The sequence below is a fragment of the Eriocheir sinensis genome, unplaced genomic scaffold, assembly GCF_024679095.1.
Source record: "Eriocheir sinensis breed Jianghai 21 unplaced genomic scaffold, ASM2467909v1 Scaffold1358, whole genome shotgun sequence".
Lineage (NCBI taxonomy): Eukaryota > Metazoa > Arthropoda > Malacostraca > Decapoda > Varunidae > Eriocheir > Eriocheir sinensis.
Genome location: NW_026110693.1, coordinates 11255 through 83343, shown reverse-complemented (window position 1 = coordinate 83343; position 72089 = coordinate 11255). Strand labels below are relative to the sequence as shown.

The window sequence follows — 72089 nt, the reverse complement described above, 5'->3', positions numbered from 1 at the left end:
CTGTTAAATGATGATGAAGAGTGCAAAGATGCCATGTACTCTCGGACACAATAATAGTGTAACCTCCAGGTTGGACAAGAAAGTTAGCCTCTTTGCCCCCCCCCCTCACACACACACACACACACACACACACACACACACACACACACACCCACACACACACTCATTGCCGTCTCGATGGAGAAGGGCCTAACAATTTAAAGTTTGAGTCATCCAAGTAAGGCTGAGATTGGCCTGCGCCTCCAACAAAAAATATTATTTGTGTGTTTTTAATGCATATCTTTGTGATATATATATTTTTTCTGTGATAATAAGTTTTCCAACAATAATATCTTATAAACATCATGAAATTAGAAAATAGAGGAAAATAAATAAGATATAGAGAGGAGAAACAAAAAAATATATAACACATTGACAGTCGTAACTGGGTACTCCTATTAGTTTGGTTTGTCACCGTTTCTAAATATCTCTTTTGACATTCATAACACTGTCGTTACAATTACTATAGTCAATGCCGATACTCCATCCCGATACTAGGCAACTCAATCACCTGCTATCTGGCAACTACGGGTGAGGGGACTGCTACAGTCCTCTTTATACCATCTCTGTTCCTGGATAAATTATTTACTCATAATTTATAATGGCCTCATGGATTTCAGTGTTAACATGGTATATTTTATCGTTATAATTTTTTAAGAAGATGTAATCGTGTAATAGCAATGAAATAGTTTACGTTTATAATATATGGCTTCGAAATGTGAGACTGAAATTCACCACTCAGCGGTGGTGCACTCTATAGTACCTCTCTATGTAACTTGTAGTTGCCAGATAGCAGGTGACTGAGTTGCCTATAATAGTATTGGGACGGAGGATCGGTTTGTTGAATATAGTAATTGTAACGACAGCGTTATGAATGTCAAAAAGAGATATTTAGAAACAGTGACAAATCAAAATAATAGGAGTCTACCCAGTTACGACTGTCAATGTATTTATATATTTTTTGTGAATATTTCTCCCTCTCCTTATACAATATCTTATTTATTTTCCTCAATTTGAGGTCTAATTTGATGTTTATAAGATATTGATGTTGGAAAACCTTTATATATTACAGAAAAATATATTGAACACAAAAATATGCATTAAAACACAAGTAACATTTTAGTTGGAGAGTGCGGGACACACTTGACCTTGCGTGGATGACTCATCGGCAAAGAATCCAGCTGTCAGGCCTTTTCTGTCGAGACGGCAATGCCCCACCCCGATTATTTCCAATAGCTTTTTATTCCAGCCGATTTTTCATAGAATTATCAAAGCAACACGTTATTCGACAAAGAAAATTCTACTGAAGATGATGGTATCAACATATTTTTGGTAAGTTAGAAAGGAAGGGAGGTAAGCAAGCTTTTATACAAAATCGTAGGCGATGGACGAGTGGCTTCGTACTAAGTTCGTAGCGTAAAAGCACATAATAGCCTAACATTACAGTTTAATAAGTTCGTATTAAAATTTACTTACCTCCTTTTCTAACGTATCGATAATCTGTTGACATCATCATATTCAGGAGAATTTTCTTTATCAAGTGGCACTGTTTGTTTTACAGTAGCTTAATAATTCTATGGAAAATTGGCATAGAATAAAAAGTGGTATAAACCTTTATAACTCGTCTTTGACCTCAACTCGCATTATATCCTTTATTTTTAGTCAGTTTGAGTTGTTTTTAACAGTCATAATCTGCAATCTTTCTCCTGTCCAATTATGAAAAAGGCGACATGAGTTGGCTACGGAGCATAAAAGTAAAACTTGTAATGTGGCGAGGTCTGTTTCCATGATCGTCTCTCTCTCTCTCTCTGCCCCTTGCTGCATGGGACATTCTAGTCTATATCAAACTCGTACATGCTACTATGCTCATAAACATATAAAATGTCAATGTAGAGCTGTTGATCCAAAGTCATTGCGTAGCACAGCAAATACTACTGCATTGACTAATTATATACAGTAGAGAGCAAGAATGATAATTGTATCGTCTTTGGTAGAGTAGCGGCGCATTGCATACCTCACAGTAAAAGTGGTACATGGCAACTTTGCATCCTTCATAATCATTTTAACAGCGATATCTTTGGCTTCAGACTTAAGAAAATGCTTTAAAAGTATTTTTTCAACTACTCCTTTTTGGATTATTGCTACTCACACACTGTTGTTGATAATAAGGCAACAATATATTGATTTTATATATTTGTTACATATAAACTGTTTATGACGTCATTGTCCAAGCCCTTCCTGCGTCGTGACTGGCTCGGTCTGGCTGACACATCTGACTGTTAATTGGCTAGTTGTGGGTATGGGACCGAGCCAGTATACAGTTCCGAATAATGCTGCCCGGGCAGTCGGCGCACAGCCGGTACAGCCCAGCCAGCTGTTCATCCTCCCTCTCAGGCTGGTCGATAAATGATTACCTGGAGAATGTAAACTACGGCGGCCCTGATATCACACTGGCCCTGTGTGTCGGAGTAATGGGTTGGCCCTCGCCACAGGCTCAAGGGCCAATGTGACGGAGATGAGCACCGAGGCCACGCGCAGCTAAGGTCCTGTTCACACTGTACCGACTCTGGACCACGACAACCCAGCGACTCAGGGTACACGAGGTCTTGGGCGTGAAATTTTGATATGAAAGGGTCGAACATGGTCGGAAAGGGGTCTAGCAACGATCGCCGGATGCTGAGTCGGCACAGTGTGAAGTGGTCTAAAAGTCGCTGGGTTTTCGTGGCCCAGAGTCGGCAGTGTGAACGAGGCCTAAGCGTATGCCTCCAACTTTACCGTTGCTGGCAGCCACACCGTCGTCCCCACCACAACTGCTTTCCTACCCACGAAAAATGACCTTTCCCTACCAAACTACGTGGAAACAGGTGTTCACATACAGCTCCCAGGTGTTCACAAATAACTCCCAGTTGATCACAAATAACTCCCAAGTGTTCACAAACAGGTTTAGGAAATAGAGTTCGGTGCAACGTGCAGGAACAACAAGCAGGTGCACCGGAGACAGAGGAAAATTATTTACAATATGCTGAGGTTTTTACAAAATGCAGACAGCTAGCATTTGGAAAGTCTTCCGGTATTCCCTTTTCCGCCGCTCTTCCTCGTCAGTCCCAACGCATCTCTGTCTCACACGTCTGTTAGTTACGGTACTATCTGTAAATGACTTTTGAATACTCTGTATAAATTCAGTTCTCTATTAAACCTATATATGTTAAAAAATGTTTCCTTGTTCTTGGATAATAACATTGATTTTGTAGAATAAATATCACAAGCCTTGACAGCGTTCGTTGTTACCATTTCGTGATCACCGTGGCGGAAAGTTATCCCTAAGCCCCTGGCAAGAGTGTGTTAGGAAAAAAAACAGGTCTAGAGTTATATATTGCTTTTTACCAACGACAGGTCTACCGTTAGTTTCCTTAGCACAACGTTAGAAAATTGGCAGAAATAAATTATTTACTATGTGAATACGTATTTCATTTCATTGTGAGAAGGCTTTGAAGGGAAATTAGAAAATACATTATGCATTTGTTGCTCTTGAAAAGGCATATGACAGAGTACCAAGGGAAGTGACTGGAGTCTCAGACGGAGAGGAGTGCCTGAGAGGCTAATTGATGTAGTGAAGGATATGCAAGTGGCCGAGGTGCTCATCTCCGAACCATTGGCCCTTTGAGCCTGTGGTAGGTATAAGAAACCAATTACCCCGGGACGCTGGCCAATGTGAAATCCGGAATTGCCACAATTTACCTTCCACAGGTACCTATATATCGACCAGCCCGAAAGAAGGATAAACAGCTGGGTGAACTGCACGCCGACTGCCAGGGCCGAGATTCAAACCCGGACCCGCGGAGTCGTAGCCAGGCACGCTGAGCACTGCTCCACTGAGGTGCATCTATAACAATGGTATACACAATATACCGTGACACAGAGGAGTTTGGAATTGAGGTGGGGTTACATCAAGAATCAGCATTGAGGCCGTTCCTGTTTGCGGTGGCGGAGGCGACTGCAAGAGGAGACATCTAGGCGCTACTATATGCTGATGACCTGGCGATATTGACACGCTCGGAGGAAGACCTGCAACGAAGAATATCAGAGTGGCGGCAGTGCTTGGAGAACGGAGGCCTGAGAGTAAATGAAAAGAAGACAGAAACGATGGTTACCAGTAAGAGGGGATGAGAGGGAATTACAACAGACCATAGACACGGAAGACAACTATACCAGGTTGAGGGACTGCACGATAGGACGGAGCTGGAAGTGATCATGGAGCCGGATAACAGAGGAAGGGCAGAGTGGGGAAGCCATCAGTGTGATCTACTGCAAAACATGCCATATGTTGTGAGAAAAACTGCACAACGGTTGTGTGTGTCTGTGTGTGTGTGTGTGTGTGTGTGTGTGTACAGGTAATGTGATAATAAAGTAAGTAAAATTATATATATATATATATATATATATATATATATATATATATATATATATATATATATATATATATATATATATATATATATATATATATATATATATATATATATATATATATATATATATATATATATATATATATATATATATATATATATATATATATATATATATATATATATATATATATATATATATATATATATATATATATACACACACACACACACACACACACACACACACATAAATATATATATATATATATATATATATATATATATATATATATATATATATATATATATATATATATATATATATATATATATATATATATATATATATATATATATATATATATATATATATATATATATATATATATATATATATATAATTAAACATTAAAAAGTATAGCCACTGGCAACCGCCTGCGGTGCAACGGTTACCCTGTCCAGCTACGAATCCGTTGGCCTGGGTTGAAATCCACGCCTGGGCTCATTATTCGAACTGTATACTGGCTCGGTCCCATACCCACGACGAGCCAATCAACAGTCGGATGTGGCAGCCAGGCCGAGCCAGTCACGACGCAGGAAGGCTTGGCCAATGACGTCAGAAGCAGTTTCTTTGTAATAAATATCCGAAATCCATATATTGTTGCCCTTTTATTAACAATAGTGTGTGAGTAGCAATAGTCCAAAAGGAGTAGTTGAAAATACTTTTTTAAAGCATTTTCTTAAGCTTGAAGCCAAAGACATCTCTGTTAAAATGATGATGAAGAGTGCAAAGATGCCATGTACTCTCGGACACAATAATAGTGTAACCTCCAGGTTGGACAAGAAAGTTCGGCCTCTTGCCCCCCACACACACACACACACACACACACACACACACACACACACACACACACTCATTGCCGTCTCGATGGAGAAGGCCTAACAACTCAAAGTTTGAGTCATCCAAGTAAGGCCGAGATTGGCCCGCGCTCTCCAACAAAAACATTATTTTTTGTGTGTGTTTTAATGCATATCTTTGTGATAAGTATATATTTTTTTCTGTGATAATAAAGGTTTTCCAACATTAATATCATATAAACATCATCAAATTAGACATAAAATAGAGGAAAATAAATGAGATATAGTATAAGGAGAGGGAGAAATATTCACACAAAAAATACTTTAAATACATTGACAGTCGTAACTGGGTACTCCTATTATTTTGATTTGTCACCGTTTCTAAATATCTCTTTTTGACATTCATAACGCTGTCGTTAAAATTTTGCTATATTCAACAAGCCGATACTCCATCCCGATACTAGGCAACTCAATCACCTGCTATCTGGCAACTACGGGTGAGGGGACTGCTACAGTCCTCTTTATACCATCTCCGTTCCTGGGATAAATTATTTACTCATAATTTATAATGGCCTCATGGATTTCAGTGTTAACATGGTATATTTTATCGTTATAATTTTTTAAGAAGATGTAATCGTGTAATAGCAATGAAATAGTTTACGTTTATAATATATGGCTTCGAAATGTGAGACTGAAATTCACCACTCAGCGGTGGTGCACTCTATAGTACCTCTCTATGTAACTTGTAGTTGCCAGATAGCAGGTGACTGAGTTGCCTATAATAGTATTGGGACGGAGGATCGGTTTGTTGAATATAGTAATTGTAACGACAGCGTTATGAATGTCAAAAAGAGATATTTAGAAACAGTGACAAATCAAAATAATAGGAGTCTACCCAGTTACGACTGTCAATGTATTTATATATTTTTTGTGAATATTTCTCCCTCTCCTTATACAATATCTTATTTATTTTCCTCAATTTGAGGTCTAATTTGATGTTTATAAGATATTGATGTTGGAAAACCTTTATATATTACAGAAAAATATATTGAACACAAAAATATGCATTAAAACACAAGTAACATTTTAGTTGGAGAGTGCGGGACACACTTGACCTTGCGTGGATGACTCATCGGCAAAGAATCCAGCTGTCAGGCCTTTTCTGTCGAGACGGCAATGCCCCACCCCGACACTCCAATAGCTTTTTATTCCGTGCCGATTTTTTCATAGAATTATCAAAAAGCAACAATGCCAACTGACAAAGAAAATTCTACTGAAGATGATGGTATCAACATATTTTTGGTAAGTTAGAAAGGAAGGGAGGTAAGCAAGCTTTTATACAAAATCGTAGGCGATGGACGAGTGGCTTCGTACTAAGTTCGTAGCGTAAAAGCACATAATAGCCTAACATTACAGTTTAATAAGTTCGTATTAAAATTTACTTACCTCCTTTTCTAACGTATCGATAATCTGTTGACATCATCATATTCAGGAGAATTTTCTTTATCAAGTGGCACTGTTTGTTTTTACAGTAGCTTAATAATTCTATGGAAAATTGGCATAGAATAAAAAGTGGTATAAACCTTTATAACTCGTCTTTGACCTCAACTCGCATTATATCCTTTATTTTTAGTCAGTTTGAGTTGTTTTTAACAGTCATAATCTGCAATCTTTCTCCTGTCCAATTATGAAAAAGGCGACATGAGTTGGCTACGGAGCATAAAAGTAAAACTTGTAATGTGGCGAGGTCTGTTTCCATGATCGTCTCTCTCTCTCTCTCTCTCTCTCTCTCTCTCTCTTGCCCCTTGCTGCATGGGACATTCTAGTCTATATCAAACTCGTACATGCTACTATGCTCATAAACATATAAAATGTCAATGTAGAGCTGTTGATCCAAAGTCATTGCGTAGCACAGCAAATACTACTGCATTGACTAATTATATACAGTAGTAGAGAGCAAGAATGATAATTGTATCGTCTTTGGTAGAGTAGCGGCCCATTACATACCTCACAGTAAAAGTGGTACATGGCAACTTTGCATCCTTCATCATCATTTTAACAGCGATATCTTTGGCTTCAGACTTAAGAAAATGCTTTAAAAGTATTTTTCAACTACTCCTTTTTGGATTATTGCTACTCACACACTGTTGTTAATAATATGGCAACAATATATTGATTTTATATATTTGTTACATATAAACTGTTTATGACGTCATTGTCCAAGCCCTTCCTGCGTCGTGACTGGCTCGGTCTGGCTGACACATCTGACTGTTAATTGGCTAGTTGTGGGTATGGGACCGAGCCAGTATACAGTTCCGAATAATGCTGCCCGGGCAGTCGGCGCACAGCCGGTACAGCCCAGCCAGCTGTTCATCCTCCCTCTCAGGCTGGTCGATAAATGAGTACCTGGAGAATGTAAACTACGGCGGCCCTGATATCACACTGGCCCTGTGTGTCGGAGTAATGGGTTGGCCCTCGCCACAGGCTCAAGGACCAATGTGACGGAGATGAGCACCGAGGCCACGCGCAGCTAAGGCCCTGTTCACATTGTACCGACTCTGGACCACGACAACCCAGCGACTCAGGGTACACGAGGTCTTGGGCGTGAAATTTTGATATGAAAGGGTCGAACATGGTCGGAAAGGGGTCTAGCAACGATCGCCGGATGCTGAGTCGGCACAGTGTGAAGTGGTCTAAAAGTCGCTGGGTTTTCGTGGCCCAGAGTCGGCAGTGTGAACGAGGCCTAAGCGTATGCCTCCAACTTTACCCTTGCTGGCAGCCACACCGTCGTCCCCACCACAACTGCTTTCCTACCCACGAAAAATGACCTTTCCCTACCAAACTACGTGGAAACAGGTGTTCACACACATACAGCTCCCAGGTGTTCACAAATAACTCCCAGTTGATCACAAATAACTCCCAAGTGTTCACAAACAGGTTTAGGAAATAGAGTTCGGTGCAACGTGCAGGAACAACAAGCAGGTGCACCGGAGACAGAGGAAAATTATTTACAATATGCTGAGGTTTTTACAAAATGCAGACAGCTAGCATTTGGAAAGTCTTCCGGTATTCCCTTTTCCGCCGCTCTTCCTCGTCAGTCCCAATGCATCTCTGTCTCACACGTCTGTTAGTTACGGTACTATCTGTAAATGACTTGAATACTCTGTATAAATTCAGTTCTCTATTAAACCTATATATGTTAAAAAATGTTTCCTTGTTCTTGGAAAATAACATTGATTTTGTAGAATAAATATCACAAGCCTTGACAGCGTTCGTTGTTACCATTTCGTGATCACCGTGGCGGAAAGTTATCCCTAAGCCCCTGGCAAGAGTGTGTTAGGAAAAAAACAAGTCTAGAGTTATATATTGCTTTTTACCAACGACAGGTCTACCGTTAGTTTCCTAAGCACAACGTTAGAAAATTGGCAGAAAGAAATTATTTACAATGTGAATACGTATTTCATTTCATTGTGAGAAGGCTTTGAAGGGAAATTAGAAAATACATTATGCATTTGTTGCTCTTGAAAAGGCATATGACAGAGTACCAAGGGAAGTGACTGGAGTCTCAGACGGAGAGGAGTGCCTGAGAGGCTAATTGAAGTAGTGAAGGATATGCAAGTGGCAGAGGTGCTCATCTCCGAACCGTTGGCCCTTTGAGCCTGTGGTAGGTGTAAGAAACCAATTACCCCGGGACGCTGGCCAATGTGAAATCCGGAATTGCCACAATTTACCTTCCACAGGTACCTATATATCGACCAGCCCGAAAGAAGGATAAACAGCTGGGTGAACTGCACGCCGACTGCCAGGGCCGAGATTCAAACCCGGACCCGCGGAGTCGTAGCCAGGCACGCTGAGCACTGCTCCACTGAGGTGCATCTATAACAATGGTATACACAATATACCGTGACACAGAGGAGTTTGGAATTGAGGTGGGGTTACATCAAGAATCAGCATTGAGGCCGTTCCTGTTTGCGGTGGCGGAGGCGACTGCAAGAGGAGACATCTAGGAGCTACTATATGCTGATGACCTGGCGATATTGACACACTCGGAGGAAGACCTGCAACGAAGAATATCAGAGTGGCGGCAGTGCTTGGAGAACGGAGGCCTGAGAGTAAATGAAAAGAAGACAGAAACGATGGTTACCAGTAAGAGGGGATGAGAGGGAATTACAACAGAACATAGACACGGAAGACAACTATACCAGGTTGAGGGACTGCACGAGAAGGACGGAGCTGGAAGTGATCGCGGAGCCGGATAACAGAGGAAGGGCAGAGTGGGGAAGCCATCAGTGTGATCTACCGCAAAACATGCCACATGTGTTGAGAAAAACTGCAGAGCGGTTGTGTGTGTCTGTGTGTGTGTGCGTGTGTGTGTGTGTGTTCAGGTAATGTGATAATAAAGTAAGAGTATATATATATATATATATATATATATATATATATATATATATATATATATATATATATATATATATATAGATATATATATATATATATATATATATATATATATATATATATACTAACACACGGTCATCGGGGAATAGTATATGAGGCCATGCTGCTGTATATATATATATATATATATATATATATATATATATATATATATATATATATATATATATATATATATATATATATATATATATATATCAGGCTCTTTCCCCCCTAGCCGAACAACAAAAAAAGGAATAATTTAAGATAAAAGAATGGTTGAACAAAAACTCAGTTATTACAAAAAGATTATATATTTACTGAAATCTTAATTTACAATATTTACAAAAACCCAAGATTACCTGAGATTTCCACTCTCATTAAAAACACAAAACGGATAACATAGACTGTGGAGAACGCCACGTTAACGGCCACGTGGGCAAAGGCACGAGCCCAAGGAACAAGAAAAATATCTAACAAAACAAAAACTAACACGGAAGCAATCTACTGAATCATGCGGTCCTAAACGAAAAGAAACTGAACACTTGTAAAGTTATTAATACACAAGGTGAGGACAGCACGAACACAAAGGCCAGACACGATCGAGGTTAACACAAAAATACACATAAATGTAATGGCCCAAAGTGTACTATAAGTGTAATGGTATTTTTCCCCATGTAAATAGAGTTAACCTGGGATGTTTGAGCAACCATATATATGTTCGTGGGTTTTATGACAGCCACTCATTTAACCCGGTAGTGGGTGGTCACGAGGATGAAGGAGGTGGCGGGGCGGATTCCTTGAGTAATGTCCCGGGGAAGCCGCCTAAGGTTAGAGGCATGGGCACGGTTGGTAGCATTGCTGGCAGCACCACTCTAGTCCGGGCCCTCGGCGTGAGCAAAGACCGGGAAGGTGTAAAGCAGCCGGTGCGAGGAGGTACGCCTGAGAGAGGGGGCAGCTCTAAAGGCATGGGCAGTGTCTCGGATGAGCAATCTCAGCCGGGGAAACGAGGTGCTGCCGGAGGTAACAGAGCCAGTACTCCCTTTAATCTGGCAGTAGGTATAGAAACATGGAAACATGGACTAGCAGGCAGCAGAAAGCCTGTTGGCTCATTACTTGGCTGCCTGCGTTCAGTGATTTAATCAATCCGTTTGCCTCAAGAGTGGCTTGCAGGGAAGGATTAAAGCACTTGTGTACCTATTCTTGGGAACGTTCAGTTCACTCCCGTTGCAGCAAAGTGGCGATCAATGCGTTTCTTGAAGGAGTTGATGGTCTCTGCGCTAACCACTTCTGCAGGGAGGCTGTTCCAGTGGCGAACGACTCTATTCGAGAAATAACTCCTGCCGATGTCGGTATTGCATCGCTTTGCTTGAATTGTTTTTCCGTTGTTTCTTGTTCTCAGGTTAGTTTGTAGCGTGAAGAGTTTGGAGTGATCAACGTTGCTGAGCTTGTTCAGGTACAGTCGACGATAGAGAGTAGTGTCACGGTTTTCAGAATGTTTAGCCTGGTGGCGGTATCTGGCTACTATACCACGGTGACGCATTCACTGGCGATGTTAGTGACGTGTTTTAGTGTGTACCGTGTGTGTGTGACCGTGAAATTATAATATTGTATAATATTATATTATATTAAAATATAATGTAGTTAAAAATATACCGGATTACATGAATTCAATTTAGAAATGCGATAATGAATGTCTTCTACATGATGATGATGATGATGATGACGAGGTAAAACATATCACAAACAATCTGAAACACTTTTTCTTATTAGACTTTGAAAATACCGTGTGCAATGCTGTCCTTCACAGAGGCAGGCAGTGACTAATGCTCCTTACCATCAAACAGCAAATAGGCTTGAGGGTCTGTTTAACTCGCAGCCTTAATTCCCGTCACTATAAAGCCTCAAAGACAATTCAGATAATCAAAAATCTAAAATTATTTCTCCGTGATGATTACGTATTATCTAAGTATAAATACGTGTGTGTGTGTGTGTGTGTGTGTGTTGAGCTCGGCACGTCGCTGACTAGCTGACCCCTTGTCGCTGATGGACATGACATTGTGTCCCGTCCCCACCCAGCATCTCGCCCTCTCTCTCTTATTTTTTTAAGTATTAAAAATTATACGTTTCCACAGCCACTGACGTGACAGCTCAACTGCAGTGCCTGCGGACATAAGGGCTTTAATAGAATACCGCTACTCCAGCCGTCAAGGCCCGCGGTCGACGACGCCATCATGTGAACGTTTATAGCCTATTATTACGTATAAAAAAAATTATAAAGAACAAGATCTCGGCTGTCAGGGATTTTTTTGTATTTAGTTAAAAGGCATAACAATCTCCCCTAATAAGTGCAATATATTTTTAAATGTATCATAGTTTGATAAACAACTTAGAGTTGCTCTTGACTAAATTTGAACGAAACTAAAAGCTCGTGTCAAAATGTAGCGACAGAGCCTAAAGAAAAAATATTTATTAAGCGTTAGCGACGGACACTTCTGATAAATATCTATCTTAAAATTATGTAGAGTGCACCTGTGACCACCGATCACCATAACAGTACGGTTTCGATAGGACATAATAATTTTCATGTCACGTGGAGGGGTTGCCAGATGTCGCTTTCTGAACGAAACTTACTGGACAATGTGTCACTACTCTATAGCCGACTGTACTTAAAGACTTGTATCATGTCTCTAGTCTCCCCGCAGTCGTCTCTTTTCCAACGTGAAGAGGTTGAGTCGCTCGAGTCGTTCTTCATAGGGTTTCGTCCTCAGTGATGGTATCATCTTCGTGGCGCGGCGCTGTACTCTCTCAAGTAATTCAATGTCTTTCCTGTAATTAGGAGACCAGAATTGCACGGCGTATTCCAGGTGGGGCCTTACCAGCGAATTATACGAGACCGAGATTGGACAAGTTAGGAAAGTTTTGTCCCTTGGTTCAAAGTTTTCCCACGGGGGTAGGCGTATGACATCACCGATGTCTTTGAGGAGCCTCGCGGTGACCGGCGAGGGAGAAGAAAGGCGTGCAGCTTTGCATGTGCCTTGGCCAGGCCGCGATATTTTTTTTCCTGCCTGGTTCCGTACACTCGAGCAAATGTCTACATTTGGCAACACTGTCGCGGGAGCGGAGGCCGGTGGGGGAGACGGCGCGCGCCGCGCCGTCATCAGCTGACGACAACAGTGGGAAGACGGAAGAGGCTGAGTGAGAGAGCTCTGGTAAGTAATTGTTTTTAATAGAGAAGCAGACGTTAGTGAGCCGATACGCGTTGACACAATACACAAAATATGACAGACTAATAGTTAACACAATCCTGGGTACGGCCAACACCTGACCACGGTGAGACGAGAATGTGTGTGTGTGTGTGTGTGTGTGTGTGTGTGTGTGTACACAAGACGCAAGATATAACAGTTTAATAGTGAACACAAACCTGAGCACGGCCAACACCTGACCACGGTGAGACGAGAATGTGTGTGTGTGTGTGTGTGTGTGTGTGTGTGTGTGTGTGTGTGTGTGTACACAAGACGCAAGATATAACAGTTTAATAGTGAACACAAACCTGAGCACGGCCAACACCTGACCACGGTGAGACGAGAATGTGTGTGTGTGTGTGTGTGTGTGTGTGTGTGTGTGTGTGTGTACACAAGACGCAAAATATAACAGTTTAATAGTGAACACAAACCTGAGCACGTCCAACACCTGACCACGGTGAGACGAGAATGTGTGTGTGTGTGTGTGTGTGTGTGTGTGTGTGTGTGTGTGTGTGTACACAAGACGCAAGGTATAACAGTTTAATAGTGAACACAAACCTGAGCACGGTCAACACCTGACAACACGGTGAGATAAGAATGTGTGTGTGTGTGTGTGTGTGTGTGTGTGTGTGTGTGTGTGTGTGTGTGTGTGTGCAAGACGCAAGGTTTAACAGTTTAATAGTGAACACAAATCTGAGCACGGCCAACACCTGACAACACGGTGAGATAAGAATGTGTGTGTGTGTGTGTGTGTGTGTGTGTGCAAGACGCAAGGTTTAACAGTTTAATAGTGAACACAAATCTGAGCACGGCCAACACCTGACAACACGGTGAGATAAGAATGTGTGTGTGTGTGTGTGTGTGTGTGTGTGTGTGTGTGTGTGTACACGACGCAAGGTATAACAGTTTAATAGTGAACACAAATCTGAGCACGGCCAACACCTGACAACACGGTGAGATAAGAATGTGTGTGTGTGTGTGTGTGTGTGTGTGTGTGTGTGTGTGTGTGTGTGTGTGTGTGTGTGTGTGTGTGTACAAGACGCAAGGTATAACAGTTTAATAGTGAACACAAACCTGAGCACGGCCAACACCTGACAACACGGTGAGATAAGAATGTGTGTGTGTGTGTGTGTGTGTGTGTGTGTGTGTGTGTGTGTGTGTGTGTGTACACAAGACGCAATGTATAACAGTTTAATAGTGAACACAAACCTGAGCACGGCCAACACCTGACAACACGGTGAGATAAGAATGTGTGTGTGTGTGTGTGTGTGTGTGTGTGTGTGTGTGTGTGTACAAGACGCAAGGTATAATAGTTAACACAAACCTGAGCACGGCCAACACCTGACAACACGGTGAGATAAGAATGTGTGTGTGTGTGTGTGTGTGTGTGTGTGTGTGTGTGTGTGTGTGTGTGTGTGTGTACAAAAGACGCAATGTATAACAGATTAATAGTGAACACAAACCTGAGCACGGCCAACACCTGACAACACGGTGATATAAGAATGTGTGTGTGTGTGTGTGTGTGTGTGTGTGTGTGTGTGTGTGTGTGTGTGTGCAAGACGCAAGGTATAACAGTTTAATAGTGAACACAAACCTGAGCACGGCCAACACCTGACAACACGGTGAGATAAGAATGTGTGTGTGTGTGTGTGTGTGTGTGTGTGTGTGTGTGTGTGTGTGTGTGTGTGCAAGACGCATGGTATAACAGTTTAATAGTGAACACAAACCTGAGCACGGCCAACACCTGACAACACGGTTAGACGAGAATGTGTGTGTGTGTGTGTGTGTGTGTGTGTGTGTGTGTGTGTACACCAGACACAAGCTATAACAGTCTAATAATGAACACAAGCCTGATGATGGCCAACACCTGAAAACACGGGGAGACGAATGTTTTTTTTTTTTTTTTTTTTTTTTTTTTTTACCTTTATGAAGTTCGTTTTGTTCTGCAATAGTAAGAAAAAGTTTCACTTAACCTTTACAGGAGTCAGAATTAAAACATGAGGCCGCATATTTATTTATATATTATTATTATTTTTTCAGTGGATGTATACAGCCAATAATGGACAGTGGCAACATAAAGATTTGTTCAGAGTCACACTGCAGCATTGGACTCCTTCATGATGTACGACAACTTAGTGTAAGTAGAAGAAAATTAAAATGTCGCCGTACAGTACAGTTTTTTTTACTCTTCTTTAGCTCATTGATATTTTTTCCTTTACCCTTTAATAATACTCTTTATAACTAGTACGTTAAATAATAGTTTTCTGCATGGACATTACTGCACATATTGTGCTTTACTGCAAACAAAATAGGTAATGGAAGCAGGAGTGCAGTCATTACAATATAGTTGACTATTTCATAGATGGAGTACATAGAGTGTAAGTGAATATGTTATATAGCAGTCTGCAATGGAGAGTCTCTGAGCCACTGTATGTGTGTCATCTAAGGAATAAGCTGCTTTGTTAACTGATCTTTGTCACTGTTATTGTTCTTTCTAGGCACTGTTACCGGAGGGATACCAGTACACAGTGTGCGAATACGCAGGTACAACTGAAGGCACAAATGCTGTTCTACGATTACATGTCACAACTGAGGCCATCGCCCGTACGTGGATAAAAGAGTTTCAAGGAAAAACTAAAACTACTCTACGAACTCTATCCAAGCATAAAGTGACTGGTCAGAAAAGAGTCTTCCAGATGCATCTACGGTGTCACCACAACACCAAACCCAGGAGTAACACGGCCGATTCAAGACATGGATCAAAAAACACAGATTGTCCAGCCACCGTGAGTGTGATCGTGAAGCAAACAAATACTAAGCGAAAGAGCAGGTAAGTTAGTTGTCAGCTGTCGTCACTAGTTACTTTTAATTAGCTACCTGTAAATATATTGTCATTTAGCTAGCAAAGCTGGTGAAATACTTTAGTCTCCACTTTTTAGAATTTTGAGCGTTTTTTCTAGAGGTTAGGTTAAGCAGAGATTTGTGATGTCACCATGATTATTATTATTTTTGATGGAAGGTGATGAAACATTGCTGTTTGCAGGCTTCTTCAGAGGAATGTTCCTTCCCCTGAAGAAGCCTACCAAGGCGAAACTAGTCGGGAATAAACACTCGTTCCCCAGCCCGTGTTTCCTTCATCACCTTCCATCACTGGTCATAATGTCTTTACATTATTATTATTATTATTTTTTTTTTTCATGGGTAAGGTAACAAGTAAGATTAAGATGATAATCATGAAGAGGGCGGAAGGCATGAAGGTATGCCTCTGGTAACAAATCTTAAGGTGTTTAATTTACATCTTTTCTAATATTTTTTTATTTACGTCCCTTCCGCCAGATCAACTGATACCCATGCAACTGCCCTCCTATGGAGGTGAGACTGAACTTCACTCACAATCATCCAGTCCAGAGTGCCAGTGCACTGAAACACAGAGATGTTAGTGACGAGGTAAAGGATATTTTCATCAACCTCTACAAGTCTCTGCATTCACCATCAACTGCACTTCATACATACAAGTATGATCTGTTTGAAGAATATGGAGACGAATTTGCACACATCTCAGCAGACAGAGCTAAATGTCCAGACTTGCAGTGGTGCTACAGGTAATTTCACTTTTGAATGTTCTTCGAAGGATGATTTTGTCTATAGCTGTGATCGAAAACATCCAGTTTTATTAATAATGTTAATACTTTTAGTGCTTAGTGTTAAATAAATTGTGATAACATTCAAATAGGGTTATCATTATTTATTTAAGGAAATGGGGGTTCAGGGAATTATTAAGGGCTCTTTCAACTGGACTTGAGACAAAACATTCCTGTCATATTTTATAATTTTGCCTCAGTTCAATGAGGTGTTCCCATAATTGTTTAACCGATTTTCCGTTCGTGCTCTAATTTCATCCTTTTATTCTGCTAAGTGCCTTCCTTCCTTCTTTTTACAGTCAAGGTGTGTGGGGGGTTTCATCTGGCAACTTATAGCGCTTGCGCTCGTCCCACTCTGCCTTCTCCATTATGTTATATAATAATAATAATAATAATAATAATAATAATAATAATAATAATAATAATAATAATAGGCTAATTCAAAATGTGTGGGTGTCTGTTGTTATGTTGGAAAGTCAACTAGTGATAAAATTCATAGACGATTAGCTATATGATAGATTCCTCAGAAGAGATGTGTGTACTGTGTGTATAAGTATATAAGTAATGTTAACCAAGATGATATAGATAATATAATGTGCTATACATCAGTAGTCATATAACACTATTGGTGAAGCAAAAAAAGTGGTAGGCAATGTTATAATAAAATTATATATTAAACGGCGAAGTGGGAGGTAGGAATAATATTTTGGGGGTAACAGGGGGCACTGTAGCTGTGCATGAGTATAAGATGTCTATGAAAGGGTAAATAATGAGAGGGACGACAGAAAGAGCAAGTGTTACAAAAGAGGGAGGAGAAGGGTATGTTCTAGAAAATATATTAAAGCGTTTAAGGAATAGAAGTGAGCCTCAGAAAGGATATTTGCTAAGAATAGAAGGTAGTGAGGAGTGAAGTACCTTCTGTACACACATTTCTGCTGAGGAAGCCATCATATAGCGCAGGGGTTCATAACAGAGGGTATCTATACCCCTTGGGGGTATGAGAACCACATGCTGGGGGCATGGGACTTGATCTCTGGATAATTGTAAATACTCATTATTTATTTACATTTTACATTTGGTAAATAAATATCTTCTATATAAATAAATGAGACGCGTTTGTTTGTTTGTTTGTCTGTTTAGTAGGATCTGCAGCGCAGACGGTGAGTCGCAGACCCCAGAAACCATAATTATATATTCTTAATCATGGGGATCACCATAGGCCATGTTCTTTTTTTTTTTTTTTTTTTTTTTTGTCGCAGACCACCAAACGCATATATGGTTATAGTAACAGACCTCACAAACAATATATATATTCTTAATTTGCACAGCATGGGGATTAACACTAGGCCATGTTGTTTAAGAAAAATAATTCCCCGAGGGGGGATGGAATTTTTTTTTTAGTCGTAGACCCCCAAATCCTTATATGGTTGTAATGTACACATCATGGGGATGAACATAGGCTATGATGTTATATAAAATTTCCCCCCCCCAGAGGAGCACAAATATTGTTTCTCTCCCCTGGGGGGTCAAAAATATTTGAATCACATCCCAAAACCCACATATAAATGTTTTTAATGTATACATCGTGGGAATGAAAGAAGGCTATGTTGTTTCTCATGTAAAGAGACGTCCCCAGAGTGTTTTTTTTTTTCCACAGACCGCAGTCATCTATTTTAGCTACACATCATATCAATGAACATACTGTTTTTTTTTTCTTTTTTCTTTTTTAACTACACATGGGTTTTGTGGTCTGATAACTTCAGTCTGGGCCACAAAGCGGTACACTTATCAGAGAGAGAGAGAGAGAGAGAGAGAGAGAGAGAGAGAGAGAGAGAGAGAGAGAGATTTACATAGATTTACATAGAAAATCAGACCACACAGACCCCATGGTCCAGACTTGGTGGTCTGTCCTTAAACCTAAGTGATTTTACATTAATCAGAAGACTCCAAAACGTTGCATTTCTACTCTAGTTGATATTAAGTTGAAGGAAGTGACGGTCGAGCTTATTTTTGAAGGAGTCAATCGTGTTACACTGGACCACTGATGGTGGGAGCTTATTCCATTCTCGCATTACAACGTTGGTGAAGAAAAATTTGCAGTCTGAATTTACTTGTTCACATCTGAGTTTTACGCCATTGTTCCTCGTGCGCAAAGTGTCATCGATCATAAACAATGTTGATCTGTCTACATTCGTGAAACCATTAAGTATTTTAAAACATTCGATCAGTTTTCCACGGAGGCGACGTTTCTCAAGAGAGAACATGTTAAGGGTAGAAAGCCTTTCTTCGTAGGATTTGTTGCGCAAGGAAGGGATAATTTTCGTTGCCCGACGCTGAACACCTTCTAATTTAGCAATATCCTTTGCATGTTGGGGAGACCAAAACTGTACCGCATATTCCAAGTGTGGTCTGACTAAACTGTTGTATATCGTGAGTATTAAATCTTTATTCTTAAATTAAAAGTTTCTTTTAATGAAGCCCAACATTCTGTTCGCTTTATTTGCTGCATCGATGCATTGCTGTGAGAATTTGAGGTTTGACGCTATTTTGACCCCCAAGTCCTTGACGCATTGAACGCTTTTGAGTTTAACGCCGCGCATTTCGTAATCAAACTTCTTATTCCTCGTTCCAACTTGAAGGACCTGGCACTTGTCTACGTTAAAGGGCATCTCCCATCTATCCGACCAAGTTGAAATTTTGTGCAAATCCTCTTGGAGGCTTTGCCTGTCTTCGTCAGTGAGAACCGAGTTACCAATCTTTGTGTCGTCTGCAAATTTACTAATGCGGTTATTGAGTCCAACATCCACGTCGTTGATGTAAATAATGAAGAGCACTGGGCCAAGAACTGAGCCCTGAGGACGCCACTAGTGACCGGCGCCCACTCTGAGTTAAATCCGTCAATCACTACTCTTTTGTTGTCTGCTCAACCAATTCGCGATCCATTGGTTTACCTGACCGTCAATACCTATTTGCTTTAATCTGTTAAGTAATTTATGATGCGGGACTTTATCAAATGATTTCTGGAAATCAATATAGACTACGTCCAGTGATTTGGTTACGTCATAAACAGTGAAGAGGTCGTTATAAAAGGTTAATAGATTTGATAGGCAGGATCTTTTGTTTCGGAAGCCATGTTGTGAGTCCCCAATTAATGAGTGGCTTTCAAGGTAACTCACAATTTTGTCTCTAATTATGCCCTCAAGTAGCTTACCTACAACCGAAGTTAGACTAATGGGCCTGTAATTACCTGGTACTTTTTTGTCTCCTATCTTAAAAATCGGTGTCACGTTAGCCTTTTTCCAATCTGAAGGGACAATGCCTTGTCGCAAGGACATATTGAATACGGTTGTGAGGGAGGAGAGTATTTCGCACTTTGTTTCTTTCAGTTGAGGGCTTTAAGGACTTCATCGGGTTTTATTTCAAAGTTAGACAATGCATGCTCGGGATTTACATTAGTACTGGTGTTGGTGGTGGTGGGAGGACTGTTATTATTAAACACCGAGGAAAAGTAATTATTTAATGGGTTTGCAACGTGTTGGCTGTCAGTCACTAGTGCACCGTCGCTGTCTGTTAAAGGTCCAATTCCACTTCTGATCGCCTTTCTGTTGTTTATGTAACTGAAGAAGGATTTCGGATTATTTTTACAGTTGGCTGCAATATTTTCTTCATATCTACGCTTTGCCTGATGCACTAATCTTTTTACTCGTCGCCTTGCATCATTGTAAAGTCTAATGTTTTCGGGCGTGCTTTGGTCTTTCTTTAACCTGTAAGACAATTTTCTCTCCTTGACTGAGTGTTTAATTTCGCTATTAAACCAAGGTGGACTTTTATTAGTGTTAATTCGCTTCTCGCACAAGGGGACAAATGTGTCCTGCTGAGTGAGTAAGTGATTTTTAAAGTTTAGCCAGGCGTCCTCTGCATTGCCGTCATCTGATAGTTGCATGTCTATTAGTTTTCGTCGGATTTCTACGAAGTTGGCTCTTTTGAAATTGGGCACCTTAACTTTATTTTCAGTCACCGATGTTTGAGCTCTAATGTCAACGCGCACTAGTTTATGATCGCAGGAACCGAGGTGTTCTCCTACCGTGACATTACTGACTAGGTTATCTTGGGTCGCTATAACAAGGTCAAGTATGTTATTTTGTCGAGTTGGCTCAGAAACCATTTGGCTTAGATAATTTTCTTCTAGAAATTCGATCATTTCGATCATTCTATGTGACTCGCCTTCTGTACCTGACTCCAGAGAGAGAGAGAGAGAGAGAGAGAGAGAGAGAGAGAGAGAGAGAGTTTAATTAAGTGTCATGAATTTAACGTAAAGGTGTAATTTTCTTTTTAAGCTGTGTGATAATGTCTTTGCCTATGGTCATCTTATCGTGGGATGCTCCTGAGTCGGGAATCCAGACAATTTCCTACTAAGGAATGATGGAAAATCCCACAATGTTGTGTACCCTGACTCTTTACAATAGATCACGTGAAAGTCAGTTACCCCAATAAAACATGACATGTGAACATGCTTACACCCTTCCTTATCTATTTAAACTGTAACCCGGGCGAAGCCGCTATCGCTGCTAGGATAAAACTATTAATGCTTTTGGTTTTCTTGTATGTTCTCTTCCTAGCTATTCATACCTAAAATATGCATTAAACTAAGTATATTAAGTTATATTGTCAACAAATACGGCATAAGTGGACTTAAGCAAAGGGGGTAGGGAATCATATTGGGCAATTCACTGGGGGTCTGGAGTCATCAAAAAGTTAAGGACCCCTGAATTCTAGCGAAACGTCCTGGAATTTCACCCCAGTATCATCTGTCGACAATTATGCCCCAGCTTATTGACCCTGATACCCTACTCCAGTGAATGCTAAGGGAAACCTGTATTCTAGTGCTGTTTGTGTGTGTCAGGTTATACTATGACATATTAAAGAAGAATTATGGAGAACCTGATGGTGAGGAGATGATGCACCACCTTCAAAGATACTGGACTCCTACAACACCACAGACAATAAGACAGCCAAATTGTTACGTATTGGTAACGATTTTTGCATTGCACTTTGCTCACCTCTCATGAAACGAGTACATTCGTATGAGAGACAAAGTAGTGAACTTGTGTTTGTAGATACTTCGGGAGGAGTAGATCGCCATGGGTGCAGAGTTTTTCTAATAATGACACACAGTGCAGTAGGAGGGTTACCATTGGGAGTGCTGATAACTTCATCTGAATCAGAAAATATTTTGACAGCAGGATTCCAGTTGCTTAAAGATCTTTTTCCACCTGAAGCGTTCTTTGGCAGGCATGAGAAGGGACCTGAAATAATCATGACTGACGATGCAGAGGCTGAGCGCAAAGCCTTGGGTAAAGTGTATCCGGATTCAACACTGCTTCTCTGTTCATTCCACATTCTTCAGGCATTGTGGCGTTTCCTTTGGGATGCTAAGCACAAAGTTCAAAAGGAAGATAGTCCCTATATTCTTAAGGCTGTGAAAGAAATGTTGTATGCCAAAACAGAAGCAGACCTTGACAAATACTATAATGAGCTCTGTAGAGATGAAAAAACACAAAAGTATGACTGTCTTGTAACTCACTTGAGGCGCCTCTACCAAAGACGAACTGAGTGGGGACATTGTTTCAGAGTAAACCTTCCTGACAGAGGAAATAACACAAATAACTACTGCGAAGCAGCAATGAGAGTGATGAAAGACAAAATTTTCTATAGAACAAAAGCATTTAATGTGGTGCAACTAGTTGACTTCCTCTTTACTCGATTAGAAAAAGTCTATGAACAGAAACTGTTGGATGTGGCAAACAACAGGTGGAAGAATTCACTGACATCACGTTATGTATCAGTTACAAAATGGGATCTACCAAAAAACAAAATCACACAAGTTAGTTCACATGCATATGTAGTGCCATCTCAAAGCAAACCTGACATGACCTACCATGTAGATATGGAGACAGCCATGTGTTCATGTCCATTAGGGTATAATGGTGGCCCATGTAAGCACCAGTATATTGTAGCTAAGTACTTCTCCATCAGTAGTGTTAATACTGATCCTGTAACTTCAAGCAGCCTTAGGAAATTATTCTACAAAATTGCCACAGGAAGGGATGAAGAAGACACGTGGTTTCAGTCCCTTCGCAACACTAGTGACATATTACAAGTAGGCTTTGAACAAACTGAAAACCAAATATCAACATGTAGGCCTACAAACAGTCAAGCAATGACACCACAGGCCAGTAATGACACCACAGAGGAGACAACTGTCAATGAGATAGAAAAAAATATAGATGAAATATCAACTATTCTGAAACAGAAAACAAATACCAACCCATATATGTTCCGTGAACCGTTGAAAAGCTTTTCGGAAAATCTAAAAAACTGCAAGACTGAAGCTTCTCTAATTTCAGCACTTACAACATTTGGAAAATATTCTGGAGCAGCCATTAGTCGTGTAAACCACAGTGGAAAAATTATTGGTGTTCAACCTGGGGCAGTTGCCAGGCGAAAGACTGCGCTTGGAGGTCGTAGAAGCCTTGGCAATGGAAGACCTGTTAAACGGCCTCTAAGTGACATTCAGAACGAAAATGTAATGTTACTGCCTATAAAAAGCAGAAAAAAGGCACCTCATCAATTGTCTGTGTGTGTAGATAAAATATAACTTTAGGAAGGAATCATTCATTAAAATTCTAGTTGGAGTTGATTATGATGTACGGTACAGGTTTTTCCATATTCTTAAGAAGCTCCTCCGTTGGGTGTTGAACTGGTTTCATGGATATACACGTCTGCTTGTTTTGAGTTCTAGTTCCAATATGAATCTCACTGTGCTATTTAGAATATTTTGTGGTATTGGTTCTATTGGTTCCACTCATCCACTACCCTATTGGTAAACCAGCTCTTTTCTATGTCTTTCCTGAATCTAAATTTGTCTAGCTTAAACCCATTACTTCGCGTCCTACCCTGCTCTCTTACTACAAGCACCTTGTTGATATCCCCTTTTCTGTACCCCTTCATCCACTTTAAGACTTCTGTCAAGTCTCCCCTTACCCTTCGCCTTTCCAGGGAGTGCAGGTTTAATCGCCTAAGCCTTTCTCTGTAGGGTAAATTCCTCAACCCTTGAGTCATTTTTGTCATCCTCCTCTGAACAGATTCTAGCGTGTTGATGTTCTTTCTATAGTACAGAGCCCAAATCTGAACTGCATAATCGGGATGTGGCCTAACTAATGCTAAGTATAACTTGAGAAAGACCTTAGCACTCCCATTGCTAATGCTTCTTGATATGAAACCTGTTTGCACGATTTTTGGCTTGAATGCATTGGTTTCTTGGGCGGGGATTTGAGCTTACTTCATTGTAACATACCATGATTACAGAGCATTATCCAAATGATATTTTAATATATATTGAATACTCTTTTCCCTTAATGTTCAGTCTTAGATATACCTTTTTTTTTCTATTGTGCAATTTTATACCCTTTGTAGCTACAACTATACTGTCTTGATAGTTTCTGGGTTTGTGTTGTATAGCACGTATTTTCATTTCTGTAAGGAAAAGCTTCATTATTATAATACCCGATGAAGAAATGTATAATAGTACTGTACTTTACAGAGTAAACTTCTTTGTATTACAGTATCCAAATCTAAAAACTATACTGTAGTGTAACTGAACCAGAGCTAAGCAAAACTATTGAAAGTAACCCACATGTAAACTACCCTTCTCTAAGATAAGATACTGTAACTGAACCAAAGCTAAGCTAAGCTAAACTATTGAAAGTAACCCACATGTAAACTACCCTTCTCTAAGATAAGATACTGTAACTGAACCAAAGCTAAGCTAAGCTGAACTGTTGAAAGTAACCCACATGTAACCTACCCTTCCCTAAGATAAGATACTATAACTGAACCAAAGCTAAGCTAAGCTAAACTATTGAAAGTAACCCACATGTAAACTACCCTTCTCTAAGATAAGATACTGTAACTGAACCAAAGCTAAGCTAAGCTGAACTGTTGAAAGTAGCCCACATGTAACCTACCCTTCCCTAAGATAAGATACTGTAACTGAACCAAAGCTAAGCTAAGCTAAACTATTGAAAGTAGCCCACATAATCTACCCTTCCCTAAGATAAGATACTGTAACTGAACCAAAGCTAAGCTAAGCTAAACTATTGAAAGTAGCCCACATGTAATCTACCCTTCCCTAAGATAAGATACCGTAACTGAACCAAAGCTAAGCTTAACTATTGAAAGCAACCCACATGTAACCTACCCTTCCCTAAGATAAGATACTGTAAATGAACCAAAGCTAAGCTAATCTAAGCTAAACTATTGAAAGTAACCCACATGTAACCTACCCTTCCCTAAGATAAGATATTGTAACAACCAAAGCTAAGCTAAGCTACTCTATTGCAAGTAACCCACATGTAACCTACCCTCACCTCTATTATAAGATACTATGGTTGAACCAGAGCTAAGCTATGCTAAACTTGTGAAAGACATAATTGAAGCAGAATTTGCCAGTGGCTGAATAAGAACAGCTAACTGGCATTTAAGCTGACTTTACTTCACAAACTAAATACAACATCGACTCTCCATCTTTCCTGGTTAAAATAATCGCGTGAGTATCAAAACGAGCATTAAAAACATATTATGCCTTCGCAACAGCATACATAGGGGAAGGTTGGGCACAGTGGGACACGGGTCACAATGGGACAGCATTTACTGTAGAAGTCTCTGGTAACTCTGACTGAGGTACTTCTCACCGCATGACAACCATCACTCAATGTCTCTACTAACGTTGATGATGGATGGTTGTGCTGTGTCAGGACCTCTCTGCAGGAGGACCTCTTCCTTCTACACACAAAAGTAATTTTTAACAGTATCTACTGAAGGTTCTCTGTTCCATATGTAATGCACAACACACATGCCTAATATATGTTTATGTTTAATAAGCATTTGTGTCCATAATGAGATGCTGTTATTGCCTTGTGCATGCATGGTTTGTTGTGTAGCTGACGTTTTGTTTGAAAATTCCGTATGGGGCACAGTGGGACACTAAAATGGGGCACAGTGGGACACTGTCCCTCTGCTCCCCATTGTGATGTAGGGGTATGAATTTTTTTTAATTACATTATATATGGAATCTTGACCTTATTTGATAAATAATACATATTATTAGCCCTTTTTAGTATATTAGGTTGGTTGTAAACTAGATAGAATTATATATATATATATATATATATATATATATATATATATATATATATATATATATATATATATATATATATATATATATATATATATATATATATATAATTTAGCCTTTAACACATAGACCAATAATACTAAAGCAAACTAAAGCAAAATTACGTGGGCCTTGTAACTAGATGAATAGATGGTGGGGGACCATGAAGGTTCGTATCTTCGGAGAAAGAAGTAAATCAATGTAATTTTCTTTCCACTGACTTAGGACATTGCTTCTATCAACCTCAGTGACGTTATGGCCGTCCTCCCAAACCTAAAGCATGTGGTAAAACAGAGGCAAAATTTATGCCTAAAATTTCATTTCAGTTTTGGTTTCATCAATGTAAACTAGCTGTGTCCCAGTGTGCTTAGGGTCTGTCCCACTGTGCCCCCCACCTGGGGCACAGTGGGACCAACAAAAAGTTTTTCTTTTCGAGTGGTATAGCTTTTCCATAAATGTTGTTCATTTTTTGCGTTTGGTTATTGATGGAAATAGTGATAGTTCCTGCCCAATAAATTAGTTTTGTGATGCCTATTCAGATTTAGGAGTTAAACAGCTATAACTGTTTGTCTGTCCCACTGTGCCCCACCTTCCCTATGCCTAAAGAAGCTTTCTTTCTCGCTATATTGCAATAAAAAACAAATACCGGAGCAAATTGGATATAGCAAATGATAAACGTCTGCAAATAACAAAGTTACCGATTGATGGTCTCTGTTACCTTAAATAATTAAACAAGCTCACTCTTCAGATTAGAAGGAGATGCTGAGCACTAAACTTTGCACTTTTTTTTTTGGCAAAAGTTTGAGAACCGCTGAGTTAAATGAAGCATTTATTTCACTACTGCAGCACAAAGCTAACTTCATGAAGGTAAGAAATTGTGGAAAATATAAAATATGAAATAGACCTTGAAAAAATTAGAATAACAAGAAAATAACCAGAAAACTAGGTAAAAAGAAACAGGAACCGGGATGGAAAAAGGAAGATATGCCGCCTAAGTACCAAGGAGGAAACGGGAGTAACGAGAGGAAAGTGGAGAAAAATAGAGGGAAGTATATTTCAGGTATTATAGGTGGAAAAGAGCATTATAGATCTTGGTAAAAACGGAAATGAGATGAAAACGGATAAAGGTATAAAAAAAAGGGATGAAAAGACGAGGAAATTCCGCCTAAGTACACCGGAGGAAACAAGGCATTAACGAAAGAGAGGAGAAAAGTGGAGATAGACTGGAGTCAACTTGTGGGAGCTGTCCGTGGCTTTGGGTTGTGGGTGGAGTGAGGGGAGGAGAGGCGACGGAAGTGACTACCGTCACGTGACCTTGAGGGTTGTCAGCTGATTGCCCCGTCACTTTTCATGTATGATAAACACACAAGCTTACGAATCATATTCAATGTCACCCCAACTCACCACACACTCACGCACGCACACAGTACGGACACAAACGCGCAGGCTAAATGCACCTCACACACACACATGCACGTACGTACTTACGCACACAGTACAGACACATACACACGCACAGGCTTCACGCACCTTATAACTGACACACGCTTGCACGCACCTTACTGATACACACACACACACACACACACACACACACAGTACAGACATACAGGAATAGGCTACACACACCTTCCTGACACCCCCTCCCCCACACACACACAGTACAGGCATAGGCTACACGCACCTTCCTCACACACACACACACACACACACACACACACACACACACCTGTTCCCTTCAACATATTCATGTATGATAAACACAAATAAATATGATGAAGTGAAGAGGAAGAGGACCCTGTCATCTCGCGCCTCTCTCCTCTGTGTTTGGCTGGTGGCCACGCGCCCGCTACAGTGTTGCTCGTCAGTGCGTGAGATGTACGGAACTAGGCAGGAAAAAAATATCGCGGCCGGGTCTGTGGTCGGTGCTATCAGACGCTTCTTCCTCTCACATCAACAATTTCCAATGGTCAGAGAGAGGATCTATCGGGTTCTAATAAGTGTTTTAAGTTCACGGTACAGAAGATGGGTCAAACTACCGCCAGGGACATAAAACTACCCCTGGAAATAGCCTAAGATCCTACGAAAGCCTTGTCAAATATGTGTTTTAAAATATGGTCCTGTGTCTCCATCTAGCGGTGATATCTGGCGGCAGAGGTGGAGTTGGCGCAGCCCTGCTGTGTGTGTGTGTGTGTGTGTGTGTGTGTGTGTGTGTGTGTGAAGTTCAAGGCACCCCTGCCTGGTCAAACTCTTTCGTCTCTGCCTATCAACAACTACCTTTCCTTCCTGCTGGAAGTATGCCTTTGTACAGCCTGTGCCTAAGAACGGTGACCGTTCCAATCCCTCAAACTACCGCCCTATAACTTTACTTTCCTGTCTATTTAAAGCTTTTAAATCAATCCTTAACCGGAAGATTCAAAAGCACCTTTCCACCTCTAACCTTCTATCTGATCGCCAGTATGGATTCCGCAAGGGGTGTTCTACTGGCGATCTTCTTGCTCTCTCAACTGACTCTTGGTCATCCTCTCTTAGCCGTTTCGGTGAAACTTTCTCTGTTGCGCTAGACATATCGAAAGCCTTCGATAGAGTCTGGCACCAGTCTTTGCTTTCTAAACTGCCCTCTTTCGGATTCTATCCCTCTTTCTGTTCCTTTATCTTCAGTTTCCTTTCCGGCCGTTCTATCTCTGCGATGGTAGACGGTCACTGCTCTTTCCCTAAACCTATCAACAGTGGCGTTCCACAGGGCTCTGTCCTATCACCCACTCTCTTGTTATTCATCAATGATCTTCTTTCCATAACAAACTGTCCTGTCCACTCATACGCCGACGACTCCACTCTGCATTATTCAACTTCTTTCAATAGAAGACCATCACAACTGGAAGTACACGACTCCAGAGTGGAGGCTGCAGAACGCTTAACCCCAGACCTTGCTATCATTTCCGATTGCGGCAGAAGGAACCTTGTGTCCTTCAATGCCTCAAAAACTCAATTTCTCCACCTATCAACTCGACACAATCTTCCAAACACCTATCCCCTATTCTTCGACAACACTCAGCTGTCACCGTCCTCAACATTAAACATCCTAGGTTTATCCTTAACTCAAAATCTCAACTGGAAACTTCATATCTCCTCTCTCGCTAAATCAGCTTCCTCGAGGTTGGGCGTTCTGTATCGTCTCCGCCAATTCTTCTCCCCCGCGCAGTTGATATCCATATGCAGGGGCCTTATCCGCCCTCGCATGGAGTATGCATCTCACGTGTGGGGGGGCTCCACCCACACAGCTCTTCTGGACAGAGTGGAGGGCTAAGGCTCTTCGTCTCATCAGCTCTCCTCCTCCTACTGATAGTCTTCTACCTCTTAAATTCCGCCGCGATGTTGCCTCTCTTTCTATCTTCTATCGATATTTCCACGCTGACTGCTCTTCTGAACTTGCTAACTTCATGCCTCCCCCACTCCCGCGGCCCCGCTGCACACGACTTTCTACTCATGCTCATCCCTATATTGTCCAAACCCCTTATGCAAGAGTTAACCAGCATCTTCACTCTTTCATCCCTCACGCTGGTAAACTCTGGAACAATCTTCCTTCATCTGTTTTTCCTCCTGCCTACCACTTGAACTCTTTCAAGAGGAGGGTCTCAGGACAACTCTCCTCCCGAGTTTGACCTTGCTTTTGGCCACCTCTTCTGATTCTTTTATGGGAGCAGCGATTAGCGGGCTTTTTTTTATTGTTTTTTTTTGTGCCCTTGAGCTGCCTCCTTTGTTGTAAAAAAAAACAAAAAAACAAGTGTACATGTGAAATAAAAACTTGAAAATAGCTTGATTGTTATTGAAATAATGAAATTTACAACAATCAGACGCAGTTTGCAAAAATAATGTGGGTGAAAACACACAAAGGACCATTCAAAAACACTATAAAACAAATACAAAAATCAATGTGATCATAAGTTCTCATAGGTACTAAGAAGCCTTTTTATTAATTAAGATTTGAACAATCTTATATTCTCATCAGTTTTTACGTGTTGCGGCAGGTCATTCCAGAGCTCCTCTTGATAGGATGCTCTGTTTGGCATGTGATGTCCTGCACAATGGTATTAATAAGTCATGAGGTCTCCGGGTAACGTTGCCGGGCATTGCTGTAAAGCCAGAGTCTATGGAGAGAGAGAGAGAGAGAGAGAGAGAGAGAGAGAGAGAGAGAGAGAGAGAGAGAGAGAGAGAGAGATTTGATTTGATTTTTTTTTTTTTTATTTATTGGCCACTTCGCAATACATGGAAAAACAATAAAATAAACACTACTACAAACAGGCAAGGTCCATTGAGCCGAAGCTCTATAACGGACCTGAAATAATAATTAGTACATAAGAACTGTGCTGTGGCCCAGCCGCCACTTATTACCAAGAAATAGAACTATTACTTAATAAATACAGTAAGAACAAAAATATATATCCAATCATATATAGACATATACATACATACACACACATACATATGCATACATGCACATACATACACATACATGTACACTTATACACATACATACACATATACACAGTCATAATAGTCATACTTATAATAATCCTAAAAAATCATTATGATTGTAATCATTGATATATACAGGTATAAAGATTCACCACTGGATATTTATATCTATACATGTAGATACATATAATCATGAAAAAGCATACAAGATAATGACAATGATGATGATAATAATAATAATAGCAATAATAATAACAATAACAAGTTATAAACAGTAAAGAATAATGTTTAATAATAACTTGTGAAAATAATATAATTACAATAAAAATAATTAAAAAAAAAATAAAAAATTATAGAATCATAAGTTAATGCAATACAACACAGTACGATAATTCACGTTATTATATGATAATAATAAATAATAATAATAATAAGTCATAACAATACTAATAGTAATAAACTACAAAAACTACATAAGATGATTAAATACAATGCTGACTTAATTTTGAAAGTAACCATCCAGGAGTATTTTCTTCAACGAATCCTTGAAAATGGTTCGTGAAGTGGATGTTCTGACAACTTGAGGAATTGTATTCCAGCACTTGGATCCACGGAACTGTATACTTTTTTGGGCATGATTTGTTCTAAAGAGAGGGATTCTTAGGTTATTATTCCTGCCTTCATTCTGGTTTATTGAGATAAAGTAGTTTTCATGTACTGGAAATGTGTGAAGGGCTCCGTAAACAAATAAACATGATTGCAGGTGAATTACATCCGGGAGTTTTAGTAATTTGTGACTTGTGAAACAAGGGTTAGTGGTCAAACCTTTGGCAATAAAACATTACTTATTATTTTTGTTCAACAAAAAGACTATTAATAAAAGTTACATAAGCACCTCCCCATAGTGCACAACAGTAAAGTAAATGTGGATAAACCAGAGACAAATAAATTTGCTTGCGAGATTCAGTGTTCATGTAATTCCTGGTCCTGTACATAATTCCACATATTGTACTTAATTTTGTCTTTATGGTGTCTATGTGCGACTTCCATTTCAATAAATTATCTAAAGTAACCCCTAAAAACTTAACTTCATTGACCTGCTTTATGAGTATGTTGTTAATAATAATCATTAAATTGGGAGTTTGTGACATTAAGGGATGCGATACCATAAAGCTGGTTTTATCAATATTAAGTGTAAGTTTATTACTTTTAATCCAGTTAGCAACACTAATTAGTTCCTGATTTACTACCTTTGTCATTTCATTTATGTCAGATCCTGAAAGGAATAATGTAGTATCATCTGCATAAAGTAAGAAATTTAGTTTATTTGTGCTTCGTGTAATATCATTAATATATAATAAAAACAATAATGGTCCAAGAATGGAACCTTGTGGTACGCCAAAATTAACTTTATTATGAGATGACAATGCTTTATTAAATACCGTGTACTGTTGTCTATTACTTAAATAGCTTTTAAACCAATCATTAGTTCTTCTTCTGATTCCATAAACTTCAAGCTTTTTTAATAAAATAGGATGATGTATGGTATCAAAAGCTTTAGAGAAATCACAAAAAACAGTTATTTGATAATGCTTGTCATCCATGCTGTTGTAAATGTTATGACATAACTTATTAATTGCTAATTCTGTATTATATTTGGGTCTGAAGCCATACTGATGGTTTGACGATAATGAATGTTCACTTAAATAGTCCATTAATCTTGTTGCAATGATTTTTTCGAAGACTTTGCTGAAACAAGATAGAATTGATACCGGTCTGTAATTAGAGCAAGAGCTTGTATCCTCTTTTTTATGTATGGGCACAACTCGAGCTATTTGAAGTTTTTTAGGGAATGTTCCTTCCTCAAACGATCTATCGATGACATGCTCTAAAAAGGGAGAAACTATATTGTTACATTTCTTTAAAATTCTTACATCAATGTCATCATGACCTGGACTCGATACTTTAAGATTTCTTATCACATCATTTATTTCTTGCAACGTTGTCGGTCGAATAAAGAAAGAAAAAGGTGTTGACGGAGGAAGGTACGTCTCAAATGGTGTCTGTGATGGCTGAATATTTTGGGCAAGATTGTTTGCTATATTGCAAAAATAATTATTAAACGACTCTGCTATCTCAGTATTTGTTGATAATGTTTCCTCGGCAAAAGTAATAGAAGTAGGAGGCTGGTGACTAGTTTTCCCCAAAATGTTATTGACAATTTCCCAAGTTTTCTTTGAGTTCCCCGAACTTTCCTTTAGCTTACTTTTATAGTAGTTTTCTTTAGCTTTCCTTATGATAGAAGTTAAGGTATTCCTGTACTTCTTAAAAATAGTCTCGTATGTAATTGGCCACTTGGCGTATAACCTTTGTAATCTATTACGTTCTTTAATAGAGTTTTTTTTATTCCGGTCGTAATAAAACTTTTTCCCATATGTTTTTCCTTGATTGTATATTCTTTCGCTGGAAAGTGTTTATTATAAAGACATTGAAATTGTTCTAGATATGTTTCAAAACATTGATCAACTGTATGGCTTGTTAAGACACTCCAATCATAAGCACTTAATTCTGATTTAAATTTTTCTATATTCCCATCGCTAAAAATTCTTTTGAAAAATTAGATTTTTGCATTACAAACACTATCAGAATGTAAGGAAAATGAACTAAAAATAGGAAAATGGTCAGAAATTGAAGTAAATAGTATTCCACTATAGCAATAATTATTAAAGTCATTCGTCCAAATGTGGTTAATTATTGTGGCTGACGTTCTAGTTACTCTGGTGGGTTTATTTATGACTGGGAAGAACAAATTAGAATAAAAAAGATTTATAAAGTTTTGATTATGATCGTTTTTAACAAGGAGATTGATATTAAAGTCACCAATTATATAGCATTTAAGTTTTGTTCTCGAGACTATATCTAGAATTAACTGCAAAGTTTGAAGGAAATCGTTAATGTCTGTGTTAGGAGGTCTATATATAATACCAATTATAAATTATGTGGCTTTGAAACATTTAGAATTAAAGACTCAATGTGAGGATATTGTACACTGATGTCTTGCAGTAGATTGCTTACATATTTCTTACGTATGTACAACGCAAGGCCTCCACCTCGTGTATTTTTATTTTTGAAGTAGGCAGTATATCCATTGATGTTATAAAGTTCGCAGATATCGTCAGTCAGTCGAGTCTCACACAAACCTATAACTTGAAAATCAATTGCACTTTGAGTTATACATTGATCAATAAGTGTTTCAAGGTGAAGTGGTACACTACTAACATTTGACATTACTATATTAAAACTCGGCTGAGTTAGTAATTGCTTCATGCGTTGGTCGTCACAGAAAAAATAACGACATTGCGGTTCACGGAAAATGTAAGCTGAAGGGGCATCAACCGCTGAGTGTCTGTTGTACAGTTGAGGGGGATCATATGTTAAGGCATCTATGACATGTAGAGGGTAATTATGATCTTCAGACAAAATGGTAATTAAATCTGTATCACTTAATGACTGAAATGGAAAAGGTGATGAATTAGCCATGAAAGATGGATAGTGTGTATACTAGGGCAAGTTCTTGCATTTCAATCCACTTACAAACTATTGTCCCCTCCTTCCTCCACGTGCCGAACTCCTTGTTGCTCGTTGACTGGCGGCACTGGTTCTTCCTCTCTGGCTAGCGGACGAGGCTCCATCCATTCTGGCGTCATTAGATGGAGTCCGCTTCCCACCATCCCCACGGGTGGCCCATGCACCAGCAGATGAGACGTCCACATGAACAGAGGTTGCAGGCGTACTAGGGTCTTCACCGTCCCGCACTTCACTGACTCTCTTCCCCGCACCAGGTCCAGCATTGCTAACTCCCAAGTCAGAAGACTGAGCAGGTTCGCGTGGAGTCGAATTCTCGCTCCTCGAACCAGCAGTAGGTCTTTCCTTAATGACGAGACGAGTGTGTCGGAAAAACGCAATCTTGCCTTCGTTTCGAGCTTGTTTCAACTGAGGCAGCTGATTCTTCCTGATGATTTGAGAGGCGGGGCAAAGATCATCATTTACGTAGATCCCTGTTCCTCGAAGCTTCGTGGCGTTTCGTATCACGGCCTCGCGATCTCCAAACTTCGAAAATCTAGCGATGATTGGGCGACTACTATGGTCATCTTTGCGCCCCACTCGGTGAGCTCGTTCAAGTTGAATGCTAGGCAGCTGAAACTTCTCCTCCAGTAGTTTTGTGACGACAACAGCTGATTGTTCCCAAGTTTCGCCTCCAGGACATTCTTCTATCCCGGTAAACTGAAGGTTGTTGCGACGGCTATAGTCGTCTTGATAATTCAAACGTTCTTCAATTATCTTAGCTTTTGCTTCACTTTCTAGTAGATTTTCTTTTAACGTTTTAATGATGTCCTGATCATTCATCCTTTCTTGCTTCTGATTCTTCACTTCTTGTTTTAGGTCTTCAATATCCTTCTGAGAGAATTCCAGACTGCGTCTCAAATCGTTGATAGTTGACTCCATACCTTTCACATTTTCAGTAATCTGCTTCATAAATATTTCCAGCGCTCCTTGGTATGCCTGGTTTTGTGAGTCCATAAGTATCTTCACCGTTGGGGTATCCATTAAGGCGACAGCCTTTTGATAAATCCACACAAAGTTGAGTTAAGGTTTCCAGTGGAGGAGAGCCACAGCACACAACCGTTCAGTACCACGGCTGAAGAGAGAGAAAGAGAGAGAGAGAGAGAGAGAGAGAGAGAGAGAGAGAGAGAGAGAGAGAGAGAGAGAGATTGTCGCTATGTAGTACGGTTCTTATGGGCCAAACAAAGTCTTTCGCTCCACCAGACGTGATGCAAGTGTGGACAAGGCCTTATCTTACGTAATTTAGGGCACTGATATCAGAAATCACCCGTCCAAGCATCCTTCTCCTGTCAGTGAGGCGCTATACGACAACATATGCGTGGACAGCCTTGGCTTGAGTTTTAAATTTTCCTAAAAAAAAAAAATGTTAAGCATTTAATGACCAAATATACTCCTTAAATAATTCACAAAGTGTTTTTGAAGTCATTTAGTTATTTTATATGCAATCTATTGCTAAACATTCATGATTTAAGCCTCATTTATATATATTTTTCTCTATTCTACAAATTTGTTTACCAATAACACGATTTAAAGAAAACGTAAATAACGAAGAAAACGTATTTTAAGGATAGACTCGTATTGAAAACTCGTGTTGAAGCGCAGCGACTGTTTACATAATACATATCTGCCTCAATGACGACGCAAAGGCTGTCTGTGAGTAATAGCAGTATTTGTCAATATATGTGTGGATAGCTTAGACTTGAGTTATCAACTTAATGCTTATTATTTACCGGCAGTTTAAGAGAACATCATGTAGCTATCTGGCAACTTACACTACAGCAAGACCTTTAATTTAACACTAATCAATCAATCAATCAATCAATCAATCAATCAATATATATATATATATATATATATATATATATATATATATATATATTTATATATATATATATATATATATATATATATATATATTACAGTTAAGGGGACATTTCAGGGGCATAAAGAAAAAAATATATAAAAAAAGCCCGACACTCACTGCTCCTGAATAGAGATCAAAGGAGTGTCCAAAAAAAGAGGTCAATTTCGGGAGGAGAGGTGTCCTGATACCCTCCCCTTGAAAGAGTTTAAGTCGTAGGCAGGAGGAAATACAGATGAGGGAAGATTGTTCCAGAGTTTACCAGCGTGAGGGCTGAAAGAGTGAAGATACAGGTTCACTTTTGCATAAGGGATTTGGACAGTATAGGGATGAGCATGAGTGGAAAGTCGTGTGCAGCGGGGCCACGGGAGGGGGGGAGGCATGCAGTTAGCAAGTTCAAAAGAGCAGTCAGAGTGAAAAAATCGACAGAAGATAGAAAGAGAGGCAACATGGCGGCGGAATTTGAGAGGTAGAAGACTATCAGTATGAGGAGGAGAGTTGATGAGACGAAGAGCCTTTGACTCCACTCTGTCAAGGAGAGCTGTGTGAGTGGACGCCCCCCACACATGAGATGCATACTCCATACGAGGGCGGACAAGGCTCCTGTAAATTGATAGTAACTGTGGGGGGGAGAAGAACTGGCGGAGACGGTACAGAACGCCCAGCCTAGCGGAAGCTGATTTAGTAAGAGATGAGATATAAAGTTTCCAGTTGAGATTCTGAGTTCAGGATAGACCGAGAATGTTTAGTGTTGAAGAAGGTGATAGCTGAGTGTTGTCAAAGAATAGGGGATAGTTGTTTGGAAGATTGTGTCGAGTGGATAGGTTGAGAAACTGTGTTTTTGAGGCGTTGAAGGACACCACGTTCCTCTTGCCCCAATCGGAAATAATAGTAAAGTCTGAGGCTTAGCGTTCTGTTGCCTCCAGCCTTGAATCGTTAAGTTCCTGTGGAGTGGGTCTTCTATTAAAAGAAGTTGAGTAATGCAGAGTAGAGAAAAAAAGGTTTTGGCATTTTCTATTCATGAAAGAGTTTTTGGTTTGTCGGAGAATAGATTTGGCACGATTCCGGGCAGAAATGTAAAGTTAATGGTTAGCATTAGTTCGAAGGCTCTGGTACCTTTTGTGAGCTGCCTCTGTATTATTGACAGCACTAGAAGAAGCGTGATTAAACCAGGACTTTTTAGCGTTAGGAGTAGAGAAAGTACGTGGAATGTATGCCTCCATTCCAGAAAAAATCGCCTCTGCGATGCGCTGAGCACACACAGCGGGGTCTCGCTCCTGGAAGCAATAATCATTCCATGGGAACTAGGAAAAGTACATCCTCAGGTCGTCCCACCGAGCTGAAGCAAAATGCCAGAAGCATCGCCTCTTCGGTGGGTCCAGAGGGTGTACAGAAATGATAGGACAGAATACAGAAATAAGGTTGTGATCGGAGGAACCCAACGGAGAGAACAGTTTGACAGAGTAAGCTGAAGGGTTTGAGGTAAGGAAGAGGTCTAGAATGTTGGGCCTGTCTCCAAGACGGTCGGGAATACGTGTAGGGTGCTGGACCAACTGCTCTAGATCGTTGAGGATAGCAAAGTTGTAGGCTTGATCACCAGACTGGTCAGTGAAAGAGGATGAAAGCCAAAGCTGGTGGTGAACATTGAAATCTCCTAGGATGGAGATTTCAGCGAAGGGAGAGTGGGTTAATATGTGCTTCACTTAAGTGTTAAAGTAGTCAAAGAATTTCACGTAGTCAGTAGAGTTAGGTGAGAGATAAACAGCATAAATGTATTTAGTAATAGAATGGCAATGAAGTCTCAGCCAGACGGTGGAATATTCTGAAGAATCAAGGTTGTGGGCACGAGAGCAAGTGATGTCGTTGCGCACGTAGGCGCATCATCCAGCTTTGGATTGAAATTTAGGATAGAGATAGTAGGAGGAAGCAGAGTAGAGATTGCTGTCAGTAGCCTCAGAAACCTGTGTTTCGGTGAGGAAGAGAAGGTGAGGTTTAGAGGAAGAGAGATGGTGTTCCACAGAATGAAAATTAGAACGAAGACCGCGAATGTTGCAGAAATTGAGAAGAAAGAGGTTCGAGGAGTTATCAAGACACCTCTCGGGTCGGCAGCCAGAAGGGGAGAACCACCTGGGGGAATTTGTGGACCCCCCCCCCCCGGGCGAGGACTCCTTGGCAAGGTGAAGGTACGCCATTTTGAAATTTGAATCTTGGGAAAATGTATATATATTGTGTGAATGTAGTGTGGTGTGGATGGAGAGGATGTTTATAGAGAGCATGCTGAACTACTCTCTGGTGTTGGTGAGACAATAGGGAAACGGTTAGTGAGGACATGGGAAGGGTGTTTGGAGGGCTTCAGCTCCCTTCTCACCTCCCATATAAATATCTGTAGCAACTTGCTACAGATATTTTTCAGTATTTCATGGCGGCCATTTTGTTTTTGGTGCACACCGAATTATCATCCAGATTTGGTTGGGGTCAACCTCTTATTTCATTTACTATATATCAAAGTGTACACGGATCTGTTGCTTTATCACAATTTGATCAATGCATTTGCTTAAGAGCTATGCTCTCTCTCTCTCTCTCTCTCTCTCTCTCTCTCTCTCTCTCTCTCTCTCTCTCTCTCCAACCATATAAAATTCTACCACATCTTCCCTTAAATTTCTGGCAACCCCAAAATCGTTTCGCCAATTACTTTGAATCTTTAATGGAAACTCAATATGTTTCATCCCTTACAGAATCCTGATTTGGTAACCGTTTCCAATCTCTCTACATTAATCAACATGATCCCCCAAAACACTTACGTACATATATACACACACAGAACATGACCTTTGTTTCTATGCATTCGTGGTGAACGCGTCTCATTCGTGTATGGGACGGGTGATGGAGGGGAGGGGTTCGGGTGTATGCTCCCCTGAGAAAAAAAATTAAAACATCCCCATAGATAGTGACTTCTGGAGACATAAGGGACTTTGGTATAATGACAATATTAATTTATGATACGTCCTACACTAGAATCAATTTACTGTATAATGAGTTATGTAAAAAAATATCTTAACACCTTAAAACCTTAAAAAAAGATCTGGGGCTTTTGATGAAAGATCTGGGGCTGAAGGTCTAAAAGCCACCCTCCCCCGCCGCCTATGGTTGTAATAAATGAGTGGGCCCAAAGAGTTTTATAACTATAACTATTGTAGTAGTAGATGTCCTACCTTATCCTCATGTTTACTGAATTATGAAACACATATGGAGAGCAAGGAAACCATATAACTCTATCGTTGAACCAGTTTTACAATCTAACTTTTCATAAACGAATTTTTAAATCGATCGATTCTTGATCGTCATGAAAATTAGCCTATTACCAAGTCTTCACAATAAAAAAAACAACCTATAACATTACATTGAGTGTGGTAACAAAAAAATAATGTAAGAACTATATAAACGTTAAAAGTTGACATTTTATTGTAGTCTCTGATCAAGCATTACTTCATCCATTTCTGTCATCGCTACCCCAGTATACGTCACAGCTATAACTCCCATCACTCCCTCATACTCCCACCCCCCGATGCTCGTGTCCTGACATTCCTTATAATGACATTGACCATGTCACACTGGGCGGTTTCGCCGTGCGGCAGCGCTAACTTCAAGGTTGTTTGTGTCCATGAGGCAGAGGAATTACTTAACCCGGTAGCAGCGACGGGCCAAATTTGTGCCATGATATAAACCCCCCAAAATAGATGATACATAATCTGATCACAAATGCTTGGATATATATTATGAAATGGTTTGTGTGAGGGGTGAATTTTTCTCTTTTTTATCGCTTGGGGGGACCATTAAGAAACATGATCCCCGCTGCTACCGGGTTAAAGAGTCCACATGTCTAAGAAATTGTATTCACCCATTTCATGCTGAGAGGGAAACAAGTGAAAAGTTTGAGAAGTTTTATGAGAATAGGGGGTGTTAGTGAGCTCTGATCTTGGTCCAAAGGTACAATGCATTCAAGCTAGAAATCGAGCAAACAGGGTACTGGGTTTTATTTCAAGGAGGGTAAGCAACAGAAGCGCTGAAGTCTTCCTCAAATTATATGTATCATTAGTTAGACCTCATCTTGATTATGCTGTTCAGTTATGGTCACCTTACTATAGAATGGATATCAAAATGTTAGACTCAATGCAGAGAAGGATGACTATGATGATTCAAGGGTTACGAGACTTGCCATACAAGGAAAGACTGAAACAGTTAAGCTTGCATTCTCTTGAAAGGCGAAGGGTGCGTGATCGAGGTTTATAAATGGATGAAGGGCTTTAATAAAGGGGATATTAATAAGGTTCTGTTGGTAAGAGAACCGGGTAGAACACGTAGTAATGGGTATAAACTGGATAGATTCAGATTCAACAGGGACATATACAAAAATTTGTTTACTTAAAGTGGTAGATGAGAGGAACAGGCTGAGCAGTCATGTGATGAGTGCCAATACAACTGTCGCATTAAAAAAAAAAAATAGATTAGATAAATTCATGGACAGTGATATCAGGTGGGGTTAGATTCACGGGAGCTTAGGTTCAAAGGAGCTGCCTTGTACAGGCCTACCGGCCTCTTGCAGACTCTTACGTTCTTATGTTTTGAATTACCGAATGGCCAAGGTTTCATTTGATAAATTGCTGCTAGTTCTAAGGCCTCACATCTCCAAACAAAACACAGTTCAGGAGGGCAATATCTGCCGAGGAAAGATTGACAATTACACTAATTGAACTAACAAATCAACGTCAAACATGGTGGTCGACCACGCGGCGGAACCGCCTTGTGTGACCACGTGCATTAAACTGTGTGTTGTGTCCTCAATCGCGGTGGGCAGCGGCAGCGCGGCAGGGTGGTTCTGCCGCAGCATGCTGCGGTGTTGGGCGGCTGCCGCGTGGTACCGCGAGGCAAAACCGCCCAGTGTGACACCTGCCTTAGTAAGAGATCTATTATCGCATCATCAACATCATCATCGTCATCATCATCATCGTCATCAAACATGAAGGGTCTATTTGTCTAGTTAACTCCTTCCTTGCTGTTGACGTCTCGGAGCCTCAGATATCTCCTTAACTCGCAGGAATGTTGTTATCCCCTCAAATTATACTGAATTTCCAATTCTACACACACACACACACACACACACACACACACACACACAGGGTAGAGCGTCTGGCTCACAACCAGAAGGACCGGGCTTCAATTCCAAGGCCGGGTGAAGATAAGTTGGGTTTATCTTCCTCCACGTGTAGCCCCTGTTCACCTAGCACTTAGTAGGTACGCGACGTCAGGCAAGGAGTTATGACCTCGTTGTCGCGGTGTGCTGTGTGAGTGGTCTCTGTCCTACCCAAAGATCGGTACTACGAGCTCTGTGCTCTTCCGTAGGGGAAAGGCTGGCTGTCTCGAAAGAGACCCGCAGCAGACCAAAAGGTGAATCACACACACACACACACACACACACACACACACACACACACACACACACACACACACACACAAAGGCAAATTAATTCACAAGATGTAGAACAAGTATTCTGTGAGTGGGGACATCCATAGCTCGACTGGTTACCGACTTTGTACTTATGTACGCGAAAGTTAAGTGAATATAATTAAATAAATGGTTTAATTAAAGTATACTAGTCAATACATTGGGTCACATTCTTAAACATTTCGGTACCCAAGCATACATACACATTTGACAAGGCTTTTGTTGGAGTTTTTGGGCCTTTCCCGAGGTACTTTTATGACCTTGGTGGTGGTCTGACTCTTGTACCATAATGGTGAAAAAAACAATACTTAAACATATCGGCGACCAAGGACACACACACACACACACACACACACACACACACACACACACACACACACACACACACACACACACACACATTCACCAAAGCTTTCGTAGGAGTTTTGGGCATTTCTGCAGGTACGTTTATGACCCTGGTGGTAGCTTGAGCCTTCTGTACAGGCACTCATGAAACCTGATCAATCTCCTTTTCGGCCTTTGGAAACAGTTGACGTGGGAGGCGGAGGCGGCTGAGAGTACTGAGCCTAGTCCTTGCTACACAACTTGAGACTTGTAGGGAAAGAATCAAAGTCTCGCAAGGAAGAACTAAAGAAGAGAAAAGGAATACATATATAGACAAAAACATACACTGTTATCAAGCAATACACTCGAATGAAGCTCCCGCACTAACCCTTTAAGGTAGACTCGCTGCTGTATCCGACGCACCATCAAAGAGATTCCAAAGACGTTTAGAGATAATAACCAAAATCCAGTTAGGGAAGTTCCGGGGGCGGAGTCGTTTACGGGAGCCATACTGGTAAATACAAGGCTCTCCAGACAGACGTGACGCGCTCCAGTATGATTTAGCGTTTTCTAATTCTTCCTGTAACTTCTGACATCTACCCAAAACATCTCCAACTTCATTTCTTCATCTTTTCCTCCTCTCCTTAGTCCTGACGGCAGCACCGCCGTCTCATCTATCTCTAAGGCTGAACTCTTCTCTCAGATTTTCTCTAAAAACTCCACTCTGGACGATTCTGGGCATATTCCTCCTACTCATCCTCCCTCTCACTCCTTTAAGTCTGTTATTAAGATTCTTAGGAATGATGTTTTCTATGCCCTCTCTGGCCTCAATCCTAAGAAGGGTCATGGACCTGATGGAGTGCCTCCTATTGTCCTTAAAAACTGTGCTTCCGTGCTGACACCCTGCCTGGTCAAACTCTTTCGCCTCTGCCTATCAGTATCAACCTTTCCTTCCTGCTGGAAGTAAACCTTCATACAGCCTGTGCCTAAGAAGGGTGAATGTTCCAATCCCTCAAACTACAGTCCTATGGCTTTGCTTTCTTGTTTATTTAAAGATTTTGAACCAATACTTAACTGGAAGATTCAAAAGCACCTTTCCACTTCTGACCTTCTATCTGATCGCCAGAATGGGTTCCGCAAGGGGCGTTCTACTGGTGATAGCCTTGCCTTCCTAACTGACTATTGGTCATCCACTCTTAGCTATTTCGGTGAAACCTTTGCTTTGCCTTAGCTATCACCTTCTTCAACATTAAACATCCTTGGTCTATCCTTAACTCAAAATCTCAACTGGAAACTTCATATCTCATCTCTTACCAAATCAGCTTCCTCGAGGCTGGGCGTTCAGTACCGTCTCCGCCAGATCTTCTCCCCCGCACAGCTGCTATCCATATACAGGGGCCTTGTCCGCCCTCGTATGGAGTATGCATCTCAGGTGTAGGGGGGCTCCACTCACACAGCTCTCTTGGACAGAGTGGAGTCTAACGGCCATAGTGTTAGACTTCCCCATTCCCATCCCATCCCCATCCCTTACCCGTTGCCATAGACCGTAGTGTAAAGCGTCCCCATGTAGTTGGGGTTGATTTACGCTACTCCGTGAGGGTGCGGATGGGGTGGGAAAGTGTTGACTCTGCGGGGTAGGGTGCAGGACATCTTCGGCTTTTCCTTCGTATATTTCATGAGTAAATAGTGTTCTATTTGTTATTATAGAAGGACATATATTGAAAAGTATCAGAATATTTTTATGACTGATATTATATCGCTAACTTTGCTAAAGTTAATATATATTTTTTTAGTTTGTAAAGTTTGTGGTGTTTCCATTTGATTGTAAACGTAAAGTTATTCCTGAAAATTCATTTATAATTGTCCCCAAGAATGGCAAAAGATGGCAGATTGATGACTAAATATGGCATTATTATGGGAATACTTAGCATATACCATAAAAAATACCATTTCTTGGCCACCACCTTGATTTAAGACAAAAATGCCACCAATTACACGACCTGGCAACTCCGGTGTGGCTGCCCCATGGCTGCCCGGGTGTGTGTGACGAGTCATGGATACCAACCTGTCTCATAAATTAACTTAAACGCGTACTTGTTATGTACTTGTAGATCAACAACGCTATTGTTTTGTTTTATGATTATATAATGTATATGAATATAATGGTGTGTAAAAAATGCATTATTTATTTCGTTTTCGGTAATTAGTGGTTTGAAAGTTCTGCCAACATTATTATGACCTGCGGCTTGGTCCCTCATATCTGTCCCGGGAATGGGAAGGTGACGGGGCGGCTTGTCCATACCCCAGTCCCGCGTATGGGGATGGGGACGAGTAGGGAATGGGGAAGACTAACACTATGACTGCAAGGCTCTTCGTCTCATCAGCTCTCCTCCTCTTACTGACAGTCTTCTATCTCCTAAATTTCGCCACCATGTTGTCCCTGTTTCTGTCTTCTATCGATATTTTAATTGTGACTGCTCTTCTGAACTTGCTAACTGCATGCCTCCCCCCCCCCCTCCCGCGGCCTCGCCACACACGACTTTCTACTCAAACTCATCCCTTAACTGTACAAATCCCTTATGCAAAAGTTAACCAGCATCTTCACTCTTTCATCCCTCATGCTGGTAAACTCTGGAACAATCTTCCCTCATCTGTATTTCCTCCTGCCTACAACTTGAACTCTTACAAGAGGAGGGTATCAGGACACCTCTCCTCCCGAAATTGACCTTTCTTTCGGGCACTCCTCTAACTCATTTTAGGAGCAGTGAGTAGCGGGCTTTTTTTTCACATTTGTTTCCTTTTTTTAAGCCCCTGAACTGACTCCTCTGCTGTAAAAAAAATGTTCAGAAAAAAAAGACAAACCGCAATATTACTACTTCCTGACGCGGTAGGTGTAGAAGAAGTAAACATTCAGGGTCACTTTAACACAAAGAAAAAGCATTATAGATGGAAAAGACCAAAACGAACGTGAAGCGCTGTTTTTATTTTGCGTTACGAAAAAGGTTCAGAAAATGAGATGAAGTACAAATTACTACTTCGACGCGGTAAGTGTAGAGAAAAAGTTAACAGTCAGCGCCATTTTAATACAAAGGAAAAGCATTATAGATGAAAAAGACCAAAACATAAAAGATGTGTTCTGGTTTGATTTAGCGTTACGAAAATGCTCAGAAAATACGATAAACCACAATATTACTACTTCAACGGGGTAGGTATAGGAAAAAATGTTACCATGCAGCGCCATTCTAATACAGGAAAAGCATTATGAAATGAAAAAGACCAAAAACGATGAGGCTGGACAGACACAGAACAACACACTTCAGCGTTCGTCCATTGAAGTTTGCCGGTCCATGCACGCACACATTGTGAATAACAAAAACCAACAATGACAAAGAATGTGAAGGTCACTCACACTTACCCTGCCTGCTCCCAAACACGGCCTCCAAGCCACTCTGCTGCAACTCATCTGAAAAGAGAGAAAAAAAAACATTAAATTTCAGATTCAAAAAGAAAAGTAATTTGAATCTAATTAGCCAAAAAGAGAACTTATTTAAAGTGACATTCACCTATGGATAAGAATGCCTTGAGCCCAAAGATATATCCTATAAAATACCTGAACATTTGTCTTTATCTAACAAAGAGACAACCAATTCGAAGTGATAACTACCTATGGATAAGAATGCCTTGAGCCCTAAGATACGCATGTTCGGAAAAATGACTGAATATTTGTCTTTATATAAACTCTTTGCATCTGTTTTTCTATCTGCCTAACTATCTATCAATCAACCAGTTTGTCTGTCTGCCTCTGTGCCTGTTTGCCTGTCTATCCATCTCTACAATATACTCAAACAAACACATGCTATGCATCAGCTCCCTGCAAATAGGGCTACTGAGAATGAGGACACAGCCATTACTGATTAACATGCAAATTAAGTGACTGAGATGGGACTGTCTGAATGGGGCTGATAAATATAATCAATGGCAGATCAAGCGACACTGGAAGAGTATACGCGATCTGCCAAAATGTGAAAAATCAGAAGTGGTATGACTGGAGCAAAATGTTATTAGTATAATTTATTGAACTCACTTAAAATAGAGTTGTCTTTTCATTCTTTTCAAAGAGGAGAATGAAGGAATACATATCGGAGTTCTTCAAATGAAAATACAAGTGCATGTAATCTAAAGTATATCCAGACATGTATCTTTTAATAATTTTCAAGTAGAAGATCCAATAAATGTAAATCGACGCTCTTGAAATTAATGTAAAATTCTTGAAATCTAAAGTAACTACGAATATATTTTTACTGTTTTCAATTAGGAGGACGAAGAAATGCAGACCAACGTTCTTGAAATAATTCATGAAATCTAAAGTAATTCACTTGCTTTTTAATAATTTCCAAGAGGTGAGTATTGAGACAGCGCTCCACCCGATATTGACCTCTGTTTTGGCCACTCATCTATAGTTACTCCCTCTCATAGGGGCAGTGATTAACGGACTTTTTTCTCATTTAGTTTTAGCCCTTGAGCTGCTTCCTTTACTATGAAAAAAGGACAACGAAGAAATATGTCAACGAGAAGGCGGACCCATCCCTCTGGTAGTTTTTAATTGGGTCAACTGGAGTGTGTAATGCCAAGAATTCAACACTAGTAAGATAGGCAGCAAAGCAGGTCACACTGCCTTAATTAACACAACGGGGCTCAGGATCAACACTTCCAGAAGGGAAGGGACGGAGCGAGACAAGGGGCGGTATTATCAAACATGTCGGCCCCCAACCACACATATTGGACAAGGCTTTCGTAGGCTTGTTGGCATTTCCAGTTGGAGTTTCATGACCCTGGTGGCAGTGTGACCCTTCTTCTATGCCATGAACACTCATTAGAACCCGATTGATCTCCTTTTTGGCCTTTGAAAATGGTCGTACGGATCAAAGACACAACAGGTGCGGCTAAGAAGACATTGGCTTCATTTCCCGGTAACGGAATAATGGCGTGCGTTTGAAAAGTTTTTAGCTGTTTTTTTGCTGCGTTTCTCGGAGCCGACGAAGCGTATGATAGTTATTTTAAAAGTATTGTTTTTAATAATAATAAAAAATCTCTCTCTCTCTCTCTCTCTCTCTCTCTCTCTCTCTCTCTCTCTCTCTCTCTCTCTCTCTCTCATTTGTAAAGGGTGTGTGTGTGTGTGTGTGTGTGGCTGGACACATAAATATTTTTTTATTATCTTAAAAGTATCGTATTTTAGCCTACTTAAAATCACTGTTTTCTCTCCTAAGTGTTCGCTGAGGTATATGCCGCCCCTGTCCTTCCATTAATACTGTAACTAAATAATTGTTGGTTATTTCTAGAGGGTTCTCATGGAGATCGGATTCCAGTACACGGTTATGGGTTTCATTTAACACTAAGGCTTCCCAGTTTACTCCCTCAAAGTGTTTTGCAATGTGTGTGTGTCTCGCGTCGTCTGGTATTTATTCAGGTATACGTTTGATACGTGATGAGTAAACTCTTTCACGAGCCATTAAGGGAGCGCGACCCTTACTTTTCCAGTCGTCCGTGCATGAAAAGGATGATTTGTGTGTGTGTGTGTGTGTGTGTGTGTGTGTGTGTGTGTCGTCCAGCTCTGAGTTGCGGCCTATGCAATGTCAACTCCAGTCTCCGCACACCAACCCAGGTTGCCGCGCCGCCAACCGAGGTTAGGTGCTGGATCGCGACACCTATATAGTCATGGACACAACGCGCCATGTCTTTCCCACACAGCACCCGCCTCGTGAAGCTGACGCAGGAGCGCATCAACACGCTGGTGTCCGAGCACAAGCAGATGCTGGGGCGCGGCGCCACGTGCACGGTGTACCTGGTGGAGGTGGAGGGCGACCTGTGCTGCCTCAAGCTGGCCAGGGACCGCCGCCTCGCTGCCATGTTCCATCAGGAGTTTGACGTTCTGCTGGACCTGGACGGCGCGGCGGGGGCACCCAAGGCCTTGGGCACCAGCCTCGGCTTCCCCGCCATGCTCACCACCTTCCGCGGCCACAACACCTTCTGCGACCTGCCCCACCTCGCTCGCCGCGAGACCGACAGGCTGGCTGCTTTCGTGGCCCTCGCCCTTGGCGTGAAGCAGCTCCACGCCCACGGCTACGCCCACAACGACATCAAGGAGAACAACGTGGCAGTGTGCCGGGGCACCGACGGCCGCCTGCAAGTGTCGCTCATCGACTATGGCGCGGCGCAGAGGCTGGGCACGAGGGTTGGCTTTGTGGGCGCGAGCACGCGGCGCACGCCCTGGCTGGCCCCGGAGCTGCTGGGCGGCGGCCGCTGCTCACGCGCCGGGGACGTCTTCTCCCTCGGCTACGTCCTCAGCAACATCCTGGACACCTGCCACAGGTACTACCCCGCCCTGGACGTGCTGGCCGAGGCCGCCATGGCCGCAAACCCCGCACGACGACCCTCGCTCAAGAAGATCATCAAGACGGTCAACAAGTTCACGGGCCAGCGGGACGAAGCGGCGAGGAGGGAAACCTTCGCCCGGCGAGTTCGCAAAGCCTTCTCCTGCCTCTTCCCGCGCCGCCGCCGGTATTAAGGAGACACAAGACCCAACGGACGAAGGTTTTACTAAGGAGTCAAGTTGTTCCCTCAAGGCTACGACATATTCTTTCTTTTCTTTCAACTATTTCCACTACATGTATCTATACATTTTTACTAAGGAGTGAAGTTGTTCCCTCAAGGCTACGACATATTCTTTCTTGTCTTTCAACTGTTTCCACTACATGTATCTATACATTCTTTTACTTTCTTGCTACTTTCATATCAACACTTTTCGCATACCTTGCCAACCTTCCCAACACCTACAAACCATATGGATATCTTCCAACCCTACGGTTTCAACATCTATTTTTTTTTTCCTTGTTTAAACATTTACTGTATCGCTGTTTACATATCAACACTTTTTTCCCTTACCTTATGTAATCATTTAGGACAGTTCTTTTTCATTATTTTGATATTATTCAAGACCTTTCTGATGTTACGTCACTTTCTCTCATTTACTTGAACTTATTTCACTCATATTTATTTATCTACATTCTGTGTCTTATTACCCTTTTTTTTTTTTACGTTTTTGCCCATGGCGCCGATAGACTTTCATGGTAGGGCCTGGTGGTCGGCCTCAGCCCGTTGTGGCGCAGGCAAAATTTTATATTGACGCCATCTTGCATTGGCTCATGCTGCCCTCCCAGAGCTCATCTTTGATCCTAGAATCTAGAGTCCGGTTGATAGTGGTCTTCTGGACAGCATGCAGGTAGTCTTAGGCCACTCGGCGGTGACTGAAAAATCCCAGTTTGTGGCACTGGGTGGGGCGCGAACCCGCATCATCCTGGACGCGGCTCCGTCACGCTATCCACTCAGTTACCGTCTCAAACTACATTATATCAACGTGAGACAATTTATTTGTCTTATTTGTACTACTAACCTGTTAATAAGATACGTCCTATACTTATATAATTATAATGGGTAGGCGGTGGCTGAGTGGTAGCGTGCTGGGCTCACATTCACCGCGTTATGGACTACGCGAGTTCGAATCCTCAAGCTACCACCTCGGATTTTTCAGTCACCGCCGAGTGGCCTAAAACTACCCACGTGCTCTCCTGAAGACCACCCATTAACCCGGACTCTAGAAACCGTCCAAGTGAATCAAGAAGGAGTTCCCGGTGGCAGCATGAGCCAAGAGAAGATGGCGCCACTATAAACATTTGCCTGCGCCATGACGAGGTGGGGCCGACTACCATCCAGGCCCCTAAAGAGAGCCTACCGGCGCCTTAGGCATACACGTAAAAAAAAAAAAAAAAACTGAGTGGTTAGCGTTCCAGAGCCGCGAATAGAACGACTCAGGATCGCGTCCCGCCCGCCACCATATGCTGGAATTTTTCAGTCACCGCCGAGTGGCCTGAGACTACCCACATGCTATAATGAAGACCACCATTCAACCCGAACTGTAGATTCTACCTCTCTAATAAGAGAGGATCAAAGGTGAGCTACGGGTGTCAGCATGACCCAAGCAAGATGGCGCCACTATAAACACTTACCTGCGCCATGACGGGCTGGGGTTGATCATCAGGTCCCACCAATAAAGTCAAGTGGTGCCATAAGCTGAACCTTAAAAAAAATCAAATATTAAACGTACTTAACTAATGGGCTATTTATATTCTTTCATTCTTTATAATCACCAGGTATTTATTATTACCAACTGCCTGATATTTGATGAATTTTACTTTTTATCTACATTTTTTTTGTCAAATGATGAACGTAACTATGAGCCTATTTACGTCTGTTAATTCCTCATATGATTATCAGGTATTTGCTATCAACAACAGACATGACATCTAACTAATCATACCATCATCAACACTTTTAAATAAGCTTCAACAAGTCGCCTATTCCATGAGTTATGTGTGTGTGTGTGTGTGTGTGTGTGTGTGTGTGTGTGTGTGTGTGTGTGTGTGTGTGTGTGTGTGTGTGTGTGTGTGTGTACAGACAATCATGGCCGTAGTGAAATATTAGTCCGCCATCGATTTCTAGTACTTCCCCATCCTCTCATATTGTTATTTTGATTGGTTACTAATACCTGGGCGTCCCTTTACCTGCCGTCTACACCTGAACAGTCACTCAGCAGGTAAAAGGAACCACTAAATCTCGCTATACTAGAGTGAAAAGCTGTGAATAACAAAAATAATACACACGAAAATTCATATAAAAAAGGGTAAAAGTAAATCAGAAAAACATGCGACAAATAAAATAGAAGAAAACAAAATATCAAAGAAGATTAATTAATAAACAAACGTAACAAAAACGGGTGTAAATTAAGGAAAAAAAGAAGGTATAGAAGTAAAAGGAGAAAAAAGTAGGCAGGAAAATGTAGGAGGAGGAGGATTAGGAGACGATAAAGTAACGACGAACGTTGTGGGACGAATATGAGAACGAACGTGCAATGAAGGGAGTGTTGAAGAACGGCCAAGAATTTGTAGCGTGGTGAAGGAGAGAAGGATAGGTATGGGTGTTTTTCTCTCTCTCTCTCTCTCTCTCTCTCTCTCTCTCTCTCTCTCTCTCTCTCTCTTTTACTTAAACTGACGAATCTATTGTACACAACATATTTGTATTTCACCGACGACACTTTATGCGATCGTTCGAGTAGCATATGTTTCACTGTGTACTTTTCAGGGCTTAAAATGTCACTTTTTCTCGTGCATTATTTCAAAAGCCCTTTACACTTGTTCACTGTGTATTTAGCATCACTAGTGGTGTGGGGCATGTTCTTAGCTACCTGTGAGCAGCCACTTTTACCTGCTGGGTGGACATTTCCCTCACTGTTGGCCCTGCTGCAGTGAATGTGTTCCACAGGCGGGACACCCTGGAGGTGAAGGTCCGTTGGTGCTGGCTGGCGCGTGACCTCGGCACCCCGACCTGCTCGTGGCTGGAGAGTACCGTTCTCGTATCTCTCACAGCCTCTCGCGGGGGGAACCTCAGTCTCGCCAGGTGTGGTACTCCTTGTACCTGGGCCTTGTGGAACACCACCAGCGCAGCGACGTCCCGGCGGTTCTCCAGAGTGTCTAGATGTATAATATCCTGAGGGGGCGGCTGGGGGTTGTTCTCCTGTAACAGTCGCTGCACCCGTCGCTCCACCTTGTCCAGTCTCTGCAGGTGTGTGGCAACGCTGGACATCCAGGTCAGAGCCCCGTACTCCAGGTAGGATCTTACCTGGGCCTTGTAGAGGAGCATAATTCCTCGCTTGTAGAGGAAATTAGCCACTCTACGAAGGGCAGAGACACGTAGGGAGATTTGGTGGGCGACGTGTTTCAGGTGGTGGTCGAAGCTCAGCTCTCGGTCCAAGTCCACTCCGAGGATCCTGACGTATTCCTGGAGCGGGAGGGTGACGGAGCCAAACATCACCCTTCCTTCGACAGCTTGTGTGGCTGCCGGGGACCGAGAGATCACCATCGCCTGAGTCTTCTCAGGAGCAAAGTTCACCTGCCAGCGCTCCCCCCACTCCCGTATCAAGCGTAGTTGCTGGTTGACCTCAGCAACCGCTTGCTGGCGAGGGTAGGAGAGGGAGAGCGTGCAGTCGTCAGCGTATGCAGAGACTGCTGGCAGACTCCTGAGAAGGTCGTCGATGTACAGATTCCAGAGGACAGGTCCCAGCACAGATCCCTGAGGGACTGAGGCACCCACTGGGAGGTCCTTGGACTGCTGGCCGCCGACGACGACGTGTAGGCTTCTTCCTTGAAGGTAGTCGCTCATCAGCATCAGCAGGTGTCCTTGGATGCCTTTGGCACGAAGCTTCTCCAGCAAGCCCGCGTGCCATACCCGGTCAAAAGCACCCGCGATGTCGAGAGCGACGACAATGGTATCCAGGTCGGTGTCTAGTGAGTCCTGCCAATCCCTGGAGAGGAGCAGCAGGAGGTCTGAAGTGGAGCGGCCAGATCTGAACCCAAACTGCTGGTCAGTGATGAGGGCGTTGTTCTCGAAGTGGCGGGTGATGGCCTCCACCACTACTCTCTCGAAGATTTTTCCAACTACAGACAGGAGGGAGATAGGCCTGTAGTTGGCAGGGTCAGATCTGGCCCGCTTTTTGTGAACCGGCACCACGCGAACCTCCTTCCATATAGAGGGCCAGGTGTTCTCCCGGACACAGGCCCCGAACACCTCCGAGAGGGGTCCTGCCAGCTCACTGGAGCAGTGACGCAGCACATGTGGGCTAACGTTGTCAGGACCAGTGGCCTTCCTGACGTCCACCGCTCTTAGAAGGCGCTCCACTTGCTCCCGGTGTACCGCAACCTCTGTCAGGGTCTGGTTGCATTCCTGTGGCAGTTGTGGTGGAGGTCTGGTGGGGTCGGCGACGGACATCTTGGCAGAGAAAAGGTCAGCCAGGAGCTCTGCCTTCTCCCTGCTGCTGGTGGCTGTGGTGCCGTCCTGCTTGGTGAGGGGAGGGATTGTTTCTTGGTGGCTGCTGCCTTGCTTTTCCTTAACAATGGTCCACCAGGTCTTGCTGCCCACCCCTGGCCCGCACAGCTTGGCGCGGAGGTCTCTTTCCCACCTCCGTTTCGCCCATTTACTGGTGGCCACCATATTTTTGCACGCTGCTCGATGCAGGGCTTTGTTGCGGCGGGTTGGGCTCCTTTTGTAGCGGAGCCACGCAGAATATTTTCTTTCTGCAGCAAGGCGGCAGCGGTAACTAAACCAGGGCTGATCGGTGGGCTTGGAGGTGTACTGGAGGTGTGGAATGTGCTCTCGTTGGAGAGCTTTGAGACGTTCAGTAAAGGCCTTCGCCATGGGCTCAACTCGCCCAGACAGAAGGGTGTGCCAGTCTGTCTGCTGCAGGTCTCTTTTAAGGGAGGGCCAGTCAGCTCTGTCCCACAGCCAAATAGTGTGGGAAGTGGCCTCATCCCGCGCCACGCCCACGTCTGCTCGGGTCAGGATGGCGTGGTGGTCAGAGCTGCCTACCGGCCCAAGCTGTTGGCACGTGACCCTGCCCTCTCCCAGGTCCAAGATAATGGGGTCCAGCGTCCCGCCTCGCTCATGGGTCGGGAAGGTGACATGATCTGTCAGACTCTGCACCGTCAGGAGATTCTCGTAGGCGGCTCCTTCCATGTGCTGGTTTAAGTCGCCCACGATTAGGACATGCCTGCAGCGATGGCGAGTCAGCAGGTCGTCCATTTGCTCCGTCAGAAAATCAGTCTCTCTCTCTCTCTCTCTCGAATAGCTAAAATAAATGGAGTATTGTCGTGCGTTTCAAATTTGTTTGTACATTTTATATATTAACTTTATTCATCGTTTACATTTGTCCTTTTCTGTTATTCTATTATTACTATTGTCGCTGTTATTATTATTATTATTATTATTATTATTATTATTATTATTATTATTATTATCATTATATTATTATTATTATTATTATTATTATTATTATTATTATTATTATTATTATTATTATTATTATTATTATTATTATTATTATTATTATTATTATTATTATTATTATTATTATTATTATTATTATTATTATTATTATTATTATTATTATTATTATTATTATTATTATTATTATTATTATTATTATTATTGTTATTATTATTATTATTATTATTATTATTATTATTATTATTATTATTATAATTATTATTATTTTTATTATTATTATCATTATACTATTATTATTATTATTATTATTATTATTATTACTATTATTATTATTATTATTATCATTATATTATTATTATTATTATTATTATTATTATTATTATTATTATTATTATTATTATTATTATTATTATTATTATTATTGTTGTTATTACTATTACTATCGCAAACATTTTTATCATTGCATGTTTCTCTAATAACAAAACTAATACGGTAAATACCTTTTAAATACACTATACTTCCTAATAATTCAACGGTGAACTTATTAACGGAGGGATGTATTTTTTTTCATTTTCCAATTCATAAGAAAAACGAAATCTTCGCAGTGATTCCTAACGGGAGCGACGCAGCATTTCTTAAGGCCGGAGAAGTGATCATTGGTTAATAGTCAGTGTCGCATTTTTTCCTCTTTTCTTGCATTTGATCTTGTTATTTAAATAAGACTCCGTGCTACCGTCGCTCATATATCGTAGTAAAATATTCATCGCCTTTGTTTGATATTAATTTCTTGTGGACCTTAATTCATCTATTCACACATTCCTGTAAACAATGTAACCCGAGCAAAAACATCTACTACTACAACAACATTAACATCAACAACAGCAAAAAAAACGGCAACAACACATAGGAAAACTCGAAACAAAACAACAAAAACGCTGAGGAACACTCCACAAAAAAATACTAAACTAGGAACAAAAATAAAACAATTACACGGAAACAAAATAAAACAAACGAGAACGCTTTCTTGTTACGCTCATTTCCGCTTAATCTAATGTTGTAGTTTTTTTCTCTCCTCCTCTCCTGAGAGGGATTTTCTTTTCCGCTATCCTGAGATCTATTATTTTCTCTACCGTGCGATAAACTTTACATGGAGATGGTATACTTATTTTTCTCGCAATGTTAATTAAGTACCATATTCTCAAACACTTCGGGGCATAGAAACACACACACACATTTGATAAGGCTTCCGTGGAGGTTGTTGTGTTAGTATTTCCACGGGCAGTTTCATGAGCCTGGCGGTACGCAGTTTGCCAAGGCTTCTGCACCGTCAACATGAGAAAATAACACTCGTGAGAGCTAGTGGTGCCAGTTTTCCGCCCCTAGTCTATTATATTTATCGATTTCTAAGCCAAACGCTGCCTCCCGCACCCTAATAACAAGATTAATTAATAGTTCTTGTTAAAATGGTTAGTTATTGATGTCCTTTCGTATTAGTTAAGCGTCAAAAGTGTCCAAAAAACAGTAAATGCAGTGGGGTGAATTGGGTGAGCTGGCGCGCCGATGAGAGCTCGAATAATCCCCTTTGTGGCCTTTGGAAGTACTTGTTGTGTAAGAACCGAAAGTGTCTGAAAATATGACCTAGACTCTGCTCTCCTTAAAATGAAGTCGAACAATTACTGCCCCGCTATGCTATGGTTTTACTATTTATCGAGGTGTGCATTTTTTCCCGCTTTATCATGTAGTTTACATTTTTCATGGTGAAGTATTCTCAACTAGCGGGCTCTCTCGTTTGTTTGTTTTTGTTTTGCTCTTAGGCTGCTTCCTTTACTATAAAAAAATGCCTCCCCGCCGTGCCATCCGTGTCCCTCAAGCCCATTTTGCTCCCCACGTCGCTGCTATCGTCTCCGCCGCCGCCCGCCGTGCCCCGTCCCGTCCCGTCCCGTCCCGTCCCTTTCCGACGTATATTTAAAGTATCAGTTATTGGCGCTGTATAACGCGAGGCGCCGCGTGTCGTAGACTGACCATTAATTTCACTGTCCATCCTCCATCCTTCCCCTCCCCTATTCCCTTCCCTCCTCTGCCTCCTCTACCACCGACCTCTATATGTTTACCGGCGGAGAGAGAAACAAATATAATTGACTACCGGTGAAATATATCTTAAATAATGAAGTAAATTAAAAATCATCGCATACGTAACGAACATCTGTGTGTGTGTGTGTGTGTGTGTGTGTGTGTGTGTGTGTGTGTGTGTGTGTATTTCCCTTTATTTCACCTGCTATACATTCCTCTCTCTCTCTCTCTCTCTCTCTCTCTCTCTCTCTCTCTCTCTCTCTCTCTCTCTCTCTCTCTCTCTCTCTCTCTCTCCCATTCTTCATTTTTTCTTTTCTTCCTCTCGCCTCCTCTTTCTCTGTTTTCCTTTCCTCTGCATTCATTTTCTCAAATCTCCTATCTCACCTTTCCTCTATCTTCTTTTCTTTTTCTCTCTGTCTATCTCTCTACCTGTCTTTCTATCTATCATTCACTAGCCTCAGCTTTGATATATTTAGGGTCTTCTTCCTTTCCTCCGTGACGGAGATGAGCACTGAGGCAACACGCAGCTATAGCATATTCTGCAAACATCACAGTTCCTTTCCTCTACATATAAAATCACTGCCTACTCCTCAATTTCCTCCTTGGGACAAATAACTGAGCGTGGGAAGTTGACGATGAGTGAAGGGAATAGAGGAGAGATTACTAGAGGGAGGAGGAGGTGTGGCCGTGTCGCCCTCCCTTACCCATCCCATCATAAGCTAAGTGAATACACACACACATACACACACAAAACACTTTTTATTTACGTACATACTGTTTTAATTTGGTTTTAGACTTTTAATACTTTTAATCTAGTTTTTTACTTTTTATTTCATTTGACTATCTTAACATTTTAATTGATAATGGCCATTACTCATAAGTGCCGAACGAGGCTGTTCCAGCCCACGAACCGGCACAATGACACTAAGAAACTGCCGAAAACACAACAGCACCTAACACACTCACGGAAGGTAAGACACGACCACCGTTATTCCGCTTTACACAGTGCCTTCCTGATCACCACATTTATACATATAGCACTTATACTACACTCACTAACACATTCGAGGACAGAAATAGCAAAACTGCATCAGTCACAAACAAGCACTCATACACAACAATCGTTTTCGCGCACCATGGTTCAGTGTTTCAAACGGCACACCAACAACGATACAAAGGTACAGAAACGACACACCATCCTTCTCTTGCTGCTTCTATGTGGAGACACGGGCGCTATGGTCAACCCTGGCCCTTACTTGAGACCACGGGTTTAAATACTTCATTCCCACCACTTTCAGATCATGATGTTGCGTTTTTTTATCATCTCGTTGTCCCTCGGCTCCCTGCTTGCAACGACACCCATCCACCTGAAGCCTGGCGCCCTCACGGCACACATAGGAGAGGTTTTCCTCATAGAAGATGTGCTCCTCCTAAAATATCCATATACTTCCTTGACCAACACCACTGACACAATCAGGATAGTCTCAGAAAAACTACTCGGCATGGCGGACGCCATACGGGCTACAAAGATTAGGGAATCAAAGGCACCTTCTAGTACCAACTCTCTGAATCTTTTTCAACTACTGGAGGATAGGATTCTGTTCTTACGGGGAAAAGTTGATGAGGTAGACATGAATTATAGTTTTCACTCATTTCACTCTCGGGTAAAGAGGGGGTTGCTCAACATCGTTGGGTCCGCCTCAAAGTTCCTCTTCGGTACGGCAACCGACGAGGACGTGCGCGATTTGCGGGACCACTACGCTCATGTACTTTCCTTTGCTGCCCGAAATCGCAGGGTGATCAACGCCAAATGTAGAAAACTTGCGCGGTTGCATACTCACATTGAGGAACTGTTAGAGCAAACAAATAAGATGGTAGAAGTTATCAACATAGTTGTCAAGCAGATCGACCAGGTGAATCAGTTTCTCTTCCTAGATCAGGCCTTGCATGTATTGGAAAACGTCATTAACTTTGTCGCAACGGCAAATCAGCAGGTTATTAGCAACATGGTTGATGCAGCGCACGGTAGAGTCACACCTGCCTTGTTCCCTCTACACGATTTGAGAACGACTGTCCATATCGGGTATCAAAATTATAGCCTCACACCTTTATTCAACCCAGACATGAGTCAATATTTTTACCCCTTGATTGAGTCCAGCCTCACCCCCAATGCCATAATCATTCATGTTCCATTTCAGACGGCGGACGTGTTTGAGGCACACGAAATTGTCCCTTTCCCTTTTTCACCAAAGGACAGTGTGTTAGCCCTGGACACGTCCCCGTCTCTTGTTCTAATCGCGAAGGATTTCGCTCTGTATTCAACGGGTAGCTACTCACTCTTGCAATATTGCAAGGAGACGGTCTTCAGGCGATTCTATTGCTCTGTGTCTCTCTTTGCCTTCCTACCAGTTCGGGGAGGGGTATGCGAGATCGCCCTCACCCGCGTGAACGCGTCTGAAGCTCTTTCTCTGTGCCCTTACAAGCAGCTACCACCAACGCCTGTTTTCCATAAGAACTTTCAGGGTCTGCATTATTTCTATTTCCCTCAGTCCTTCTATGTATCAGTCATCTGCCCGGAGGGTACCACTTATCAACGGGTTACGGGTCACGTATGTCAAGGTGACTTTCAAGCTTGATGAAATGCTTTGTATACAAACTGAGACGGTAAACACTGACGGATGACATTCCTATAAGGTGGCGTGATCTATCTGTCGTGGGTTTTTTCCATTGACAATTGTATGCCTAATTCGTGGTGATACTAAATAATAATAATACTAATAATAATAATACATTGATATCCTACTATAACATGACAGTTAACCCATTCCTTATTAGCTTTTTCATATCTTATCACTAGGTTTTTATCAAGTATATGAGTTGTCCTAGGCTGTACTCTTCATATAGCGACGCGTTTCGCTCAACATTGAGCATCTTCAGGCTGTTATGTGTAAACGAGTAAAATTATAAACGTAAAAGTATAAAATGTAAGAGTATAAAATGTAAAATCAAAGTATAAAATGTAAAAGTATAAAATGCAGAGGTATAAAATCTTATACTTTTAAGATTTTATACTTTTACATTTTATACTTTTACATTTTATACTTTTACGTTTTTAATTTTACTCTTTTACACATAACAGCCTGAAGATGCTCAATGTATATGAAAAGCTAATAAGGAATGGGTTAACTGTCATTATGGCAGTATTTTTAACAAAACATGTATGAAAGAAGGGTTGCTTCCCACCTACACAAATATATATATATATATATATATATATATATATATATATATATATATATATATATATATATATATATATTTATATATATATATTTTTTTTTTTTTTTAACTGGGTTATGAATGAGATTATGTTGGCTGTCTTGTCACTGTAATTACAAATAGAAATTTCTATCATGCATGTATTCTACATACGGATAAGAAACTAATGACTGTAGCTGAATGAGTCTGAAATCACCAAGATAACAAGAGTAAGTTTAGTATTGTGATTTGGGTTGTCATGAAAGTCATTGGCACAGTGCAGATCATCTTTTCCTGTGCAAAAATTCTTAAGCTTGACCAGGGGCGTTCCTAGGGTTCAAAAACATTCGGGGCTAAGAGAAAAACATCAGGGGCTGAAGTTAACAGTGAGCGAAAAAAAAAATGTGGGGGGGGGACGTTTTTGCGTTCACCACCATGCACCTAAGATAAACACATACAGCTACACTCCCAGATTGCACAGTAAACTACAAACTACTCAAACTGCTAGTATGTGGCTTCAATATGTAATCTTTAGTATGAACTACATCAATAACATCAACTCCGTTCAAACAGTGGATAATATTTATTTATTATTTTTTGGAGGAACGGGGGCACGGGGCCCGGGGGTGAAAAAAGGTTCGGGGCTAGAGTCAAAACATTCGGGGCTCAAGCCCCAGAAGCCCAAGGCTAACGACGCCATTGAGCTTGACCTTATTTTCCCTTTGTTGGTGGTGGTTGAAAAATTGGATATTGATTTCTAGGTCGCATGTTTGATGTGTTGTGTCTCGTCACTGCAGTGCTTCTTGCTGACATGCATGCCTGTGAGTCATTGTAAAAATGGGCCTATACCTTCTGCCTTATAAAACACAGTACCGTTAAGGGGAAAAAAACAAAATTCAACCAAAAATTCATACAACATAAATGCTGAAAAAAAGGAATTTATTGTCTGTGTTCCTATTGCCAAATGCCAGATATTTTATATGTATATGGCAGGAACAAAAGCACGTGTCTGGATATAGAGTTAAAAATCTGTGTGTATGTGTGTGTGTGTGCACACGCGCTGGGTTAAAGGGAAAACGAAGCGCAATGGACAATGCGATTGCTATAATTTTTTATGCATGATTTTACAGATAAACTATATCTCATCAAAGGGGCCGAGGGAAGGAGGCGGCAGGTTCTCCTGCATCAGGAGGACATATTGCGCATCCTTGCCCAGTATCATGATGATGCAGGCCACTGTGGTCAACATACCACAGAGGAAAACATTGCCTTTTATTATTACTGGTCAAGGACATTATGTCAAAGACTATGGGATTAGACAGTACATTGCGTGATCAGTTTCACCATGTCAGTGATGCTTATACATGTGAAAAGTCCTATTGTAAAAAAGAGAAATATTGTCTCTGTGAAGTTAACAAGTTGCCTGTACCAGATTGCATCTTGATTATTGAGGAACATTTTAGTCTTATCACTTGTATATTTTGCAATAAATTCAATGAATTTCAGGTGTATTTTATTTTTCATCATTATTCTTATTAGCGCTTCTATGTTAAGACTCAAAAGCCGTTTGGAATTCAATTCTCACAACTATTAACGGTTTCTTGGTCTCAAAACACCTTTGAACAAAATAGTTTCATTTAAATTAATTATTTGCTGCTTTCCTATTTTCAGTGCAGGCGTTCTCTCTGGACCCTGGTCCTATGCTTGCTATTTTCTTTAAGATGATTTTGTATTTAATTTCTTACTGTTCCCAGTTATAGCTTATATGTTGTATCTGTTAGTGCTATTGGTCTTAAAAGTCCCTTATGCATGGTTGGCTTTGCCTTCTATTTATTAATTGTTATTTGATACTTGCCAAGTGTCTCGGAATACAGGAATAATACCATTATTCCTTTATTCCTGTATTAAAAACATTACTTAATGCATTCATTATATCTGCCTTAATTCCATAGAGGGGTAGGCTCAGACTAGACATCACACCCTCACACCCTCTGGCTGTTTGTAGGTATATACAAAAGAGTAAATGCAAGTCTACATATTTGTTTCCATAACTGCCTCGGAGTCCCCGCCAGGGGGGGGGACCATAAATTCCCACAGGGAGGACTCCCCTTCTGGCTGCCGACTTGAGAGGTGTCCTGATAACTCCTCGAACCTCCTCCTTATCAATTTCTGCAACATTCGCGATCTCCGTTCTAATTTTCATTGTGGAACACCATCTCTCCTCCTCTAAACCTCACCTTCTCTTCCTCACCGAAACACAGGTTTCTGAGGCTATTAACAACAAAGTGTACTCTGTTCCCTCCTACTATCTCTATCCTAAATTTCAATCCAAAGCTGGATGTTGCGCCTACGTGCGCAACGACATCACTTGCTCTCGTGCCCACGACCTTGACTCTTCTGAATTTTCCACCATCTGGCTAAGACTTCATTGTCATTCTATTACTAAATACATCTGTGCTGTTTATCTCTCACCTAACTCTGCTAACTATGTAAAACTCTTTGACTATTTGAACTCTAAAGTGGAGCGCATCTTGACCAACTCTCCCCTCGCTGAAATCTCCATCTTGGGAGATTTCAATGTTCACCACCAGCTTTGGCTTTCATTCTCTTTCACTGACCAGCCTGATGAACAAGCCTACAACTTTGCTCTCCACAGCGACCTAGAGCAGTTGTTTCAGCACCCTACTCGTATTCCCGACCGTCTTGGAGACAGGCCCAACATTCTAGACCTCTTCCTTACCTCTAATCCTTCTTCTTACTCTGTCAAACTGTTATATCCATTGGGCTCCTCCGATCATAACCTTATTTCTGTACCCTGTCCTATCGCTCCTGTACATCCTCTGGACCCAACGAGGAGGCGATGCTTCTGGCATTTTGCTTCAGCTCGGTGGGACGACCTGAGGATGTAGTATTCCGACTTCGCGTGGAATGATTACTGCTTCCACGAGAGAGACCCTTCTGTGTGTGCTCTGCGCATCACAGAGGTGATTGTCTCTGGAATGGAGGCATACATTCCACGTACTTTCTCTACTTCTCATGCTAAAAAGCCTTGGTTTAATCATGCTTGTTCTCGTGCTATTAAAGATAGAGAGGCAGCTCACAAAAGGTTCCAGAGCCTTCGAACTCCCACAAACTTTGATATATACATTTCAGCCCAGAATCATGCCAAATCTATTCTCCGACTTACCAAAACTTATTTTATAAATATAAAATGTCAACACCTTGCTGCTTCTAATTCTTCCCGTGACTTCTGGCATCTGGCCAAAAATGTCTCCTCCAATTTCACTTCTTCCTCTTTCCCTCCTCTCCTTAACCTTGATGGCAACACTGCCGTCTCATCTGTCTCTAAGGATGAACTCTTCGCTCAAACTTTCTGTCAGATCACCACCTTGGACGATTCTGGGCATATTCCTCCTACTCATCCCCCCTCTGACTCCTTTATGCCTGTTATTAAGATTCTTCCTAATGATGCTTTCTATGCCCTCTCTGGCCTCAACTCTCAGAAGGCTTATGGACCTGATGGAGTGCCTCCTATTGTCCTTAAAAACTGTGCTTCTGTGCTGACACCCTGCCTGGTCAAACTCTTTCGTCTCTGCCTATCAACATCTATCTTTCCTTCCTGCTGGAAGTATGCCTTTGTACAGCCTATGCCTAAGAAGGGTGACCGCTCCAATCCCTCAAACTACCGCCCAATAGCTTTACTTTCATGTCTATCTAAAGCTTTTAAGTCAATCCTTAACCGGAAGATTCAAAAGCACCTTTACACTTCTAACCTTCTATCTGATCGCCAGTATTTTTTTTTTTTTACAACAAAGGAGGCAGCTCAAGGGCACACAAAAAAAGAAAACAATAATAAAAAAAAAGCCCGCTACTCGCTGCTCCTAAAAAAGAAACAAAAAAGGTGGCCGAAAGCAAGATCAAATACTGGAGGAGAGGTGTCCTGATACCCTCCTCTTGAAAGAGTTCAAGTCGTAGGCAGGAGGAAATGCAGATGAAGGAAGATTGTTCCGGAGTTTACCAGCGTGAGGGATGAAAGAGTGAAGATGCTGGTTAACTCTTGCATAAGGGGTTTGGACAGTATAGGGATGAGCATGAGTAGAAAGTCGAGTGCAGCGGGGCCGCGGGAGGGGGGGAGGCATGCAGTTAGCAAGTTCAGAAGAGCAGTCAGCGTGGAAATATCGATAGAAGATAGAAAGAGAGGCAACATTGCGGCGGAATTTAAGAGGTAGAAGACTATCAGTATGAGGAGGAGAGCTGATGAGACGAAGAGCCTTAGCCTCCACTCTGTCCAGAAGAGCTGTGGTGGAGCCCCCACATGATATGCATACTCCATACGAGGGCGGATAAAGCCCCTGTATATGGACAGCAACTGTGCAAGGGAGAAGAACTGGCGGAGACGGTACAGAACGCCCAGCCTCGAGGAAGCTGATTTAGTAAGAGATGAGATATAAAGTTTCCAGTTGAGATTTTGAGTTAAGGATAGACCGAGGATGTTTAGTGTTGAGGAAGGTGATAGCTGGGTGTTGTCAAAGAATATGGATAGTTGTTTGGAAGATTGTGTCGAGTGGATAGGTTGTTAGCCTTTTTGTTAGCTGTTTTTTGTGTTTTTGATTAAGGCGCGAACTGTTATCTCACGCTCAGGTCCGGTGTACCGTTGCCTGCTCTCTCCAGTTGATAGAAGTCGTGAGACAACACAATAGCCTTTTAGTTAAGTGATGTGGGTTATGTGTTGGCCGAGCGGAGCCGTTAAGTTCACTTTGAGTTCACTTAATTTACTCTCTCTCTCTCTCTGGTTGATTAAATGGTTGTATTGCTTTTTAAATATATTCACAGAATAGTTACAGTATTTTGTGGACGAGTCGTAAGTCGTACGCACACTCCGAGAAGTCCTGTGCTCTCGTCCGCCGCCCGCCCTGATCTGCCGGCTTCTCTTGGTACAGGAGCGGCCAGCGGATAGCATGCTTGCTGAATCAGCACCGTTCCCACGGCAAGGAGCACCTCCTAAGCACAACGTAGCGTCTGTGTGTAACGTCCTGGCGCCACTGGGCCATGGCGATACGACATACATTCACACATTCACATTATGTTATAATATACACATTACATCGCTCGGTCACGGAAAAAGTCGCGACCTCGCGGCTCACCCGACCCTTAAAATCAGTGTACCTACCCATGTTACAGTCGCACAATGTGTACTAGTTAAACGAGGGCCTATTATGGTTGCATGTAAAAAAATACATACAAGTCAGAGCCCGCCTAGCGATACAACATCGGGAAATGCCAATGACAATAAAAACAATCATGGAAGTAACAATAAATGGGCAAGTACATACAGGGCGAGGCAAACAGGAAGCTCAGCACTATTCCGATAAAACAAAATAATAGCTGGAGTAGTCATTTACAAGATACATCCTAGAAAAATAAATTGACTAAATTGTCATTAGGATACATGGTAACGGAGCTATTTGGAATAGTAATAAGGAAAAAAAAAATTCCTTGAAGAAGATTTGATACAAACTGAGTCTTTGAGTCACAATGCGTACAAACTCAGCGCGGTGGGGCAACTCTTGCCCGAAGATGGTTGTACAAAATCAGAGCCCGCTTAACAAGGCAGAACAGGGGGATGACAATGATGATAAAAAGAACCACCGGCAAGATCAGTGATGGGTAATGTACATATGGGGCAAGGTAAACCGGTAGAGAGTCATGGACAGCTGACTCCAATTCCGAGAAATTTGAAAAGATTAGCTCGGAAAGGCTATTTGTCACATACTTCATCCTAGAAAAGGTGAGATTCACTAAACTGTCAATAGGATAGATTGGGATGGCATTTGTGGCCGCAAATCCATGATGGGGCTTCTCCGGAAAGGTCGTCAAATTGACAGAACGTAGGGAACAAGCCACCCGTACCGCCAGGTGACCTGCAACCTCTCTTTAAGTTGAACCTTGAGGACAGACCACTGTCACAAACACTGGTAGTGTGAAAAAGAAGTAGTGAATTCCGGAGAACCTCCTGTGGAAAAGTGATTTAGGGACGAAGTGATGATAGAGACAACTCTCTAGAGCTTTAGAAGCATCTGACTGGGTTAGCACCACTAACTCCTGATACTCCGTTTTTCAGGTCTACAGCACTATAAAAGAAAATCCTGTCACCAAGTTGTGAAATCACCGTTGTAACAAATCTCACTGAAATATATAAATCCAGCATAAATAGTTAAAGTAATTCCAGCATTAATAAACATCAAATTCAAAAGACAAATTTCCACCTATCCTCCGACCGGAACGAACGTGGATGACTGACATCAGTGATGTCAAAAATAATTCCCGTAACGGTTAACAGTGGTATGTCAAGGAAAAGGTAAGTAAGTAAGACTTGTCTGCGTACTTCCAAAGCTGAAAGGTATTCACATGCTGGATACAATAAAAGTTAGGGACAGCATCTGCCCAAGTGTAGTTAAGTCTGTCTTTGCAGAGAAAAATGTCTGTTTCAAGCAGAAGCACATGAGGTTCAAGGTTAAAAGTACCTATCCCTATGATAGTCTACACCCTCGATTATTACGGTCCCAACAACTAAGAGACTGACTGCCTTGCATCAACTCAGCAATAAAAAGAAAATAGTGAGTAAGAGTGAAAAGTATTACTCAAGCACTCCCCTCTCGCATGAAAAAGATGCAGGCAAAAGCTCAGGAACCAAATAAATTAGTAATTGCGAGGACGCAGGTTATAGTCGTGTGTTGGAAAGATAGACAAAGCATCGTCAGGCTGAGGCAAACAGGCGGTTCTCGCTGGTTCAACTAAAGTCGAATCGATGACCTCAGGCTGGGCGTCTGTCTTTTTGAGGCGATCACTATGCACAATTTCATATGAATTAAAAATGAGATCATAAAGCTCAAATTTGTGACCACCTAGTTGCCTAACTATCTGGCGTGGGCCCACGAATTTAGGGGACAACTTTGAATGTCTCTCTGGGACTCGAATCATAACAAAGTCACCCACTTTCAAGGAAACAGGGGCGGCACGCTTGTGTTGCTGCAAGCACATAGCCTCAGATGTAGCCTGTAGTCTCTTTCTGACTTCTCTATGAACATCTGTGAAAACCTTGAGTTGAACCTGGGAATAATCATCTACATTATATACAGGTGAATGAGAACTACCAAGCAGGTCATACGGGAGTCTCTTCTCAACCCCAAAAATTATGTAGTGGGGAGATTGTCCCGTTGACTCACAAACACTGCTGTTTATGCTTGCTGCAACATATGCTAGCCAGTCCTCCCATGTATGCTGAAGTCCGCTAACGACCGGGCGCAAGACATCTAAAATCTTCCTATTCGCGCGCTCAACAAGGCCGTTGCTGGCTGGGTGATAACTGACTGTAAAAGATTGTGTAATGGCAAACTGTTTGCATATTTTTGCTAAAAGTTGATTTCGAAACTCGGTTTCATTATCACTTAACAACACTCTAGGTGTGGAATACGGACAAATGAGATGAGTTATCAGGGCATGAGCAATGGACTTAGCAGATTTATCTTGCACTGGGGCTAAAACAACGTACCGAGACAAGTGATCTACACAAACTAAGAGGTACCTAGAGCCCTGGTGGCTGGCGGGAAGCTGTAGCAAGTCAATAGAAACTACATCCCAAGGCCGGGCAGGGGGCGGGTATTCTAGGATCGGCGCAGGCCTAGGCACCGTCCCTTTATGTTGGGCACACTTGACACACTTAGCCACATACGCGTCAATATCTACACGCATAGTTGGCCAAAAATAGACCGCTCGGGCCGCTGTTAGTGTGCGCTCCCTCCCCGGGTGACCAGCAATGATCGCGTCATGAACTAAGTTCAGCACCGCCGGTACATAACACTCCGGTATCACAAACTGTGCGACAGACTCCTTTTTGCGGGGCCAGTAGCGGCACAGGACACCGTCCTGTGACAAGAAAAATTGTGAAAAAGACACAGGTATTGGCGGGAGACTTGTTTCGTCACCCGACTCCAGAGCGTATATTACCTTACCCCAAACGTCATGGCGACGCTGGGCTGCTGCTAAATCCTTTAGACTGAAATTTTGAATTTCAGTAAGCGCTTCTGCCACTGAGCCAACAGGTACGTTCCTAGACAGTGAATCCGCGACGACATTCGCGCGGCCAGGTAAATACTTAAAGGTTGGCCCAAACTCCTGGATGGTCAGGTACCACCGTGCGAGGCGACCGGTGAGGTTTCTACCTTTAAAAAGCTCGGTGACTGGCGCGTGGTCCGTAAAGACAGTGATAGGATAGCCAAGGATAATATCCCTAAAATGTTTAAGAGCCCAAACAACCGCTAGGGTTTCCTGGTGGGTCACTGAATAGTTCGACTCAGCCTGGTTTAAAGTACGACTTGCGTACGCAATAGCGCGATTTTTACCGCGAGCGTCCGGTTGCATCAAAACAGCACCAAGACCCAGGGCTGAGGCATCTGTAAAAAGTGTAAAAGGGACGTTGTAGTCCGGGAATGCCAAGGCTGGAGCGTTGATTAACGCTGACTTCAAGTCTGTAAAACTCTTGTGTTGTGGGACATTCCAATGAAAAGGGACCTCTTTCTTTAAGAGCAATTTTGGCAAAACCTTGTATGAAAGGCCTATAGTAGCCGGACAACCCAAGGAAAGACTGAACGTTTTCGACGGTTTGGGGTTGCGGAGAATTCTTTATGGCCGGTATTTTATCGTCCATCGTGTGGATACCATCTCCATCAACAGTGTGGCCTAAAAAGGTGATTTTCGCCTTTAAAAATTCACATTTAGTCAGCTTGGCCTTAAGGCCAGCGCCTCTGAGTTTAAGCAGAACCGCTTCTAGTTTAGCTAGGTGACTGGCGCCATCCTTGCTGCAGATGATTAAATCATCTAAATATGCATAGACTTCTTTGCCTATCATGTCTGAGAACAATGTGTTGATCATCCTCTGAAAAGTAATGGGTGCGGTTTTGAGGCCGAATGGCATCCTTAACCATTCAAAATGACCGCTAGGGGTACTGAAGGCTGTAATCTCTCTGGATTCAGCTGCCATCGGCACCTGCCAGTACCCACTTAAAAGGTCAAGACTACTGAAAATAGTATTCCCTTGCCCCAGGGACATTAACAAGTCACCTAAAACAGGCAGAGGGTACCTATCATCCTCAGTCACCTCATTTACTTTCCTAAAATCGATGACAGGCCTGAAACTCCCGTCCTTTTTAGGGACTAGAAACAAGGGCGAGTTCCACGGAGATCGGGAATGCTGAATAACACCCTGGTCCAACATATCTTTAACCTGTTCATCTACAACCTGCCTTTGACTGTGTGGGAGTCTGTACGCAGGAATGTACACCGGTTTGGTGTCGGGTTTAACCCTAATGTTGTGTTCTGTCGTAGCAGTCGCACCTAAAGGTTCACCGGGCAGGGCAATGCCATCACGATACTGATGTAAAAGCTTCAGAAGCGGGCCCTTAAGCTCGGGATAATCGACCACTTTGACTAAAGAATCGACAGATGAGGCCTGACAAGATGTGTCGCCGGCGGCGGGTTGACCCACTGCGCCGAAACAAGGCCGCTTTAACTCTAAAGGGTCTGGGGACACCTGTCCGTCGAACGCTAAAGCGCGACCCAAAATGACTCCATTTCTGAGTTTCACTGGACCGCCAGTGGCATTAACCACTAAAGCTACGGTCCTACCTCCCTCGCGCACCGTGTTAAGGGTGGACTCTATCGCTAGCGTGTTGACACGACTAGGCCCTACTAGGCAGATGTCACAACCTACGGTGGCGTTAGGGACTGACACAGGGACGTGCATTGCAGTTCGTTGAGGGATTTCGTGATTCCCCACGACTATCGCATTGACATTTTTCCATCCCCTACAAACGTCAGCTGGTGTTGGTGGTTGACCATGAAGTGAGGTGGTGCCCGCGCCATGCACCGGCACCGTGGAAAGAGTCGGCACGGTATGCACTACCGACTCAGGAGAAACACTTTCCCGACCCTTGCTGGGTATTTCTCTTCTTTCCCAGGGAGAAGCGAGGCGCACAGGTTGATCCATGGCCTTGAAACACCTCCCTTGAAACCTTACTGTATTACTATCTGGAAGTATTACCATGCGGTTAGACCTCAGTGACGACAACCCAAGAAGACCGTCAGACGGCAGGGAAAAGTTTGACGTCACGTAAAAATCCAAACGAATGACAGGGGTGTTTCGTCCCAAACTCACTGGCAAACTCACCAACTCAAGGATGTTAAGCCTGTCGGCGGTGACACCGCAAAGGCTCAGGTCCGAGGGTCGTAGCTGGTAGCGGCCTCCCCGCGACGCGCGTTTCAAAGCTAAGTATATTTCAGACAACACATTAACCGCCGCGCCGGTGTCGACCGCAAATGACGCTTGTAGCGGACCCAGCTTGACTTTAAGCGCCATAATTTCAGGCTGACTGCACGCGGCCACAACAGATTCATACAAGCTACTATTGTCAGCCTGCACTGCAGTCTCGATTTCCTCCCCCCCCCGGGTTGCTACCCTGGGTCGGTTTTGGGGGGGCGCTCGGCTTCCCCCGACCCCTTCACGAACTTTCCTGCTCGCTCTTTCTTTAACTGGAGCACAGAGAAACACTCCTCTGTGGTGTGTCTACCAGCACCGTGGACAAAACAGAACTTGCCAGTGTGGTAGCCCGCGGCTCGACTTTTTGAAGCGGCCGGGGTCTTCTGAGAAGCAGATTTGCCTGACATCGGCGAGCCTCCCTTCTCCCTAGTAGCCTTGCGATCCCGCTGACGTTTTAGACAATAGTCAACCGTATGACCGTCGCGCTGACAGTACGAACAGTGGCGCTTAGGCTTTTCGGTGGTGGCCGCCACCACTGATGAGGACGCGCTAACATTAGCGGCCTTCTGGTCGACAGAGGCTACAGCTACTCCTCCATCTTAGTTTTTATTTTAAGCATGAAGTCGTGCAACTTGTCAGCGGGGCCGTAGGCTAGGGATAAAGAACCTTTTCGAAACTGGCCCTTGATGACAGCCATGTATACAAAAAATTCAAAAAAATTGAGAACATTGGATAGAGACATATTCTCTCCCTCAGTCCAGCCACCAGCTTTCAGATAGACGCCCATATCAGTAGACAACCGATAGGCGTCTACTTGTCCGGCTAAAAGCCCTTTACTCTCCACAGCTGAAATCAATTTGGTCACAGCTACATTAACACCTTTGACGAGGCTGTGCCTAACATCTTCCCCAAAAGACTCCAAAAAATGTGACCGAAACTGGGCATAATCCTTGGTTTGTTGCGGTTCCATGAACGCGCTGGTGTACATAAGAGCTGATGCTTCTGTTCCCGGCTTTAATCTAGACCTAATGAAGGAGATTTTATCACCCGGTTCTGACACAAATGAGTTGTTCATAACATCCTCGCATTGCAGGATGAAGTCTCTCGCACTGTAATCCGGTTCATTGCCTGCGAAAGCTCTGACTGATGCCGTAGTCGGCAGAAGTTTAATAGTGTTAGTAGCCATTGTGGATTCTTGGTTAGTCAAGATATTACCTTTGTTATCATGCGGGAAAGAAGAGGGAGGAGGAGGAGGAGGAACTCTCTCATGAGTTGACCCGCTCCTTAGGACACGGGAATTCTCATCCTCGGCGGGCGCTTCCGAATCCTGCATCAACTTCTGGAACTCCTTGGCCAAAATTTCTATCTCTTTATCAGGCTGACCTGCCATTTAAAAAAAAGGCATTAGGAAAATATGGCTTCATGAGGAAAAATATGGGAAAAGAAAAAGTTTCACCGCTAAGTGTGTGCTCACTCGCCTCAGATGCTTCCAAAACGCATTAAAAAGAGGGAAAAGAACAATGAGTGAATACTTAGCATGATAAAAACTTCCCCACTGTGCAATAAAACACACAAAAGAAAGGAGAAAAGAAAATGAATGATTATATATAAAATGCAAACAATGTTCACAAATCAGGAAAAATATTAAACATCCCTCTACACCTGAATAAAATTCAACAGCCTAAGGGAAACTAGATACGGCTCCACACGGAGACACACAAAGCACGTAAAAAAAAAAAATCACCTGAAATGTCATCAACAAGTGGTGTATTAATATAATTAGTGGTGTGTCAGCTACATGCATGTGAATACCATAAAAAAAAGTGTGAAGATTGTGCCCGTGGCACTCCTTCGTCCTCGGCTGGCTCGCCCTCGTCCTTGGCTGGCTGTCCCCGCGTCCTTGGAGCGGCCAGAGAGACCGCCGGCAGTGCCCGGCAGCGGCTGGCAGCGGTGAGGAAGGGGCGGAGGAGCGACCACGCTCCACCAAGATCTCCACCAAGGCGAAGGTAAGCGCCCACCCACGAATGACTGTGTCGTAGGCAGACAAGTGGGCGTCCCAGAATTGGGAAGCAGGATCCCGACAGTGGGCGATGTGGGCGCGCGGGGCGCGTCGGGGCGGGGCGCGCGAGGTGTGGCGGGGCGGGGCGCGCGGGGTGGTGTGGTGGAGTGTGCTGACTCGACTCGGACGGGCCAAGGGGGAATGGCGTTGCTTGTGTCAGCTTTCCTGCACACTTTCCTGTCTGCCCCTTGACGACACTTGCCACCGTTAAGTGTTAAGTGTTAAGAGAGAGAGATAACACACATAGAACACTTCGGAGAAGGTCCGGAAGCCGCTGTTCACCACTTTTGTTAGCCTTTTTGTTAGCTGTTTTTTTGTGTTTTTGATTAAGGCGCGAACTGTTATCTCACGTCGGGTCCGGTGTACCGTTGCCTGCTTTCTCCAGTTGATAGAAGTCGTGAGACAACACAATAGCCTTTTAGTTAAGTGATGTGGGTTATGTGTTGGCCGAGCGGAGCCGTTAAGTTCACTTTGAGTTCACTTAATTTACTCTCTCTCTCTCTGGTTGATTAAATGGTTGTATTGCTTTTTAAATATATTCACAGAATAGTTACAGTATTTTGTGGACGAGTCGTAAGTCGTACGCACACTCCGAGAAGTCCTGTGCTCTCGTCCGCCGCCCGCCCTGATCTGCCGGCTTCTCTTGGTACAGGAGCGGCCAGCGGATAGCATGCTTGCTGAATCAGCACCGTTCCCACGGCAAGGAGCACCTCCTAAGCACAACGTAGCGTCTGTGTGTAACGTCCTGGCGCCACTGGGCCATGGCGATACGACATACATTCACACATTCACATTATGTTATAATATACACATTACAAGGTGGAGAAACTGTGCTTT

At 42.1% G+C, this 72089-nt stretch overlaps 1 protein-coding gene and 1 long non-coding RNA gene across 2 annotated transcripts; both read left to right on the top strand.

Annotated features, from left to right (window-relative positions):
* The first annotated feature begins 12518 nt into the window (after positions 1 to 12518).
* Positions 12519 to 16356, top strand: LOC126989879 (uncharacterized). The gene is made up of 4 exons (XR_007743820.1): positions 12519 to 12958; positions 15032 to 15128; positions 15490 to 15821; positions 16328 to 16356. It is a non-coding gene; the product is annotated as an uncharacterized LOC126989879 (long non-coding RNA).
* Positions 16357 to 47389: 31033 nt separating this feature from the next.
* LOC126989878 (dual specificity protein kinase pyk3-like) lies at positions 47390 to 48223 on the top strand. The gene has a single exon (XM_050848502.1). It carries the CDS (start codon positions 47390 to 47392, stop codon positions 48221 to 48223), a length of 834 nt encoding a protein of 277 aa, XP_050704459.1.
* Positions 48224 to 72089: the final 23866 nt, after the last annotated feature.

Bases quoted from the DNA above. Each gene is read 5' to 3' on its own strand.
- LOC126989878 (XM_050848502.1), top strand. From the start codon at position 47,390: ATGTCTTTCCCACACAGCACCCGCCTCGTGAAGCTGACGCAGGAGCGC.